The sequence below is a fragment of the Cygnus olor genome, chromosome 26 (assembly GCF_009769625.2).
Source record: "Cygnus olor isolate bCygOlo1 chromosome 26, bCygOlo1.pri.v2, whole genome shotgun sequence".
Classification (NCBI taxonomy): Eukaryota; Metazoa; Chordata; class Aves; order Anseriformes; family Anatidae; genus Cygnus; species Cygnus olor.
In genome coordinates this window covers 2,476,579-2,544,769 of record NC_049194.1, presented here as the reverse complement: position 1 = coordinate 2,544,769, position 68,191 = coordinate 2,476,579, and the positions used below count along the sequence as shown (strand labels likewise).

Genomic DNA, 68,191 nt, shown 5'->3' with positions numbered 1-68,191 from the left:
AGAAAGGACAGGGGAGTAACATGTTATGAGTAATGAAATCCGTGCTTTCACCTCTTTGCCTCCCAGCATACACACGCTACACAGTGAGGAATGCTCCTTTGCATTTGCACTCACATTTGCTTGTAGGACCATGTGCTTGTAGGGCCAGAACCACGATCTCCACGAGGCCATGGTGTGGGGTACAGGAGCATGTGCCATGGTGGCAGGTGGGAAGCAGCTTCTGACTCACTCTGCCCAACATTGGATTGTGTGCAAGCAAAGTCAAAAATACGTGTGTGTGCTTGTGTACAGGTATCTGCAGCGACCGATAAAATGTGTTCTCCCTGCTTGGTCCAGCCTGTTACATGACTGACTGTGCTTGGACATGGTGGAGATTGGTAGCGTTGAGATCGGACTCCTATCAAGGAATTTGAAATCAGATTTGAGGTGAGTCCTGCTCCAAGTATAGCTCAAAATCAAATTATTTTAGTTGTGGTAGGGAGGGGGAAGAGAAACAGAGTAGGTGAAATAATAGCTACTGTCTAACTAAGATAAGCCAGACAAGACAAAATATTAATTCTGATTATGTTAGCACACCAAACAGAGAACTGTAATTCCGTCTACCTGTCTAAATCAGGGAAAATTACTGTCACCAACGGTGCATAATTCAGGGATGATAAATCATTAAAAGTAGGTAGAAATGGTAACATCCCATTATTTGATGCTATTGATGATAAGCCTGCCTGAGAAAGGGAGATCCTCTGAGTGGCTCACGTTTCTTTGCAAATAGAGATGTAGTAAGCTCTCTGAAAGTTCACGAGTCTCGCTGATAACGGAGAATATTTCCAACACAAACAGCCTGCTGATGTGCCATATCCCCCGTTGCCCTCACACAGACCCAACACAAGACTGAATCAAGCTCGCAGCTGTCTCCGCTTGCACCAAAGGGTGGTTGGGATGGCTTAGACCTGGAGCAGAGCCCTGCCGTGCCGTGCCGTGCCGTGCTGTGCTCTGTCTTTCCCTAGCTCTACCAGGGATTTGCTGTGTCATCTTGAGCAATCACTAAGACTAGATGTGTCCCCTTTCATATCAGCTGGCTCATACACAGGTGCCTCATTAACCTTATTAACTAATGAGCCAAACTGATCACACAGGTCTGCTGATGAGACTCACTTTGCATCTTGGAGTGCAAGTATTTCTCCATTAGCCCGCAGTAGTCTGTCCAGCATGATCAAAGGTCTCTTTCTGATATTTGCTACCACAGCAGGGGTACAAGGATATTGAACTGAGCTCAGGGCTTGGAAAACAGAGGTGTTGCAGATGAAACACAGGTCAGATGAGGACTGGGAGGAAACTATTCCCTGCTCTTTGAAATTAGTGCATTTCTGAAGGAGGGCACTGACAGTTCATGGAGTATCTTTGGTTTGTCATTTCCCCCACTGCTCCAATCACTTTGGGCTGTTCTGGACGAGTGGGGCCTTAATCATCCAAAGACAGGAAAAATATGTCCTGGTTTAGGAAGTAGGGAAACCTGTGGCTCAAGCTGTGTCTCTGCAGGAACTGGGGAAAGCTACAGTTTTCTGCAGCTACCTGGAGCTTAATTGCCACTTAAAGGAATTATCTCCAGCCTTTATCCCTAAGAAAAACAAATATTAGTACAGAGCAGAGAGACGGATAGGAAAACAGGTTGGAAATTGCTTTGTAGACCTGCTTCCCCTCCTTTCCCCATGTTCAAACTGAAAAAGAGAAACAAAATGCTGTCAGCAGGGACTGGGAAGAGAAGAGGTGCTGGGTAGAGCATGAGCCTCCAGAAGGAACAGGAAAGAACAAGACCCATCCAAGCTTCCCCTGGTCATACATTCCTTCCCCAGACACCTGAAATTAGTCGCTAGCAAACATTTCTGATGGACTTGGTCCTACATCTCACCAGGGACACCCTTCTCATATCATCTCCCAGGGTAGTTTCTTACTTCTTTTGATGTTATCATAATCAGTGCTTTTAGGAATTTCTCCCAGAATTTTATAGACTTCACTCGGAATCTGTCAGGAAGGCTATTTCTTTTCTCCTTTAAAGAAAAAAGGAAGCTCTTTTCTCTTTCATGTACACCAGGAATAACTCCTGGCTGAAATGAACTACTTGCTGTGGGAGAAAGGCACTGTGCTGACAGGCTTGAAAACTGACAACTTACTATTAAACTACAAAAAAAGTCACTTCCCCAGTGATGGTGAAGGCTTAGCAGCAGGAGACTCTTCTCCTCCAGAATCCTTTTGCTGTAGTAAAAGCTTCAGAGGAAGTTCCAAGATACCAGAAATGGGCAGATCTAGCCTAATGTACCCAGGGCTTAAAGCAGCCTTAGTTTAAGCCCTGAGTTGTTTTTATATGGTCTTCATTGTCATACAGTCTTACCTCATAACATCATGTTCAGATTCCCTTCTGAACACCTCTCTGAGCACATGGTAGGCACTAGGGGATCCAAACCTCTTTCCAAGGTACCACACTGCAGCAATATGGAAGGATGCCCTGCAGTAAGAATGGATTTCAGTGCTTAGGGCTCTAAACCAAGGCTCCATTTACTCATTCTTCCTATTTTTCTCCATTTATTCTTAATGTTAGTGTCTCATTTGTCTGAGGGGCACTCCCTGCTCAGAGTTCTGTCGTGCATTATGTTCCTGTTTCTCCTTTCTGACACCCAACAATCTCTGTACAAGCTAATCCACATACTTTATCTGTTGGATTCTCAGCATATAGCTTTCAAACACTTGCTTTTAGAAGCATTAAAATCACGTAAAATAAAATAATCCAGACTGTCCCAATACAAGCACATTCTCAGATTCACAATCAGGAGCTGTTGCCAAAGGCTTTGTTTAAAAAACTTCCTGTGATTTTTTTCACAATTAAATACTTCAGTTCAAACCATCTGCCATTACCTGAAAATGACCTTGGGGGTAGAACAGACAGTGGAAAAAAAAAGTCCTCAAACTATCAGCATGAAAATGGATTGTTTCAAGGATGGCACTGGGTCACGGAGACATATGTTCTAGACGTTCATCTCCCAGATGAGTAAGATTGCCATTTTGGATGAATAATTTTTTTAGGAAATAACACATTGCCTGGAGTAACCACTCCAGGTCAGAAAGCTTCGTACCTACCAGTTTCTTGCTTTCATTTTCTTGGCCTTGATCCTCAGCTCATATATATCAGTATCTCTTTACAGAAGTCCATTGAAATACTTCCATATATGTGAACTTCTGTATAAGTGTGAGCTGAAGATCTGATCCAAGAGTCAGTCTATATTACATGCAAGTTTAAAAGAGATTCTTGGCAAATGAAGAAGGAAAATAGAAGTCTTTTTGTACTCTGAAATTTCCCAGGAATAAAACAAGTGTGCAGTCAAAACTATTCAAATGACGTTTCAGGAGATCAGTCATCTATTAATGCATTTCTTTTTGAACAGACAGAGTTTGCAAATTTACTTTGGGCTTATAGGCTAACCAGTTCTATTGCCATCATGGCCAAACCTGATTTCTGACATAAGATCCAGCTCTGCGTTCAAATGAGTCTCACATCCATGCTAAAATGGATATGATACTGCTTAACATAGATAGGGTTTAATTAGAAGAATAACTTAACAGAAATCTTACCAAGGTTGTAGTGGCTCTTGAGGCCAGGTCACATGCATATTCAAGTAAGTCAGGTATATGCCCACTGACAATCACTTGATTTCTCAGAATGCAAGATCAGATTCAAGCGTAGGGCCTCGAATCCATGCTCACACAAAGCAGTGCTGCACCCTGGGGAAAACTGTTTTGAAATCAATGTGGCTACCTAGTAAAACTGCACAGCACAGTCCAGTCCACAGTATGTAAAGCTAAAGGTTGTAACTACAGTCTTGGACATGATTCCCCACTGCACTGTGTGAACAGTAAGTCACAATTATCCCCACTTTTAAAATTCTTGCCTAAAGAGTTTTATTCCTATAAAATCAAATAATTTCCCCTCACCTCCGTCTTCTTGTATTGGTGGAGCAGCGAATGTCTGCAATTGGGATTCTCTCTTTACTCTGTTTTTGGTGGTCCTATTAAATCCACCTCTATATAGTTTTTATTATCATGTGCAATAAGACCATTTACAGTCAGCAAGTAAAACGCAGTGGTGCTGCTGAGACTCTCCAAGGAGCTTGGCAAATTGGCTTTAGCTGGTTCCTTAGGATTACATTACACTTTGCAGTCCAATGCTGTCCATGTCTGCATATGGTGCATTCTTGCAGAGAGCTGGGATTGGGCTGGGACCCAGTTACTTCTCATTTCTGCTTTCTCTCTGTTTCCAAGTCTCCTGTGTTAACTTCACTGACATGGATAAAATAAGCCTTTGGTACACGGTAAACAGAGTTATGGAGGCTGTGAGCAATAAGTAAACTGGAGCTTTCGTTTTTGTATCAACAACACAACCATCAGGTGCATCCTGGCTGCAGGCATTTATTCCAGGTGATGCTGTAAAGAACAGAAACCAGATAGGAAGACTTTGCATGCTACACAGAATCTGCAGTGCCAGCAATGAGAAAGCTCTCACAAATTAAGTATAGCTGACCTGCAGGAATAAGCCTAAGCAAGAGTAAGCCATAATAATCACAGCTACTTGAAAGCCTCTGTTTCATTTGAGAGTCCTGAATGGCTTTATAAAATCAGGCAAGTATTTATTATAACAACTTACAGATGGGAACATAAATGCCCTGAGAGGTAGTGGCTGGCACATTCAGATGCTGGTTGAGATCCATGTGTGCTTTGTTCCTAATGACCCAGAAAAGGGTGATTGCTCACGTCTCAGATTGAACACCTACGCATGCAAGCAGTCATAGAGAGGGGCCACTTGTGAAAATCTTGGCCAATTAACTTCCTAAAGATCCCACAGAAAAAACAGTGGAAGAGTGGGAACAAGTGTTGCAGACCAGAGTGCTCCCCTACCTCTTCTGCCCAGGAGACTACAGGTGAGTGGCAAGTCCCTTGAAAGAAGGGTGTCCAAGCAAACAGTTATCCAACTTTCAGAGAACTCTTTTGCCTTGAAACATTCTCTGTAACTGTAACTACTATTTTGGGTGGTTACCAACAGGATTTGTATTTGAATAATGTATTTGAATTTGAGTGCTTTGCCCTTCCCTGAGTCCCATCGACTTAGGGCTTTGTGCATCATCCTCTTCTCTTGTTTTAGTTCAGATACATTTTACTAATTATCCAAGAAAAAAAAAAAGAAAAAAAAAAAAAACAGATTAAAACCTGAATGATATAAGGAGCTAGGGTAACTGATGTTCAAGGGAAGGGGCTGACATGGCTGTGCTCTTCCTCAGACATTGTGCTTTTCCAGTAACTTTTATCCAGGAAGCCTAGTTTGCAGCTCAGACATTAATTAGCCCTCTCAGCTCCCCCATGAAGAGTGCCCCATCAGCAACAGGCTCCCATGGCCAGCTGCACAGAGGCACAGAGAGGAACGGTAACTTGCCCAGAGGAACAGAGTGTGACACAATTTCCTATTAGACACATTAGGGAGGGTTACAGCTCCTTTCTGACCATCCAAACACAGCAACAGCAGAAGTATGGTGATATTTTGCTTATCTACTGAAAGGTCTCCTGTGTATTCTAGTAAATAGCTGGCCCTGACCATTGCTGGTGGGAAGATGATTTGGTGTGCTTTGGGGAAAAGAGAATAGCAACAGTCTGTTTTCACGTGAGCTCGACCGTACTACTCCATATTGTGAACAAAGAGGGACGGGAGCAAGTTTAAGTGACTCCAAAACCAAGCTCAGTACTTTAGACTCATCATTTAGATTCTGAACGTGCTACTGAGACCAGGGGCTCATTTGTTGATGTTTGTTTGCAGGGGTTTATTTGTTTGAAAAGGCTAATCAGCTATCAGGATGCAGAGGCAATTGCTTAAATGTAAAGGGAAAGGAAGAAATTGTTCAAAGCTATTCAGATGAGGTAGCATGGTTTGTGTTTTGATGTCGGTGTGCAGCCAACTGACAAATGCTGAGCCACGGTCTGGTGTAAATCCAGATGAATTCCATTAGAATCGACAGACTTGCTTCCAATTTATTCTGATGTAACAGAGAGCATGATATTTCCATTTAGATTTACATTTGATTTGTTTCCTGTTTCCCATAATTCAGTCAGTTTCCATTGTGTACAAAAACAGCCTGCGCCAGATTTTGATCTCATTTGCATTGGATGAAAACAGTTGTTTCAAATGGAACCACACTGGATTTATAATTGCATAAGTGAGAGCAGAATCTGATCTATTCTGAGTGAGAATTTCCCAGGGCGTCGCCATGTGAGAACACCCCTGCCGTGGTGAAGCGATCAGGTGCTTTGTCATCAATTTCCGTGGAGAATTTTCATCTAAATCCTGGACCGGAGCCCTGAGCTTGACAGCTGCTGCATCGCAGACCTGAGGTACAGATGCCCCTCTTTCCTTCAGAAGATGAGCTAACAAGCCGACACTGCCACCATCCCATCAGCTAGGGATGAATACCACGCATTGGCTTAGAAGGTCAGAAGCAGAAAGAGCTCAGTCTTGCCTGGCACAACTCTTCTTCAGAAGATATGTTGGCCCTGATATATTTCACTTGTCACACACATCATTTATAAGCCAGGTTCTCCATGTTGCCTTTTGCTTTCTTCCTTGAGGCCTTTCTGACTCCTCTTGTTCAGTGGCAGTTCAAAATGTTAGGAGCAATGTAATGATTCTCTGGCAGATAAGGCTGTCTGATCTGGTGGCTACAGTGCTAGCAATAGGTTGGGTTATTACTAATAAGTAATAAGATGCTTATTCCCAGCAACGTGGGCAATCAAATGGATTTACTCCTCCCCATTGAAGCTGCTTATTTCCCTGCTAGCAGGAAAACAAGGCCATTTGGAGTCATTAATGGCAGTTGCAAAATCTGAGTAGATAGATGAGCTATGGTGCCATAGCTTCTCAGAGGACTTTGATCCCCACTCATCCGTCTGGCTTCACAAACTCTCATTCTTGTTCCTTGCTCTCTTCTAGAAGTCACTGTTTCAATGGGATGTGAACAATCATTACTCTCACTCCGAATCTTACAGGTACTTCACAAGCTTTGCTAAGCCTTAAAAAACTTGCCTCCTGACTACCAGCTATGACATATGAAACATGGATAGTCCACCTCAGTCCTCAAAAATGAGTTTTGCTATGAAAACATGCAGCTCAATTCTTCGTTGCCCAGGGCTTGGGGAAATGCAAAGCTGATGTGCAGTAAAAGCAGCTACACCAGCAGCGTCAATAAGGCTTGGCATTTTAAACGTGCACTCTTCCATGTGCATTTGCAGGACTCTTGTGTGTTTAATTCCACAGAAACTTTAGGTTCCTCTTAATTTACAAGGCTTAGTACCAGACTTGGGAAAGATAACAATGGCAAGAACTACAGCAACACCGCCGATGACAACACACTTATTAAGACCATCAGTATTAGGAGCACATTATGTGGCAGATTGAAATTTCAGCATCTCTACGCTTCTCTCACCACGTCAGCTCAGCCCTGTGCAGAGAGACTGAAAATTACCCCATGGGTTTGGCCTGCAGTATATAAAACAGAGCCTTGGAAAAAAACAAGGCAATCATCAAATTTCCAGTGTAGGCGGCAATCTGTCTGTTAGGTTTGCACACATACACATTATCGGGGCCTGCGAGTGCCTAAAGGCAGTCTTACCCAGAGCAGCTCGGCAGCTCGTGCCTATAAAACACAAAGGCACACCAGGTTCTCCTCTGTCTAATGCTTCACAGCGAGCAGTAACTGAGCGGGACCTATCACGCGGTAACAAAGGCTGACATAAATACTTATTTGTGATTTTGTTCCCCACAGTTTTTATTCCACCGTGCAATTTGCATTACAACTGGATCCTAATTGTCCATTTTAGCAAGCAAAGAGCAATCTGATACAGATTATAATACGCGAGGTAAAGCGGCAACGTCACAAAATAAGTGCTACCAGCCAAGGACAGCCTGCTTGTCTCCCAGGGTTTTGACACTGGCTGATTAAGCAACTGGGCAATACTGTGAGGGAATATGCTTAACCAAAGCAAAAATGCCCAAAATTGTTTCATCAGGGCTTCCTGATAGCCCTGAGTATGAGGCAACGAAGTCCTGAAAACATTTTTGAGGTGATTTGATGCAACTGTCCTTGGTGAAGGAACACCAGAGGCACCGTGGCACGACAGCCTGGCCTGAAGGCCCTGCAAAGCCTTGAGAACAGAGCCCATATGAAGCACCGCTGGTCCCATGGTGTTGCTGGAAGCCCCTGGGAGGTACTGAGGCACATCGGGCATCAGCAGCCTGTCTGAGGTAGGATGGCAGAGCGACTGCGGGGACAGAGCCCCAGAAAACAGCATGGCCCTGCAGAGAAAGCCACGTGGCTGAAAACCAGGAGCACCTGGAAGGAGAGGAGCAGTTTCCAGGAGGGGACACCACACAGCCAGCCTCTCTCGGCTAACGGGGCACAGCTGCCTGGTGCCAGTGGCCCCTTGAAGGAAATGCAATGCAGCTGCCATCTATGTGCAAGTGCCTCTGGGGCAAGGAACACCATTATGAAGCAGCCTCAAAGGAGACATGACACAGCCTGCTCGAGACCCTGAAAGCTCAGCTGGAACAGCCACCACATTGAATTCTCCTGTATATGAAAAAACTTCTGTATTCCCAGGGCCACCAGTGCAGACTCATTGATTAGAAGGCAGGGCAGGAAATTAAATGAGGCAGGTGAATTAAAGCCAGACTTCACAGACTGCATCTGTTCCTCCATTCCCTCTGGGTACAACACTGATGTAACTTTAAAAAGTAAATTTAGTGCTGAGGAAAGCTGCCAGACTGATGGCCCTGTAAGCTGAAGCACTTGGTGCATCCACAACTTGGGTAGAGGAGAGGCACGGAAGAGCCGCTGAGACATGCCTCAGCCTGACCTGCCTTGCTGAAATACAGCAGCTGGGGGAGACGGCCCTGCCTGGGCTTGTCTTCTGCTCATGAGGCTCAGGAAAAGGAGCTGGTTGGGAAGGCCTGGCTGCAGCTGCGAGGTGGAGGTGAGTGCAGCGGCAAACAACAGTACTCGTGGTAATCCTGGCTGTGATGCTTCAACAACAGGAGGATCCCAAAGATAAACACTCCTGGCAAGAAGAAAGCCCATCCGTGGTGCAGCAGGCGAAGTTGCAAATGTCTTCATCTTACAATACGCCCAGGCTGATGTGCAAACAGGAGCTTGCACACCTTTCAGCTTTGGTCATCGGTCTTGTCCACACCTGTGTTTGCAGAGAACAAGGAAAACATCTATTTCAGAGCAGTTCTTAGTATCTTTCCTGGTATTTGGACATACAGCAGCAGCCCTGTACTCTGCAGTCTGAAGAGACTGGCTGTTTCTTATGGACCTAGATGAGCAAGAAGAGACAGGACGTCTCAAATGAGACCTGTTTTTCCACCTAAGTGGTGTTCAGATGATTTGAAGCCAGCCTCTGCCTGTTTGGAGACCCGACCTTCTTCTTGACCAGACTCAGGTAAACTGTAAATTATATTGTAAAAAGAGCTCACCTCTTCTGTGAGCAGCTGAACGGTGTGATCACAGCATTTAGCAAGCACTGAGGATGCCTCAAACTATGGAGTAAGAGGCAATGTGGGGAGGATGGGCGCTAAAAGGGGACCAAAGGGGGACCAAATGAGTAAAAAAAAAAAAAAAAAAAGTTGTCCCACTGCCTTCTCAGCCCTCCCATCCCTGGAGGGTGGCACAGTGCTATCTGCAAAGCAGACAAAATCTCTTGAAGGGAAAGAACAACAGTCAGATAAAAAGAACAGTCAGCTCTTGTTCCTCAGAGTATAGTCTCTTTTCTTTTATATCTTTCACTGGATTATGCCATAGAGGGAAAAAAACAGAAATAACTCAAATAGCTCCAGTTAGTTTTACCTCTTTTTGTGCTATACCTGTGGCTGTTTGTAGGTGGTTTGCTTTTTTTTCTTCTTTTTCCCATGTGATAAGATCCATCATTTGAAGGACAGCAACCCAACCAGCTCTTCTTGCTCTAAAGAAAGGCAGCAACTTACACTTAGAATAAGAGATTGTCAGGCAGATCTGAAGTGTCAATCAAAGCCTATCTCTGAAAAAAACATTAGTCCAAGCAGTTCCCCACACTACCGCAGTTAATTTACTCTTTCCAGATATTCCCCTGAGCTGCAAAAAGGCTTCCGGAGCTGACCAGAGCTGCCAGCTACAGGCATGAGGTGTTAGAGCAGATACTGGACCTAATTCTACTCAGGTCAGTTTGCCTTCTACAGAGCATAAGACTGTGATTGTCAGGTCCAGAGAAGAAAATACTGGTCCCCCAGACTTTGAGAGACAAATTGTACATTTCACTGGAAGGGAGAGACTGATTTAGGACTCTGTTGCTGAGTGTGTCCCATCTTTAGTGGCACGCCTCCACTTTAATATTGTTATTAACATTTAAATTATTATTTATGACTGCACCTAGGCTGCACAAGGCACTTTCCAAGCTCTCAGGAAAGTACTGGCTCTGCTCCAAGAAGCTCATTATTTCAGGACAGACGGATGCACAGAGGTGCCGCATGGTCAAGTGGCAGAAACGCTGACCCAACAGCGCCAGCACACTTTCCAGCGTGCACCCAGCTTGGTGGCTGACCTTGGAAAAGTCACATTCCTTCTTCCTATGCTTAGTCCCATCCCAACCTTTGTCCGTTTCTGTTGCTTGGGCTGAAAGATCTTCAGGTGTGACTAAGTTCACAGCTTTGTCTGTCCTAGAATCTCTAGTCCAGGGAAGTACTTGGGGAAATACTCTTTGTTCCTAGGGGGGAAAAAAACAACTCCTCGAAAATGAGAAACTCCATTTTCTATGGCATTTCTTCAAATGTTTCTACTGGAAGAAAAGAATCAAACATTTTCTTGTTGCCAAAAAAAAATCCAGAAAGGCATGTTTTTCCGTTGAGCAACAGAGCATGCAGGTTTTATGGGGGTATTGGTAACACAGATAACAATCACTGAAATTTTCTAGGGGAACTACTGTAGTGGTTAAAGAAACATCTATTTCATCCTGAATATAAGTTTGAACCTAAAAAGTGAGTTGTTCCATGAACAGGGGAACTGGTGAAACCCGTTCTCCTGACTTATGTTTTACAACTGCTTTTTATTTCTTCCTTTCTTGATGCTCCCAATATCCCCAGGGCACCCTTATCCCCTTCAGACCTCCCCAGCAAAGCCCTTAGCTCTTCCGAGAGCTTCCTGCTTTGCCAGCGAGGAGCAGCAGGTGCAGTAGCTGGTTGGAAGTCAGGCAGATACTGATTGACCAGCCAGTATGTCTCTCTTATATCACGCTGCTGGTTTTTGTTTGTTTGTTTGTTTACAAAAATTGCAGGAATCTAGGGTCTGTGAGACCTCTTCCATCGAACTGGATTGAATCAGGTCAGCTAGTTCAGAAGTTATTGGAGTGGGGGAACTGGCACACAGAGGGATGAGCAGCACAAGGAGGCTCATTGCTCTCTAAACCCTGGCTCAAAAATATGGCAGTTTTGGTGTAACAGTGGGGCCCTAATGTCAGGTAAGGTGGTCACTGTAAGAGCAGCGAGCCAGTCTCTGTCCTTTGGATATATAAAGGCTCCAGGACTGTCTCTAGTGCACTTACCACTTCTTTGCTGTATAGAGCCTTCGACCTGGAAATCAGGGCCCCGCCTCATAGGAACTGTTCAGAAGCACAGTCAATCCCTAACCTGAGTCACTTAAAGCTGGATGGATAAAGAGTGGGAGAGAGGGAAGGAGAAATTATCTCGGAGTTGCACATAGGGGAAAAAAGAAAGGCCAAGACCAGCAACTTACTGAGGAATCCTGTGAGCAGGTTAGAGGGAGGATCAGATGTCCGGTGTCCCCATCTAGGGCCCTAAGCAAAGCCCACCTCAGCTTCTTCGTGCTTCATTGCCTAGGCAGAATTCACCCTTTCCTGGGCATTTCTCTCTGATTCACTGCCCCCAGGAGCTGAGTCAGTCTTACCCACGCTTCTCCTTTGGCAGCTCAGACCACATGGTGAGCTGGTGAGGAAATGTTATTTGTAGTTTGTTTGGGTTAATTATTCATGAGCACTGTGCTGAAAACACTTGGAGCTGCTTTCTGAACAGTCCTGGAGCTGGCGTGCAGGGAGGGACTTACCAAACGCCTGTGGCTGGGCTGCCTTTCCACGGCCAAGCTCTCTTCCATCTGCTTCCTTTCAGCCCTTGTCACGCTCCCCGTTTCTCATGGCTTTGGCTGTGCTCTTTGGCATTATCTGAATAAGAAAAAGGCAAGTACTTGGAGCATTGTAGACATGCAATCAAAAATGGCATTTGACTAAGGAAGCACTGACCCAGGCGTGGGGAGAATATAAACCTGATCCTCTGACTGTTTTGTTTTTCCAATCACGCTAAGCCACTTCCAGGTTTTCACACCTGCTTTTCCTTCTGCAGGAGATGCCTTCACCCTTGCTTCTGACGATCTGCAACTGCCTGGAAGTCTTTTTCCCATAAGCAAGGCTCTGCTTACTTAGTGCGCGATCCTGAAAATCCATTTTTCATCTCAGAACAGGGCAGCCTGTAGCTTTAGGAGCACTCTAAGGATGTTTACAGTGAGACAGCTTGAATTTCTCTAGGCATGCTCACCCCCATACATTAGCACTAAACAGTGGTTTTCAGCCTTTCTGGGGTTATGGTTCCATAAACATTTTCTGACAGGGGTACAGACCCTGCATAGAATAATTAAACTTAGCAAAATTAGGATTACTTTCTTAGTTACTCTTCTGAAGACCCTTAAAAATTATGCAGGACTACCTCCGGTGTCTTCAGAACAGAGGCTGAAGCTCTTGAAAGTTTCTAGGGGTACCTCTTCAGGGCCAGCATCTGCTTAGAGAGCTCATTATCGTGGCTTGGATGGCAACCAAGATGCTGCTCATGGCCCGTAGGCAGCAGCTCTACCAGGCAGCCACCCCACCCAGCCGATCCAGTAAGTGCAGGGCTGAGTCTCTTGACTCTTGTGAATTGCTCTTTCCAATTATGCAGACAAGAAACCGAGCTTGTGCTGCAAACGTTTAATCGGGAATTAGAGAAGTTCGAAGTTTATGTGGGGTGGGGTTTTTTCGTTGGGTCCTAGCAAAGGACACTATGATTCTGCTTTGGCTGACAAGAGCTGTTGGCTGGGTTTTCTGCAAATGCCAAAACAAGATTTGTATTCCAGCGCTCAGTTATTCACCTGAAATTTCAGGGAACTGTAATAGACTAGGATTTGCTGAGAGCCCACCCTGTAGCACATATGCCCCATAAAACACCAGGACACAGGAGAGAGGATTTATCCCAACTGGGTAAAATCCTCATCTGGTATAAATCAGCACAGCTACAGAGAAGTCCAGGAAGCTGTGCCATATCACACCAGAAAAGAGCCTGGTTTAGAATATACTTTCAATTCGTTAATTCTTTGCCTAGAGCCAAGATAGATGCCCCCTGCCACCATGGGATGCGTGTTAGTTCAGTTTCATCTACTGAAATCTCATGCAACTGCACAGGGAAAGAATTCTGACCCTATGGACTGTGTTCTCTGCTGATGCAACCCTCAGCTTTTGTTAAATGAGCTTCGTGGGCTGAACAATAGGTAACTGAGCTAAATAAAGGTGTTGTTTTCTGGCCTGCGCTATACTAGGGGTTACCAGAGGTGACTGCACTGATCCTTTCAGAATTTAAAAATTGATTTCAAGGAGTTTACACCAGCAGAGAGCTTGGCCCATGAGTAATACACATAAATATTACTTTTAGCCACAGAGATGGAGAAGTCAGTCCCCCACCTGGCTGTTGCCTAAGTAACGCATCTCCAGGAGGATATTTTTTAAGCCAGTGTTATTTATCTAGTAGATGGAAGCAGGCCTGTTAAGGCATACCGGGTCAACATATGTCTAAGCATGTGCTGAAGAACTTAATTGGTTCTCCCTGAGAAGAGAGACTCCCAGTGCTATTTAAAGGATCGTTATCCTACTGCGAGATGCCTTGGAGCCTGCTGCTAGGTCTAAGCGTAACAGGGCAAGTCCAGAGTAGCTGTAAGGGAGTGGAAAGTCTCCCCTCCATGCTGAGGAGCAATTGCTGAGCAACCCCAGGAGCTGGGAGGTCAGTGCAAGGAGCAGGCATCAAAAAATCACACTGAAGCTCAGCGTAAGGGGCTTAATTCATGCTTGGCTGTAATGTTGGCTTTCTGTACAGGCTCAAACTGTGTAGGCCCCATTATTTTTCTGATTTCTCTTTATAGAGATTTGGCAACATCTGTGGTTGCTGGTGACTGCTTCCCAGGCGATCCCAGTGAGAGTGAGCAGGGGTGACAGGATGGTGGAGTAATAGAAGCCTGGAGGGAGCCACCGGTGAGTATCTATGTAAAACATCGATCCTTATGTCATCATCGGAGTCAAACATGGAAGCGGTTTCTTAGCATCAGCTAAACTGGACCTTATGGAAGTGGCTCAGTCATGGTTTTCATGCCAAGCTATAATTTACGAGTCCAAAAATCAGAGATCATAAACTGGACGGCAACAAGGGAATTAGCCAGATTCCCCAAAGATGGATGGTTTTGCTATTCTGCCAGGAGGTAGCTCCTTTAGTGGATGGACCTTTGGAAAATTAGACTGAGCAGTCTCTGAGTGATAAAGCAGGGTCCCAAGCATATTAAACCTTGTGTAAGCACTGACACTAGGGACACTGAGGCTGCATTGCAGAAGAGGGGGAATCCTGGATATGCTTATCTTGACCTAAGAGTGGCTTATATACCACCTAGCACCTCAGTCTGCTCTTTGAGCAGTCAGAAGTTATTCCTAGATGAGTTGTTATGGTAACTGAGCTAATGCCCCGAGATAGATGTTTTCAGGTGGCTCCAGGCCAAAAAATCAACACCAAGAGATTCCAGATAATAGACTTCTACTAAATTCAGTGCTGGCATCTCCTTTATTTAACCTATTCACCAATGACTTACTGAACTCCATTCTCCACGCAAGCCATATGTGATGACAATAGCTGCTTGACCTCAATGAACCTTGTCTTTCAAAAGACTGAGGGGATCCTGTGTGCTCTGGCTGGGTCTATGCCAGTAAAATAAATGTGCCTGGGACTTTCCTCTGCACTGAGAAGACAGCTGGCACAGAATGGCCATTGTTTTCGTAACAAATTCTTACCCTCCAAACCGGTGTGGTCACATCCAGACAGACCATAAAGAAGAGTCTTTGACCCATGCTAGCGCCCGAAATGCATCTGTACTGGACCAAGCTGCAGAGCAATACTCCAGCAGTGTAACAGAGAGCAGTCTTGGCACTGGTTAATTTATTAGTACAGACCTTGTCTGACTGACTGCAGTCACATGTAAGAAAGGAGCCTGAAACCAGGTGTGAAGGCCCTGTCAATGTGCTTGTGCTCGTACCATGTCCAGAGCCAGCTGGAGCTGTGCGTCCTTAGGAACAGTTGGTGACAGGCACACGGCACATCAAGGAATCGCTCTGGATCACCCATTTCTATCCTCCATTTGAAATAGCTCATGAGGTCACAGAGAGAAAAGCTCCCATGGGTTAAGCGGTGGATTTGCCCCTCCAGGATACCTCACATCTAACATGGAAATTAGCAGCAGGGGGCAGCTGATGCCCTGTGGCCGCCATCCAGCCCTGCTGCTGACTGCACCACGGAAGGCCTCTTCGGGCAGCGCTCCACAGCCTGCAGCTGGCGGAGAGCACTCAGGCAGCTCCGACAAACTTCAGGAAGAGCCGTGCCACTTTCAGAAACTCCCACATCACCACCAGACCAGCTGAGCAGCTACCTGGCTCTGGGGCCCTGCGCCTACCGCCTCTGGAGCGAGCCAAACAGGTTCTGCCATGGCGTGGTCCACAGTGCCAGCACTGATCACGCCTCGGGCATTTGGGACAGCCTGCTGCATGCCCTCGTGGATGCTGTTGCATCTCTGCTGGGTGGCTACTTTTTTTCATGCCGAGTCTCCCTGGTGGTCTCCTTGCTTTGGACACGAGTAGCTCAAACACCACGCGGCCCGAGGCCTCTGAGCTGGGGGGATTCTACCTCGGCTTTCTCTTTGGCATTTCAAGTCTTGTTTTGCCCGCTTGCGAGCTGTGTTATTGTAATATGCAGCTCTCTAGGGCAGAAACTGTTTTTCCGCATGTTCTTTGCGAGGCTTCCACTGCAACAGGATTGCAATCTTAATCAGTGCAGTAGTAATGTGATTAACAAGCTTCTGCACAAGTGGGAATTGCAGCCGCGGTGGATGTGATTTTCCCAGTTCTGACCTGCCTGGGTGTTTTCCCAGGATGAGAGGTCATGTTGACTGAACTCCAAAATGGCTTGCCCGAACTTTTGAACACTGAGGTCCAAATAAATTTTCAGCATTAGCTGGTATGCTGATCCCTTTCCTGCCAAGCTGCAGCCTTAAGTGATTTTTTATGGCTAAGATATAAACCCCAGAAAACACGAGCAAGAAGGGGAAATGCTGACTTGGCCGTTGCTAAATGCCAATTATCTACAAAGGCATTAAGGGTGGGGGGTTGAAAAATAGGGTCATTTTCATGTTTTCTCTGGTTCAAAGTAAACTGTACCGTGAGCCCCTTATAGGAACATGTAGCATACAGAGTGACCATTAATATTTATAGGCACGACACTGAGATGCAGACCTTGGCAATCGGAGCAACTCCACTTTTGGAATTAATATAGCTCTGCTTGGCTGGCCTCTCAGTGCAAAATACTAAGTAGGGACACCAAGTTTTTCAGGGAGAAGTTAAGAAGCAGATGATGACCTTCGATGGCGAGGGTCCATACTTCACTGAGTCTGTGAAATAATAAAGCCAGCTCTTAAAACCTTGGGGCTGCTGGCCAAACCCAACACCAGGTTCTTTGTTCCTCTCTGCTCTTGTGGCTCTTAGTCCCAATGCTGCATAGACGACTCTTGTCTTATTCCCTAAGGTTTCCCACCATTGACCAGCTGATAAAGACCAGCATATCTCCACAGATGCTACTGGAGCAACGTAGAATAGATCATTGAATGGTTTGTGTTGGCAGGAACCTTTAAAGATCTAGTTCCAGCTCCCCTGCCATAGACCGGGACACCTCCCACTAGACCAGGTTGTCCAAAGCCCCATCCAGCCTGACCTTTTAACGCTTCCAGGAATGGGGCATCCACAACTTCTCTGGCCAACCTGTTCCATCGCCTCAGCACTCTCGTGGTAAAGAATTTCTTTCTTTTCTCTAATCCAAATCTACCCTGTTTTAGTTTGAAACCATTACCCCTTGTCCCATTGCTACAGGCTCTAGTAAAAAGTTTCTCCCCACCTTTCTTAATAAGCCCCCTTTTTGTATAGAAAGATTGAAATGTGATCTCCCTGGAGCCTTCTCTTTTCTAGGCTAGGTTAGCCAGCGTGGTTTTATAATACCTAAAGGTCTGGCCCAGTAATCTTAAGCCTCAAAATGGTGCTGTAATCTCAGTTGTGATGCAGCACCTGCCTTCTCCCACCCTGTATTTCCAAGCTCCGACCTCAACTGATAGAGAGAGCCCTCTAAACCTGTCCTCTGTATGCTGAGGATCTGGCAAGGTGCTGAGTCACGGAGGCTGCGCTGAGCCCAGGACTACGTACTGAGCAGGTGGTGACTGCTGCCAAGGCACACACACGAGCACGTCTCAGAAATACCGAATGGGGGGTCATGCTGCAATAACAGCCCCATCACCTCCGTGAGCCTTTAGAGAAATGTATCCCCCAGTACCTGGGCATTTACCACTCGTGCCACACAAAATAGTTTGGAATTGGCTGAGGTTGTCATAGCCCACTAACCCTCCATGTCCAATAAATCAAGGAGAGATGTGACTTCAGGGAGAGACCGTCTACCCACCACAGTGCTCCCAGCCCTGGGAAAAGGGATCAGAGAATACACAAAGGTGCTTGTTTGGGAGCTGGGAAGGTTTTGATTAAATTCAAGACAAAAACATTATAAATCCTGCTCCCTTTTTCATATACTCACAGAAATTGAGCCTGTACATTAAACAAGAGGCTTTAAATTCTCAGAAATGGCTAGCAGATTCAAGCATGTACCCAGAACTCAGCACACTGGGGTCAGGATCTCCTGGTGATTCTTGCATTGCTGCAGTTACAGCCCTGCTTTTGCAGCACATGGGAAGGTCCACAGCACATTTTTGAGCACCAATATGTGCACTCCATCAACCGAGTCCCTCTGAATCCTTTTCTACAACAACAAATATGAATGCTCCTGCTGTTAAAAACAAGGTGAAAAGGAGGAGCTGTGTGAAGTTAATCAGAGAGTTGAAATGAGATGCTGGAGAAAGGGGCCATGGGTGACTTGAGGTTTGCAGTTAGCTGAGCGATGTGAAATCTCTTGTGTCTGGCTGAGCTCTGAAAGGAAATGCTTTGTTAAATCTTCTTTGTGTGAGATTTCAAGCTGCCTCTGGACTGGAAAATAGGACCATTCCAGTATATGGCATCTAATCAGAACTGAAGTCTTTAGTGCAGGTTTTTCTGCAGAGCAAACTCTGATCAGCACAGATGCATAACTCAGATGGCTCAGGATTCAGAAAGCTGAATTAGACACCGTACACCTGTGCTCTGCCATGCCTCTCTTCTACCCAGTACACCCAAAATGCTTCACAGAATGAATTGCGCTGACAGCAACAAGCCAGGTATTAGGAAAGATGGTGCAACTGGGCATAAGATCACCCCACTGAGCCCAGACTGGCCAGAGGGGCTGAGGTCCATTATGTCGAATTGCATTCCCACTGGAACGTAGGAGTTGCCCTTATTGAAAAGATTCACTGAATCTCCTTTATGCTGCCTGTCTTGGAAACCTCTCCCATCACTGCTTTGTGCCAAGATCTGGCCACATTTGGGGAAGTTGCCACCTCTCACCATCTCTGTCCAGCACTCACCGAGCTTTGCTGCTAGCAGGCGGCTCACTTCTCTTCCCTGTCAAAACAGGGCTGCGCCACCCCTAAACACTTGCCGAAAGTAACTACTAAAAAGAAATGGCGAGAGCCATGCATGACAGTAAAAGATGAAGAGAAGGGATAGGCTTCCACAGCACTCCCCTGGGTTGCACAAGCTCCCATTGGCACGTCTTCTCTCTCCCTCTGTTTGGCCATGTTGTCAGGAAAGTGAGACCTGATCAGAGACAGGTGTGGCAACGTCAACCAGATTTCCTCCCCCTCCTCTTTCTACCTTATTTCACAGTGCTGCATGTCTGGGATTGAAGAGACTTAAATCTCAATCTGCCTGCTGGAAATTGCAGGGTTTCAGCTCCCGATCTGCTTTCTGCAAACCCCAGCAGGAAAGTGTCCCAAAGGGCTGAGATACACAGAGCATTCCCCTTCCCTTGCACCACCCCCGCTGCAGATGAGCTCTTTGCCTACCTTTTATTGCTGACGAGAAGCAGGACAGAACCATTCTGGATATTGGCTTCTTTGAGAGTCTCGTGTTCTTCGAGCTGCCTGGAGTTGTAATAAAATGTCTTCTTCCAGGAGGTGACGCCCTCCCGCACCAAGTGAGCCCGCAGGTCCATCACCGTGTCTCTGGGTTTGACGGTCAGTGGCATCATCAGGTCCTCATCGGCCAGGTGCACCTTGATGTGGTACCTCTTCCAGCGAGAAAGACTCCTTCGCAGCGTGTCCATCCTCTCCAGCTCTCCGGGGACAGTGTGGCAGAGAGGAGCATCCAGCTGGGAGGTAGGTAAGGCAGGGATGTGGCTCTGAAGAGGCTGTCTGCCGTGAACAACTTAAAATGTCCTGCCAAACCTGTTCCTCACAGTTGCTAAGCTGCATGCTTCACATTCCAGGGAAGAGCTCACCTGGCTCCAAGAGCCTGCTGGCTGGGAAATGTCTCCATGAATCATTTCCACACACCCCTAAATCCCTTAATAATTACTGCGTCCTCACAAAGTGCTCTTCATTCCAATGGCTTTCACAGGACTTTAAAGATGGATCTCCACAGCCATTTGAAATGTGGGTGCCTTTGAAAAATGAATGGGTTTAGCAACCTCATGTCTCCTGCTCTAAAAAGCTGCCAGCTGTGGGATAGCTCAGTTCAAAAAGTAGACGTTGAGAAACCTCACAGCTATTTAACATGGCCATTTTAATGAAGAACAGAAAAATATTCTGCATAGAGAAAACTTCCTCATGGGGGAGAGCCAGAACATCCTGAAGGAGACTCAGAGCCGGTGTGAACACCCCTCGTTAGTGCACTGCAGTTTCATGTTAGGAGATCTGTACAGTTATTGTAGGAGAACAGGCTGGGACCCTCCAAAAGGGCATTCATTCATTGCTCCTCATACCATCACGTATCTAATACTGACTCACACACTCCTTGGCGGTTCATCATCTTGATTTCCTCCTCCTTGAAGATCCGTGCCTAATTGAAGTATTGGTCGTATCCTGCTCTAACACGTGAGCAGAGATAGCATCACAGGGCTGCAGGCACATGCGAAAAGGTGACAAGAGAGGCCTCAGAATACCAAGAGGAGCAAGTGATGCTCTGGTAAATACAGTGACACCTTCAAAAGGAAGGAAGCAATGCCGGCTGCAGGAGCTGGCTGTAATTGAACGATCCTGCAAGGCAGAATCTGACAGTCACAAGATGGTACTTCAGAGCAAACATCATCAAGATAAGGAAGTCATTTTTTTTTTCTCAAAAAGATCAAGTCACCCTCTTATCTTGCAGGTAGTTTCCTGCAGCCCATATTACCGGAATTAATTCCCTTGTCCATTCTTCTCAACACACACCAGTATTTCTAGACCAAAGTACTGCAATATAGTTGCCCTCAGAGTGTGCTCTTCACTAAAAAGGGGCTGCTCTTGCCTATTAGATAATGAAACAAATTGACAGATTTTCAGATATGGCAGCAGTCAGCTCCCATTGAGAACAAGAGATGTGTCCCCTCTCCCACTGAGAAACAATGAGGTTTCTACCCTGTCTTCTCACGTCTCTTCTTTTTTCCCTCCCCAATACGTTAGGTCTCTGTCAAGAACAACAGCTACACTACAGGCCATGGAGATTTCCCTGTGCACTTGATAGGAACTGAAACTTCTGCTAGCAAGTTTTTCTTTCTGGATTTGTTCACCGTAGAGGTATGATTGTTTTGGTGGTGACTGGGATTCCTGGGTCCTCACTCTGCCACTGAGTTACTGCAGAGGTTTGAGATGAGTCACGTCACGCCTTCATGTTTGTGTTTGCTCATCTTATGATTGCTGCGTGGTGTAACACGTGTCCTTTAGGCACCTCATGTGAAATAGGAACAGCTTTTAGCACAGCCGTGGCCCCTTTCATGGAAGCATTTATAAATAGAATAGATCTGCAGATATGTCAATATTTTTCTCAAACACATGACGCCACCACCATCATTAGTGAAGGAGAAACGGAGGCACAGAGCAGTGCAAAGCTGATTAAAAAAAAAAAAAGTAAAAGGCTCTTGTCCCCATGTCTAAGAATCTCATAGGTTGCATTTTCAGAGACCTACAGAATCTTACAAGTCTGGGTCATGGTGCATCCTTCTCCTTTGGGGTGTCATTCACTTGGGGAGCCAAAATTCATCTCTGGTGTAAATCCAGAGTCTCAGGGGTAAATCCGGGGTCTGATCCAATTCCCACTGCCATCCAAGAGCAGACTCTCATTGACGGCAGTCAGAACTGGATCGTGCTCCAGACACACTGAGGTCTGATGGCTCCGGCCAACAGAATTTGCCCGGTGAGTGCCAAGGGAAGCATAAGGCATTCTCATTTCAGCAGAGCCCGTCTGGTGTCAGTGAGTCCATCAGCTCCATCCTTCTAGCATACGTGACAGCCTGACAGCTGCCAAATACCTCCCTCAGACACCTTTCAGACAGCTCCTGTTTATTTTTAGGACAGCTCTTTCCAGTCAGGGCTCAGATGTGTGTATCATTACATAGAAAAGGGGGATGGTGGCAGAAAGAAAACACACAGCTATTATTTCTATTATTTTTCTTTCTTTACCAATTATATGGCTGGAGATTTTCTCATGTACCCCTATCCCCCATCTGCCCATGTTGGGACCATTCATTTTAAGAAAAGGGGTGATATTTTAGCCGATGAAAGCCAGCAGAAGGAGAAGCATAGCAGTGAAGTCAGCTTATGAAATATTGAAGCAGTGAAACCCTCACTGGAACACGTGAATGGCTAATGCCAGTTCCAATTAATTTTGAATTTTTCATTAAACCATTATTAAAAGCAAGAGGACAGCAGAAATAAGGGAAATTGACTTGGGCAGTATATTAAGTACCTTAGTTTTGCTGGAGGATGTTTTATTATCTGTCCAAAGCAATTATTTCACAAGCTCCTGATAGTTTGTGGGCTAAACAGAGGTATAGGTTGAAGTTCTAGATCGTCTTTTCTTAAAGTTATTTTAATCCTCATCCTCTACCCTGTGCCTCACAGCCTAATTGGGTGATGTCTCTGGTATGTCATATCTGGAGGACAAGACATGGAGTCAGAGTTCTGAGAATCTGTGATAATGTGTCACTCTGGCATTATTTACAAATCAAATAAAAACTTATTGACTTAAGCTTTTCCCCATATTGAGGGCAAACAGAGAATGTGCAAACATTCAGAGAAACACTCATTAGGAAAGCCTGAAAAGCAATTTAAAACCTAGGTGGGCTATGATTTTTTTAAGAACTAAAGCAACAACATTTAATAAAACACAGTCTTCTCCTCCCCTGCTCTCAAAGTTTCCCTACTCCATTGACTAGAGCAAAAGAGAAACACCTGCTTAAATTAGGTGCTTCATTAAGATGTCTCTTGTTGGTTAAGATAATCCTAGGCCTTATAATGTCTTCTTATAATACCAGAATAGAGACACATATTTCTTAGCCTTTTTTTGGCAATGGCTGTGTTTTCCTGCCTGCTGTGCTGCTGTCCTTGCAGAGGAGGACAGAAAAGTGGGATGTTGCTCTATCAGGAAATAAAGGTTTCTTCATTTCCTGGTAGCAATCATATGGAAAGTGCGACATCTGGAGAAAATAAGACCTCAGTTCCCCTGGAAGACTCTTTGGGGAAACCCCTCTGTCAATGCTGGCCTTTCAGGCAAGTAAGATACTGTGCTGGTTCCTGAAGCTGTCTGATCCCAGGACTCACAGTCACTAAAGCTTAAAACTAAGCATTAGCTAGCAGGCTCATTCTCTACCCCATGGTCATTCTCCTGCTCCATTACTCGATGGCGCAGAAGGAGGCTGCAGTGTTGTGACCTCTGAGACCCACACTGGCTGCTGGGGAGCATGGGGCTCAGAAAGGTTCACTCACTGTGAATGAATGGCTGTGCAGAACAAATCAAAAGGTTCAACAGTGATAGCTTATGGTTAGAAATCTCCAGTCCAAAATGCAGCCTGCCACCTAATCCACTCAGTGCCCCAGATATCTTAGGTAATGGGGCAGCTTAAGGTGCTAATATTTATATTTCTGAAAGCCCAGAGGTCCCAACTAGAGCTGTTCCACCATATGCCAAGTGCTTTACAGATAAGAAAGATGAGTAAGGCCTTTTCTATCACCCAGTGCTTCCCTCCTCCTGAGATGTGCTTGATTATAAAATGACTGGGCTCACTTTAGATGTCAAGTTACATCTACAGGAAATGAACAAAGAGCTAATAAATGATTAATAAATGCTTTGAAAAATGGGTAATTAAATGAAACAGCTTTTTAGAGTTCAACAGAAAAGCACAAAACATGTAAGCCCAAGCGATAACACTTCTCCTGATATAACTTATCTACAGCATACTGCTCACATCTGGAAGAGTGCTTAGAAATACTATTAACTTCTCGTGCACCACGAATAAAGAGAGCCTTTGTGAAGGAGGAGCAATTCTTCTCCTGGGGATAAGGGCAAATTCCTCATTGTTTAGGCCATTTAAAAACCGTAAAAGCTGGAAGGTACTTACGGTAACGTATATTGGGAGGTGTGCGTGATGATGGAAAGTGGCAATCTTTGCACTGACCCTATCCTGTCATCTGCCTGTCAAGCTATAGGGTCCTATTCTCCCAGGCCAGATGTCCTTTCTGTTATGCTGTATTCCTATCCTACATCTCCTTGCCTGGCACAGGGGAAAATGTCTTGTCATCCTGTCCTGCTCCATACAACAGTCAGGAGTTCTGATCCCATGTTTGGCATGGGATTGAACTTAAAACAGGCTTCAGAAAAAGCTGTGTATTTTCAGCTTTGAAGGAGCAAACTTGTCTGGTTTTGGAACTGCAAGTTTCTAAGTAAAAGCTAGTTGTGAGATGGTGACATTTTCTGGTGGAAAAGGAAATGTGAAGGAACAAAAAAACACTTAACGCACATGTTAAATGAACCAGTCAAGTGCAGACAATGGAAAAGATGAAAAATGGATATAGGAGAAAGCATTCTGCAGTGGTAGTTATTTCTTGCTGCAATTCTTTATAACTTCCCAGATAGGAGATTCATGACCCTAGGAAGCAGTCTGTATCCTCCAGGGTTTGGCCTGCAGCAGCCCATGACTCACTCACCTGCCAGGTTTGGCAGTAAGCTGAGAAACAAGCAAGATAGCAAAACATCTTGTGGAAACAGCAAAACTAGAGACGAACGAATTAACTGCTGGATGAGTGAAAAAAAAAATAAACCTGTGTGCACAAAGCGGGGGGGGGGGGGGGGGAGGGGGCTAGATAGAGCGAGCGAGTGCTCATGTCACTGGAAACTCCAGAGGAGCCTGCCTCCAAGGCAGCCAGCTCCATTTATTTGCAGGCAAAACAAATTCAGGATGCCTCAGCCTTGAAAGGTGAGGTAGGCGGAAATAAAAAGATTTGAGGCTCTACCAGCCATTCCACCAGCAGCAAGATGGTTTTCCAGGAGCTCAAGGAAGGAAGAGGATTTGTGAATCTACATTGCCATCTAATGGTCAGGAGGAGCTTAAAGCTTTCGGTACAGCCCAGAAATGGGCTACACTAGCAAAGTAACCGAGGAAGGAATGGTCCATAGCGATGACTGTCCTTTGGTCTAAAAGGAAATCCTTCCCTGTTACAGAATGGCAGTCCCCGGTGAAGGCAATACCGCTAACCCAGATAAAGGAAGGGTAGCCAAAGTCTTGGGATAGAGGCTGCTGATTTCTCCTCTTCTGGCATCCTCTCCACTCCATTCTGGATTAGCCAGGAACATGCACATAGGATGGGATTTGCTTTCCCCTTTGTTTGTACCAGATACTGGCATAGATATAGGCTTCCCAAGCAGGTGCACATTTCAGGTGCTGAGTGAATCCTGACATCGCATTCAAAACAGTTAACTCAGCATCTCAGGTGTTGAAGACCCTGTTGAAAAATACAGATAACCAGGATTAGATATGAAAAGAGGTCAATTCCCTTTGGATCTAGGCACAGGAAGAGTAGATCTGTCCTTTTGCTCACACCTGGCCCAGCACATTGTCTGCATCAGTGGTGAGTCATGGATACGTAACGAGACAGTAGCTGAAAGGGGATATTACTACCCTGCCATACCCTTTACACTGGGTGTTAGCCCTGCAGGGAAGACATACAAATAAAATTCAGTGAGATGTGAGGTTTTATGGATTTTGTCATTTCTAACCAAACATTTAAAAGGAAATGCCAGGAAGAGATGAATTTGGTGTTCATTCTGGTGCCACCTTTGTTACAGCATGCTGCTAAGGATGCACTGTATTACATAGTTTCTAGAACAGAAACTTTACAAGGGAGAGTTGAGTGTTAGGAGATACCTACATTAAGAAACCAAAGGAAACTTGGTAAAGGATTGTCAGAAGATTCTTCTACTTTGACACGTTTGTAGCCTTGACACATGCAACTTTGCATATAAGGAGGGGTTGGAGCTCATTCAATGTAAAAGAGTGGAAGGTGATATTTTATGACCATGAGTTTCAAATGAGCAGAAGCCAGAGAATAGATTAGGGATGTAAAATATCAGCTCTTTCCGGATAGTGAAATGGGCCATGGTGTCAGTACCAATTAATTTCTAAGAAAAAAAAAAGAAGAAGAAGAAGAAAGAAAGAAAGAAAGAAAGAAAGAAAGAAAGAAAGAAAGAAAGAAAGAAAGAAAGAAAAAATAAAAATAAGAAGAAGAAGAAGAAAAGAAAAAGAAAAATGGAGTAGGTATTGAGAATATGGAAAAAAATGGAGAACTGCCAGACCTCAGTCCACAGGACCAAAAGGACCCCCCCAGTCTGTTAAAACGCCTGCTGTGACATGCTTCCCATGCAGTGTGCTGCCAAAGAAATGAGCACACTCCCAAACAATCCAACTTCATTTCCTTCTGATATCGTCTCATATTTACACACAATCTTGCCAAGCCTTGCTAGGCCCAAACAATCATACTGAAAGAAGAGGAATAAACAAAGGAATTCCTACAACCTATAAAACGCTCTCCTGCCTGCCCAAGAAAAAGGAAATGGTTTGGAGGGAGGTCTTTTTTTTCTTTCTTGGTTGCTCACTGTTTCCCAAGCTAATGAAAGCCAGAGGCTGTGGGAGGGACAGGATTAACATTGCTGAGGGACCAGAGTGGATTTTTCAGGTATTTCTCTCCAGTTTGTGAAGCAGGGAGGGGAAGAAGGGAATGTACCTGGTTGAAGGGCTACACAAGATGACATGTTCCTTGACGTTCCTTTCTAAAAGTGGCTCTGAGTCATGCTACAGAGTTGATATGAAAAATGTCTCTCCTGCAGTAGAAATACAATAGTGAAAGAGCCTTTTGAGCATTCAGTTCTCCAGCCCCAATTCTGAGACTGCCCAAGCCTGCAGCAGGAGAGGGGCTGGTGAGCTGTCTGGAAAGCCTCCTCTGCCCCCCTCAGTAATCAGAAATTATGGAGAGGCTGTGAGAGCTGTCATAGAAACAGCTCAAAGCATGCCGAGGGCTACATGCAGCTGTAGTCCCAGGGAAAGGCATGCATGGTCTTGCAGCTACCTCCATTGTATGGGTTCCCGTAAGCGCTGGGTCAGACGGGGTGAACACCATACTTCCCCCACACACACCCCCACTCCCCATTTTCTCCCACATTTAATGTGTTTCCAAAGCTGTACCCCAAAACCTGCTTCTTTTATTAGTTTTTAACATCATTCATGAAGGTTTAACAGCACTGCTACTTCAGAGCCCCACCCTGTCTCCTTAAATCGGTTCCATGCTCAGAACTAGCAGCTCTTTGTTTTGGCTGCTTTGTCTTTCACTGTTCAAATCATGGAAATCAAAGTACACCCATGGGGTCACCTTGCCACAATGGTACCTGTGGGACAGAGGAGGGGAACAAGTATTCTAGTTTCTGTGAGGAAAAAATACATTTAATTATGTCAGGTGTACTGAGGAGTCATCCGCAGTGTGGGCTGGCAGCGGACACCACACTGGGGAGACGCAGGGCTGGTGCCCAAGCATGCTGCTTTGTGCTTCCAAGCATACACTACACTTATATCTGTTACAAATTCAGATAACATTTTCGTAAAGGTTAAAACCCTGTAGTCAGGGTTATTTAATTGCCCCTGATGAGGGATAGAGGCACGGGGGGCGTGGAACGCGCGGGCAGGAAGGGGGCGCATAGCCCTCTGGGAGCTGTAGTCCTCGGGCGCTCCGCCATCTTGGCGCCGCCAGAGCACCGACCCTGGGGCGCTCCCTGGCCGCCATCTTGGGCAGGGGGCGAAGCCTCCTTATGGGGAAGCGGCAGGGGCCACCGGGGTGGGGTTTTGGTCTGGTAGCAGTGTGAGGAGTGCTTGTATTTTGAATTGGGAGAGCTGTAAGTCCTTCACAAAAGGCAAACTGAGCAGCCTTGTGAGTGCTCTGACTGGCCTTGTGGTGCCAAAGTATGGTTTGTGAGATTCTGATCTTACTTGTGGGTGTTGTGGTAGCTTCATGTCCATTCTACCACCAGAGCAAGCTTAGATTAATAAAGGTGGCTTGTTTTTGTCCTTTTTTTTTCTTTCTTCCTTCACTGAGGTCTCTTCTGAAGGTCTGAATAGCGCTGAAGTGCTGTTCGAGCTCACCTCAGATGGCAGGGGGGCTGCCAGGCTCGTGGGCTGGAACTTGTGGCGCCCCCATGTCTGGGGATGCGAGCGCTTCTGAGGGAAGGTCTGTGAGGGTTTGTGTAGGAGTAGGGAGCTTGGGCTCTGTGTGGCCTGGGAGGGTGAAGGCTGGGGAGAGCAGGCAAGGGGGCAGAATCAGGGAGGGGGAAAGGCTAAATTGGGTGGGGAACAGGGCCTGAATTTGGTGAAGTAGGGGCAGATGAGGGTGTGGAGGTTTCTGCACAGCAAAGTCAACAAGTGTTTCTGGTCTTCCCTGGAGGGTGGGGTAAGCCCTTACTGTGGTCAGGGCAAAGCTGATCATGAAGTTAAGTTAGAGCATATGAAAGGATGTGAAAGGGTAGCTGGGCTTTGGGGATTTATGGGTTTAATAGGATTGGAGTAGGAAATAGGGCTCATCCCGGGGCCATTGGATGCTCTTCTTGGGTTGCCTGAGGAGCTGTTCCTGATGCTCTTCCCAGGGCCTGCTATTGCCTTGCTTGACAAGACAGGAGGTGGCTGCTGCATATAGGAGAAGATACTTACAGTGCTTATCAGGCTGCAGTGTCAGATGTATTGTTCAGTCCTGAAGTATTTAGCAAGAGAAAGTTCAAAGTCAGGTGCTCAAGCTCAATGAATTCCTTTGAGCCTGAACTTGGAATCCAAATCTGAACTCTGTTATGTATACCATTATAGATTACAGTTGGTTCCTTAAAATAAGTGGATATTTTCACAGCACAAAATAAATAAAAAAAATCGCTCTCAGCACATATTCTACATCTTTTTATAGTGTAAGTCTAGCTATCTGTTTTTTTGTTGTTGTTGTTTTTAATTTTTAGTGTGGTTTTATTTTGCAGGAATTAAAAAAGACACTTCTTTGTACTTCTTATAATAATGGCATAATAGTAATGAAGTCAGGCCATTCCCATTAGATCTATGGGGCTGTTTAATTGCTCTGCAAACACTAAGGGGTGCTAATAAGCTTTCTTTCAAGCATGTGTTCATATGTCAACACTTCTGCTTTGTCAGAAGCTTAAAAATGGAAACAGTTTTCTCTTTAAGAAAACAGGACCCAAATAAGGATATGATGGAGTGGTGAAGATTCCTCTAGTGAGTCTGTTCCAGCTCATTCCTTAGAAAGGCTGCATATGAAAGATCAGAGAAGAGGCCAGTAGATCTGGTTTTTGTCCAGGGGTCTCCAGGTTTAAAGCTCTCTACAGCTACTTGAGCTCAGTTTCCCTCTGACTTGGCTGGGCACAACTCCTTTCTCTGCCCAACTCATAAAAAAAAAATTAAAAGTTTAGTCTTCAGGATTTTTTCAGTTGCGTGACAAACACAACCTATCCTTTAGCAAAAATGGAAGCTATCAAGAAAAAAATGCAGATGTTGAAGTTAGACAAGGAGAATGCAATAGATAGAGCAGAGCAGGCTGAAACGGATAAAAAGGCAGCTGAGGACAAATGCAAACAGGCAAGTAGAAATAAAATCACAGATTATGCATGTGCTGTGGAAATAAGTGTAATTAAATATCATGTTGCAACTCTGATTCGGAGAAAAATATAAGTTGAACTTGGGTTTTTTGTTAATCTTTTGCCTTTTTAAGATGTTACGCTCGTACAGCCGGTGCTAGGTATTAACTTTTCAGCTATATTTGCAATTTTTTAAAGACTATCTTGTTTAAGTTTTTTAAATCATACATAATTGCTTTAATTTTCTTGTGCTTATGATTTCATGGAAAAGACTGCACAGACTTAAAATCAAAACTGTATAGCTTGAACACCTGTAGGACGAGTGTTAATACCTCCTGCAGTCAGCTGTGTCTAAAACTTAATTGAGCCTCTCCTTGAAGTGAATTAAGAAAGTTCACTTGACTAGTCTTTGGTCTATAGATGCCACTTAGAGGTGCTGGCTGTAACTTGACGGTAGGTATGCTGTGTTATTGTTTTGTTAGGAATGGTCAGCAATATCTTAATTTGAAAGCCCTAATTTTATCTGAATTACACAGATAACATTTGTATATTCTGTTGCTTTTCAGTGTGCTGTATTCTGGGTGTCTACCTCATGTACTTTCAGAATGGTCTTGAAATGGATGTTGACTACATTCCAGTTTGTTATAGAACTTCTTATAAAATTCTCATGTCTTTTCCTTTTATATGCTTTAAATATGTTTGCTTCTGCTACATCTTCCAGATTGCTCTTACGCATTGTTACTGTTTGGCCAAATGTTGCTTCTGTTCAAGTTGAGTTTGAGAACTTTGGGTGATAATCTTTCATTCATGTAGCTAAAACAACAGGAGAGATGTTTCCAAAAGGGTCGGCTGCTACTGTCTTTTCTCCCACTCCCAGCTTATGGAAAACTACTCTTCACTTCTGTTCTCTCACAGTAAGCTTCTGCAAGCTTCGTACACCACCATGTCAATGTAGTCACTGTTTCTTTCATAGCCTCTGAGGTGCTGATCAGATGCAGCTCTGCTGGGCCACACTTTTTCCCTAACAAATGTTTCTGCACTCAGTGGCAGAGGAGCCACAGCAGATTGTTACTCAGAATAGTTAATGGTGATTGAAATGCTCAGCCTTCCTTTGCATTTAGTTAGCAAAAGTTTCCTACTAAGTGACACACTTGTGGGAATGTTTTAAGTACATGAGGATAATTCACAACAAAAAGCTAAAAAGAGAAAATAAGTCTTTGATCTTATTCCTTTTCTCTGAATTGTACCCAATTTTTTATCTTTTCTTTTTTAATATAGGCACAGTACTCAAGTAGTGATTTTAATGTCATACACAAAAGAAGCATCACTTCCTTCATCCTGCTAGTTGTACCCCTGTTAGAGCATCGAAGTGAGCACATTCAGTTCTCTCACACTATCTGGTTACTCTAAAAGTATAGCAACATAAACAGTGTTCAAGAATAGCTCACTACCAAAAATGCTGTTAAAGCTATCTTTGAAGCTAGAATGAAGAAAATACGTGCCCTAAAACATACACTATTTTGAGTGAACTATTTTGATAGCCTAAACTTCTGTGGGGGCGGAGTTAAATTGTTAAATCTGTTTCTGTGCAGACTGAACTGTTTTGTATCGCAAATGGAGCAGATGGGCTTGCAGGCGCACCCTTATCAGCAGCAAGCCTCCTGATAATGCAAATTCTAAAGGGAGCATGAGACAGTTTGTCATTAAACAGTCTCCCAGCAGGTTATAAATAGTACCATTGTAGTGCACGATATGGATTTATATGGTATGGAGGAGAGAGCCTGAACCTCGTGGTGGGATGGGGTGTACCTTGTTGGCCCACAATTAGTCACAGAACGATTCAGGTCGGAAGGGACCTCCAGAGGTCATCTGGTCCCACCTCCCGCTTACGGCAGGGTCTGACCAGACCAATTCCCTCCTGCTTCCAGAGGACCACTTTTGAAGTGTCTCGAATGACGTGCAAAAAAGATGATGAAGGAATGACAACTGCATTTTTCTAGCTACAAAGAAATTGAACAGTTTCCTAATAGATCACCAGGTAATGGTGTTAAAACAAATAAAAAGATCTAACTTTAAAACATTTTTAATTATGCTGTAGAATTAACTGCTGCAGGATGTTGTGGAGTCCAAAATAGAAATGTGGTGTAAAAGGGACTATACCAGGCGTTAAACCAGATCCTGTGTGTGCAGCGATGAGGAGCGTTGTAATAAAGACAGTACGTTTTTAATGATCTTTCCCTGGAACCTGCTACCAGTCAGACTACTTGCAGTAAGAGGATCTGGTCTTCTTGTGACTCTGTTATATGTTAAAACTGATAGTAAAGAGGGGTTTTAGCCATGTTAAACTGTAGCCGATAATGTGCCACAATGTTTTCATTTTTGTTTGTTTTTTTTTTTTCCTCTTGAAAGGTAGAGGATGAGCTGGTAGCTCTGCAGAAGAAGTTGAAAGGAACCGAAGATGAGCTGGATAAGTACTCCGAGGCTCTCAAAGATGCCCAGGAAAAACTGGAGCAGGCTGAGAAGAAGGCCACTGATGTACGTACCTCCAGCTAACGTCCGTCTGTAACTACGCTCTGTTTTGCAGTATGCATGTAGTAGGTTGGTGGTACGAATCCCTGAGACTTGTTGTATTGCAGGACTTCAGTCAGGGGATGGGAAAAGCAGTGTTCGGTTTCAGGTATGTAAGTCTCCTGCCTGCTCCAGCAGCACGAACGCAGGCTGGCTGCTCAGCACCCAGCGCATGGCGCACAGCTGCCCTAGGGAGCTTGGGCTGGGGCTTTATGGGCCACACGGTGACCTCGCGGCACCGCACCAGTCGGGGGGTGCTGAGAGGGGGATTTCCAGGCCCCGGCGTGCGGAGGGAGCTCCTTGGCGGAGGTGAGACGGTCCCGAAGCAGCACAGAAGCGGCTGGGGGAGCAGCACGGAGCTGCTGCAGCTTGGCTTTGGCTGGGGGCTCCCGGTGAACCGGGGAGGGGGGGGGGGGGGGGGGTAGGTCGGGCCCCGAGCCGCGCCCGGCCCGGTTCCTCCGCGCTGACGTCACCAGCCCACCTCCAGCCGCGTGACGTCATCGGCCCATTGAAAGGCGCGGGGCCGCGCGCCGCCACGTGCAGCACCTCCGCGCCCTGCCCGCCGCCCGCACCGCGCCCATGGCCGCGCCGAGCTCCCTGGAAGCGGTGAAGAGGAAGATCCAGTGCCTGCAGCAGCAGGCCGATGAGGCGGAGGATCGCGCCCAGGTCCTCCAGCGGGAGCTGGACCTGGAACGGGACCTGCGGGAGAAAGTGAGACCTCCCGGGCTGCCTGCTCGCCTCTCTCGGTCGCTCTCTCCCGGGCTGCCTGCTCCTTCCTTCCTGTCTCTGGCTCTCTCTCCGCTGGGGGGTCCTGGCTCTCCCCGCGCCCCCCCCCCCCGTTCCTCGGCTGTCCCCTCGCTGCTCCGCTCCGCAGCTCCCCGCGGAAAGCCGCGGTGCTGCCGCAGCGCCTCGCCCGCGCCGTCCTCCGGGGGCACCGGGCTCGGCCGGGGCGCCGGCTGCTTGCCGCTCTCGGGGCCCTGCCCTGCGGAAAAGGCAGCGATCGGCAGCGCGGAGCGGTTGGGAGTTGAGTAGGAAATCGGGGCTTAATTAGGGGAAAAGCGCCGCATCACAACGAGCCGAGAGTTCCCGCCTCGGCGCCGCACCGCTGGCTCCAGCACAGCTGGGAAAAGTCCGAACTGCTGGAAAATAACTTCTCCCTCCTGGTTTTCACAGAGACATGAGCGCTATCCGCTAGCGTGCCGCTCTCCCGGGGCTGGACAGCTGGTTTCACTTAGATTTGTGTGTGATCAGCCTTCCCGGCATCTTCCTGCTATTTTATCACATGTCAGCGAGTTAGTTTTACCGTATAAGGACTGCGGGCTGCTTCTGGGAGAGGTGGAGCCAGGCTAACTCCAGCTTCCCAGTGGCCCCATCTCCATAGCTTTGGAATCTTGTTTAATTAAAATGGGACTTAAAAATGTCCTGTCTAGTGGAAGAAGTTGCAGACTGCCACGTAACAGACGCCAGTTTTCTCCATGATCGATGCCTTGTGTGCAAATCTAGTAAGTTAAGTATATAGCACTGGATAGAAAACAAATGAAATGCTGGGTAATTGTGACTAGAGGAATCCTGTGTCAGCTTCCATTTGGATCAGAGTCGCAGAAATCCTTTCCAAGATGGTACAGCTGTGAGCGGAAACCACATCCTCCAACTTAGGAGGAGCAGTCAGTAACCAAGTTTCAGAAGCTGCTGCAAAATGAGTATTTTGCAGAGTGTTTAACATAATGCGAAAAACGAGTGCTCTTGCAGAACCTATGGCCCATAAAAGTGCATTTTAAAAAAAGCTGTTAATCTGGTATATGGCAATCATGCTCAGATTTGGGGAGACCTATATGCTAAGTCGTTGAGCAGACTTAGCAACTGTTAAAGTGAGTCTTTTTTTCTACAAATAATGAGCGATTAAAGGACACGTATCTTAATAAACATGATGAATTTATGGACACTAGTTTGTTCATATTGTGTGTATGCAAGCATTTCTCCCAACAACCTCTTCATTTGTTACATAGTCTGTCCTGAAACAAAAGGTAACTACTGCTCAGTTTATTCAATAATACATAAACAGACCTTATTATTAAGAAATGTTTATTGCCTAATTCCTTAAGTACTACAGGAAGCAATGAAAAAGGAAAGTGAGCTTATTTTAAGAACATATTTAATTTTGCCCTATTTATGTTACAAAGAAGACTGACTCTCATGCTGTGGCCGACTGTATCCCCTGCCACTTAAAGATTATATACCATTGGCAGGCTTAGGAGGCCAAAGTAGCTTTAATTTTGGCAATGTGCTATGATAGGATATTACTGTAATTTGTGATGGAAAATAGAAATCAAATGTGAAGTTTTTGGAACAAGCCATTATGCAAACCAGTTGGTTTTTAACTTTGGATTCTACTGATCTAGGCATGTGAAGTGATCTGAGAACACTTCTCCATTTGCAATCAATGTCTAATCCTTTGTTGTGTGGCAGGAATGACAAGTACCACTGAAAAAAAAAAAGAAAGGAGAAGCACATACTCCATACCTTGACATTCCTGAGATGCCATAGTTTAAACAAACAAAAAGCAGAGAGAGAGGGAAAGGTTTTCAGAGCTTCCCTGCTGTAGCAAGGAGAAGCCTTTGCAATTAAAAGGAAACTGATTAGATGTGAACATTTGTCAGATGGCAACTGGCACGCACAGAACCTCAATTCTAGGTGGTTATTTCACATAGGCTGAAGGTGAGGTGGCAGCTCTGAACAGACGTATCCAACTAGTGGAAGAGGAGTTGGATCGTGCCCAAGAACGGCTGGCCACAGCCTTGCAGAAACTGGAGGAGGCTGAGAAAGCAGCGGATGAGAGTGAGAGGTGTGTTTCCTTTTCTTCTTCTTTCTTTTTTTTTTTTTTGGTAGCAAACAAAAATGAATATACACAACTAAAATATTCCAGCATCTACGTGTGCTAATGTGTATTGGAGGTCAGAGACTCAGAACTAGAGGCACGGGGGTTTTTTTCTTAATGGAGTCATTCTGTTAGCCTAGAAGAACATGATAGTATGGTTATAATGGGATCCTTTCTAGTTATAAATATTGAATTCCACTTCAGGACTTTCGAGATAAAAGTGCTAAAATGCTTCTACATTAAACACGCACTTTGATTTCTGCAGAGGAATGAAGGTTATTGAGAACAGAGCAATGAAAGATGAAGAAAAAATGGAAATCCAGGAAATGCAACTGAAGGAGGCCAAGCATATTGCTGAAGAAGCTGACCGCAAATACGAAGAGGTAAAAGGGATGCCTAAATAAGGAAGTGATAAACCATATGGGAGAAGTGGGAACAACTGTGTTATTCTTCAGTTTAGTCATTCTTTGTATGCTTTTCACTGTGTGATAGCAACCTTTGAAGGTTCCCAAAAAGGAATAACGTTAATGGTGACTTTAGCAGCATTTAAGATACTTAATTCTAAGAACACTGAAAAGTAACTTATTTGGGGAAAAAGACTTTGATGTTTGCATGTTTGTTTTACTCTAGTTTCATTCAGAAGGGAAGCACAAGCACAGCCCTTTGAGAGAAACATGCAAGAAATGATAGCAGCTTGATACAATTGTTTTCTCTTTCCAGGTTGCTCGTAAATTGGTTATTTTGGAGGGTGAGCTAGAAAGAGCTGAAGAGCGTGCAGAGGTGTCCGAAGTGTGAGTAGCTTTACAAACACAGAACTAGTTTAGAATACAGTAAAGGTTAAAGCTACATTTCATTAGAAAAATCTAATGCTAGCAGACAAGCACATAGTATATTCGGAAAAGCTTTTTGCACCTTATACACCCAACTTTCTGCTTTCAGACTTAATAAATATTTTGTATCTTATATTTTTAAGACTTCTTGAAAGTAAAATTAAACCATAACAGGAAGAGTAGTAATTTCTCCTTTTTTTCCCCCGTAGTAAATGTAGTGACCTTGAAGAGGAGTTAAAGAATGTCACTAACAATCTGAAGTCTTTGGAAGCTCAATCTGAAAAGGTTGGTTCTTTAAGTAACATAAGGGATGGGGGCAAAGTCAAAACCTGTAATTAAAATTCATAGAAATAATCCAGAGATACAAAGAAATTAAAAGGGGTTAGCTGACTGCCTGTTTAAAGAGACTATGGATAATACTGAATAGGTTCTCTTACACTTTCAGCCTTTTTTGTGCTGCAAATGAAAGTAAGGCAATTACCAGTCTTAAAATGACGGTATATGAACTAGACTTTGAGATGTCTTGACAAAGATGAAAAAAGTATGGGTGTATGCAAAGGGTGTATGCAACTGTTGTAAAAGGAAAAGTGGTTATAAACAGTGGTCATGTTTCCACAAACATTTGTTGTTGCTGCCACAACTTCCCTTAAAGAGTGTTTGTTTTCACAGTACTCAGAAAAAGAAGATAAATATGAAGAAGAAATCAAGATTCTCTCTGACAAGCTGAAAGAAGTAAGTTTATCCATCCCCAAACTGTATTTTGGCAGCTTTTTTTTTTTTTTAACAGCACTCAATTATTCTATTTGTTTTTTTTAGGCTGAAACTCGTGCTGAATTTGCTGAGAGAACAGTTGCCAAACTGGAAAAGTCTATCGATGATCTGGAAGGTATGAAATCACTCCGGTTCTTGTTTTTAAAATCTTCAGTTTCAAGTCAGAAAACAAAATTCTAGGAGTGAGTAATGTATTTTGTTAGGAAATGACAGAAGTATTCATCAGGTATATAGGTGAGCCAGCATGATACAGCTGGTAATCCACTGGACATACCTGTCCAGCCCAGTTGGTACCTATGGACCAGAGGGAATTTTCCTGAAAGAGGTTCTCTTCCAAAAACTTGGTAACAATAACCTCATTTTGGCTACCTCACAAACGTATATGCTCAAACACCCTTTCTATTAATAAAATCATAATCCTATTTAGCCTGATTACTGAAAAATAAGTTTGAGAGATTAATAAAAAAAAAAAAAAAAAAGGACATGTAGAGACCTGGCAGGTGGGTGTATTTTTGCTTTCATACTGGTACTCAATTACAGATCTGTTTTCTTCTTTTGTTTTCCTCCACAATTGCTTCGGTCGCTGCCTTCTGCCTGTCTTCGTTTCTTCTGCTATACGCCTTTTCCTCTGGACTGTTTCTCTGCATTTCTTGCTGAAACATGCCTTCTGCCTTCGTGACTGATAGATGAGCTGTACGCTCAGAAGCTGAAGTACAAAGCTATCAGTGAGGAGCTTGACCATGCTCTCAATGACATGACCTCTCTGTAATTTGCACTTGTTTGGGGGGGGCGCTTTGACTTGCTGCATTTCTTAAGCTTTTCTTGCCTTTAATACCTGTCACTTCTGTGCAATTCAATCCTCTCTGTAAGAACCGAGCTCAATAAAAACAAGATACCTCTGCCTTTCAGCTCTTGGGTTTCTTTCCTTACAATTCACCTAAAACAGACCAGTAATGACACTAAGTTCAGCTCCTCACACCGGGGTGCAGTAGATGCAGTCAGCACAGGTGGGACAGGGAGGGTGGTGTGGCCCAGGATACTGGGGCAACAGGGCCATGCTTGTCCCTGACAAGTGCCGTAGACCTCGGTCTGTCTCAGCACCCCTGGCAGCCAGGACAGAACCCAGGGGACTGCCAAAGGCCTGGATTTTGGTATTCCCAAAGACAGGCCCAGCGGTGAAAAGCTTTGAGCTCACTTCTGTGCAAGTGTGGAGCTCTGCCTGGTTTAAAATTGACGGGACAATGAAAACTGTAGGTTGGGTCCTACAAGTCAGATGTTAAATCAAAACGCGAGTCTGGCACATAACGCGAGAAATGCCCAAAACCTCACGAAATAATGATTGAAAAAAAAAAAAAAGTAAAAATGGGGGAATGTGATTGTTTTTCTTGAATGTCGAGGTGAGGTTTTTTTAAAGAGTTTTTTTAATATATTTAAAGTTTTATATTTAATGAGAAAAGATTTAAAGAGAAATTTATTTATTTTTTATTTTATTTATTTAAAGAGGAAAGGCAGTAATGTGATGTGCGTTTTAAGTCCTGTTTTTTCTCCTTTCTCCCTAGAAAAACTTGCTCAAGCGAAAGAAGAGAACTTGGGCTTGCACCAGACACTGGACCAGACACTAAACGAACTGAACTGTATATGAAGCAGGGAAGAGGAGCTCAGCAGCCCCCTGAGGCTTAAACCCTCACCTCCTGTACCGCGCCACTCCTCTCCCTTTCCCTCTCTGTACCCTGGAAGACAAAAAAAAAACACCAACAAACTTTAAGTTATGACCAGTACCGAAACACGAAGGGCTCCGGGGGTGACGGGGAGGGAGCCTCGTGCGTTCGGTGCTGCCCCCGGCCCGAGCCGCCCGCTCTGGGGGTGGCTGTGGGGCCGGAGTCGGCGCCACCCCCCACCCCTCCCCCGCTGGCGGTGCCCGGCGGCCATTAAACGGTTCTGTCAGCCCCGCGTCGCCTCGGCTCCTTACTCCGCGCGTCACGTGACGCCCCGCCCCAATCGCGTCGCTCCTCGCCGCGCCGAGCCGAAGCCAATGAGGCGCCGGCTCCCTTCCCTTCCTGCCGGGCCCTGCGGGAGCCGCGCCGCTCGGCTCAGCCAATGGGAAGGCGGCGGGCGGTGATGGGCGGCGGGCGCGGCCTATGAGGCGGCGCGGAGGGCGGGGCGGCGGTCGGGCAAGATGGCGAAGACGTACGACTATCTCTTCAAGCTGCTGCTCATCGGCGACTCGGGCGTGGGGAAGACGTGCGCGCTCTTCCGCTTCTCCGAGGACGCCTTCAACGCCACCTTCATCTCCACCATCGGTACGGGCCGCCCGCCGCGCCTCACGGCCTCTCCCCCGGCCCCCTCACGTCCTCGGGCCGCTCCGGGGCCGCCTCAGCCCCGGGTCGCTGCAGGGCTGACGGGGCCGTGTCGCCGTGTGCCCGGCGTTGGGCAGCCGCGGGCCTGGGCTGTGGGTGAGGGAGGCTCCGCGTGTGGTGCTCCGAGAAAGTCCCGGCCCCAGCCGGGAGGTGAGAGGGAAACGCGTGAGGCCGGTCTGTAAGGAGGCGGGAAGTAACTCGGCTGTTTCTCGTTTCAGGTATCGATTTTAAAATTAGGACCATAGAGCTAGATGGGAAGAGAATTAAGCTGCAAATCTGGTAAGGCTTTTCTTCTGCGCTTCCGTGAATTAAGGTCTGGTAGCGCAGTGTCAGTGTGGTGAGACCGTGTCTGGGATATTGCCTCCAGCTCTGGGCCCCCAGTTCCAGGACAGGGAACTGATCGAGAGAGCCCAGCGCGGAGCCACGAGGATGAGGAAGGGAGTGGAGCATCTCCCTTGTGGGGCGAGGCTGAAGGAGCTGGGTCTCTTTAGCTTGGAAGAGACTGAGGGGTGACCTTATTGATGTTTGTAAATATGTAAGGGGTGAGCGTCAGGAGGACGGAGCCAGGCTCTTCTCAGTGACACCCAGTGATAGGACAAGGGACAGTGGGTGCAAGTTGGAATATAAGAGGTTCTGCTTAAATACGAGAAGAAACTTTTTCCCAGTGAGGGTGGCAGAGCACTGGAACAGGCTGCCCAGGAGGGTTGTGGGGTCTCCTTCTCTGGAGACTTTCAAAACCTCCCTGGACGTATTCCTGCGTGACCCGATCCAGGTGTTCTTGCTCCAGCAGGGGGATTGGACCAGATGATCTTTCAAGGTTCCTTCCAATCCTTAACATTCTGTGGGTTGCAGTAGTGATGTTATCACCTTTTTTTTCTCCCATTATGCTTCTCAGCAGTTTATGTTATCGGAGAAATCAAAAATCTAGTTTTAGCATATTTAAAGACTGGCTCAACAATGTTTAATTAAAATTCCTGGTGGCTTTAATTTGGGCATGGGAGCTTGGGTGGTTTGTGTGAGCCCCGCTGTGTTCTGTGTGTTGCAGGGATACGGCTGGGCAGGAGCGATTTCGAACCATCACAACAGCGTACTACAGGGGAGCAATGGTAGGAGCGACACAGCTTGCACTAACGTAAACCAAAGCGTGCGGCTCTCACAATCAAACCAGCTGGGTTGTAATGTGGGACGTGTGTAACCATCTCTCTTCCAAAATGTAAACTCTAACCTGGGTAAACACTTACAGTCATGCTCCTGTTTCTTAGTGTGGTGCTGGAGCTGTACTGGGACAATGTGGGAGGTCCCAGAGTTGGATTTCCACAGTGACTCACTATAAATACACGTCCGGTACGCCTTATCTAGCAAGATACAAACTGCAATTAAACGTTATGTACAGCTCTGAACCACCTTTTGTTTTAATAGGGCTTGTTAAGTTGTTCTTTTCTGTTATGGACAAGTCTTTAACTCTTGCTTAAACTGATGCTGAAACAAGGTGTTTATCTCCTTAATCTTTAGGGCATTATGTTAGTCTATGACATCACCAATGAAAAATCTTTTGAAAATATTCGGAACTGGGTCAGGAACATTGAAGAGGTAATTCCTGTATTTACTTACTCGATATTGAAGATGCTGTTTCCCCTCCAAAAATACTTAGAAGTTAAATGCTTCAGAAATGTTATGTATCTTTAAAATAAATATGCTGAAGGCTATGTGGAAAATAAATTGAATGAAAATCAGTAACATCTTGTAGAATTTCTTGGTTAACAGTAATTCATTATGCTTACACAGGAGCAAGCTTTTGTCCTTGTAGTGAGTAGGGTTCCTATAAGGTAATGTTTTCTTGCCATGACAAGCAGACTAAGAGCTGTCATTATGAAGGACACACGCTGAGCTATCAGCGTCTGCAGTAAGCCGCTGGGATCAGGTGTTTTGGGGGAGCTCATAAATCTACAGAAAATGCTTAGCACCACCATCTCTATTTTAAGTACTTGATGACCTGAATCATCATCTCGTCAATATTTGTCTACAAAAAAATAAGAAGTCCTTTCTTTGGTCTGTTTCTGCCTCAGCACGCCTCTCCAGATGTTGAAAAAATGATCCTTGGGAACAAATGTGATGCAAATGACAAAAGACAAGTTTCTAGAGAGCAGGGGGAGAAGGTAAGTGCTACAGCCTGGTCTCCACCCTGGTTGGTTGTATTTATAGCTGTTCCTGCTGATCCAACTAACATGAAACTTGCTTTTGTTCAGCTTGCAGCAAGTTTTGGAATTAAATTTATGGAGACCAGTGCAAAAGCAAATATAAACATAGAGAATGTAAGTACTGCAAACTTTCTTTTATTTATGTTATAATAAGTGCAAACAAGCAACAAGAAAGCTTGCTCATCCTGATTGTATGCAAAACTCAATTGTTAGATGCATCAGATGTGTTATTAAATACATGTCCTTACATCCTGTGAAGGCATTGTGTTACCAACATTATGCTAAATGATTTAACTTGAACTTGGTACTTAGACTGTAACACAAGGGCACTACAGTAACTAATGTTAGAGCAACATCCTAAAAAATCTGGGCTTATGTCTCTGCATGCAATAGTGCCATTTACAAAGGACATCATTTTGCCACAATATAAAACCTGGGCATGATAAGGCAACTTATTATTAAACAGAACTGTTAGAGCACAAGCTGTTAACCATGTAACTTGTAACTGTTTTGTTACAGGCGTTTTTCACTCTTGCCAGAGATATCAAAGCAAAAATGGACAAGAAGTTGGTGAGTAACTTTTACTTAGTCCAATCCCTATTTAAAGAGGGGAAGAAAAAAGCCAAATACCAACTACTTTGTCACAGTGAGTCAAAAAACATTTTGTGGCATCTTTCATGGGGGATGCACTGAAGGTTATAGAAATATATTTTTAGTTTTCACAGGCTGTGCTCTTGCCTGGGCTTATAAACAATTGTCTCTGCATTTCAGAAATTAGTTGCAGCAGTTGAGGTTTGCTATTTGCTAAATAAAATTCTTTTGTTTGTTTTATTGGAAGCCAAGTGAGAGGTAGAGCAGAGCAGTTTAATGATACTTCTTGCTCTTTCTGTTTGGAGAACTGAATTGTATGAATTAGAAGTACAGGAGGCCCACTTCATAACACTGTTCCTTATGAAATGAAGCTAAAGAAGATTTCATCTACTTTTACTGAACATTCTACCTTTATGTGACCAGACGTGCTGGTAGAGCTGTAATATTTTGAGTCTTGCTGACAGTTCTGAGATATTTTAACAAGAACCGAATGTCCTATATTTTTTCTAATCTCGTTTGCCTGTGATTTTATGGAAAGAAGAATAGGCACAGTGCGTGTTAGTCAAAGGCAAAAGTAGCAGATGCAGTTCTCTGACTTCTCAGAGTGAAGGAGTGGAGGCTCCTTTTGATTTCTAGTAACCTTTTTTGTGTAATGAAAGGCTTGATTCAACAAAACATATAGATGAAGTATGGATGCTAGATCTTAACAACAGTACTAGAAGCTGTTAAGTATAAAAAAGTAACTGAAATTCTTTACATCTTCAGGAAGGCAATAGCCCACAAGGCAGCAACCAGGGAGTCAAAATCACACCAGACCAGCAAAAGAAAAGCAGCTTTTTCCGATGTGTTCTTCTGTGAGGGACACGGCCTTAATCTGAGCGTCTGCTCAACTGAACTGGACTGTGCCTGTTCTGAGTGAGACTTCCTCTGTCTGTGGACTTAGCATTTTCAACACACATTGTCACTTTGTGACCATCTGAATAAGAAATCGTTTATTTTAGTAATTGTCTGACTCTTCAATTTTGGAGATGAAACAAGTTTATTTTTGTCAGATTGCCACTGGGCATATATATTGTCTAGCAGAGGGAATACAGATCAAATGTGACCTGTAATAGCACCTTTGCTGACAGGCTTCAATCTTATTGTTCATATCTGTAATGTATCCAAATTAGAAAGATTAAGTTATGATCAAAATAAGAAACTGAAATACCAATATTAATAAAGTACAGGTATGTGTACATGATACATGTGCATATCCATATCTAGATGCATATAAAACATTTGCATCAAAACATCAAATAAATGCACTTAAGCAAGCAGTACAGGTATATACCTTTTCAGAAGGTAGAAGGAAGCTTTCTACATCTCCACCTTTTTGCTACTACAGAGTAAATCCTTAATCTGCCTAATTACTCAATTGTGTTTTTCTAGACAATCCACAAGTACAATTAGAGTAAAAAAAAAAAAACATTCAAATGAATCTATTAAAAAAAAAAAAAGTACTGTAAATGTAATGGTTCCTTACCATCAGGAATTTCTTTATCCATGTTAAAGATGACCATGTTTAAATAATCCATGCATTTAACAGGAGATGATAGCTACAGTGTGTCCCATGCAAACGATCTGTGGTCTGTTTTTGGAGAAACAGACCGTAGGGACATGTATTTCAGCATATAATATCACAGTGGACAGCTTTTCCTTCTCCAGCTGAGAATGACTCCAGATCTGTCATGATGTAGTAGCTAGTTATAAATTGTGACAAGAAAATGTATTGCACTGCTTCCAGTTGTGTGTTCCCATGCACACTTGCTCACATATGCAAATAAATGTTGCACATATGAACACTTTCTGAAAACAGACTTTTTAAACTGAGATTTGCCTTGCTGCTGTGTATTGATCATTTCAGATTCCAAGCAGCAACAAACCTGTTAATAGCATGCATCAATGCAAATGATATTTAGTTCTCAGTGGAAATATTTATTCTTATAAACACAGTCTCGTACATTCCGATGTATAAAATGTAACAGCCTAGTAAAGCACCTAGGTAGCCAGTTGCTCTGAGTTCTGAGCTGTAAGCCTGACTCTAGTTAGATTGATAAAAGGAGCCAGTAAGAGCAATCGACTTAGAAGTCTGCTGTCAAGTAATTATGGTATATTTGACCCAAGTGAACATATCACCTGTGTCCTGCAACTCACTGGATTTGTTAACGTGCTGCTTTGTTTACATTGACAACTGCACTTAAGGGTAAAATTAAAGCTCATTTTAATGTATTTACTTACCAGCTTTGCTTTCTTCAAGGTTGTGGTATTACATTCAGGCCTCAAAGTAGCACTTGTAAGCGTTACTGTAGTTAATTATGAATCTGATAGATATTTAAACTTTATAAATCTGCAGCATGCAATTGGGCTCAACAGGAATATTGCCCCTTTTTCTAAAATAAAAAGAAATTTTTTATTGCATAAGTTACTGGATTATAAAAACGCATTTTATATGCCACCAACTTTCTTCTTTTAATAGCTAGCAAATTAAAATGAGCTCTGTTCATTATTAAAATCATATGTAAAACTTTCCTCTAACCAGTACCTTATGATGTTTTGTTCTTGTTTGTTTGTGTGTTTGCTTGTGGCTTTTTAGTGTGAGGACGTGGTGAATACGCACCATGCTGAATTACATGCAGATGTATTTGTAGGGTAAAATCATGTTAAGGTACTGAAGAGCCTTCTAGTCAGTATGTGCTTCAAAGGGTAGGTAATACACAGCTGTAGATTGGGCAAGCAATGCTACTATCTTCATATAAGGACGCTTTAAAAAAAAAAAAAAAGACTATGCTTCAAGAAATTACTGGGGCAAAATTGGGGAGGTGATTCAGGCATGGTCTGAATGCTGTTCTACACAAAGCAGATCTGTTTAATGTGTTGTTTCTGGCTTAGCAGTAAATGTGGTTTGTATCACATCTATCCTCTTTCTTTAATATAGCCAGATGTTGCAGCCAGACTTATTTTTGGAAATGACTGGAAAAATCAGTGGTTAATCTAAGTTGATATCGTGGGGCTCTGCACCACGACAGTGGGTCTTGCCTGTTGACAGCATCTAAATAGATAACTTGTCCTGAGATGAGAAAGAAATACCATATTAACTTAAAAGTGGATAAAACTTGAAGGATTGAATTGTTTTTCATTCCCCATTTTCTAAATCTTATGTTACTCTTTTGCATTAAAAACTAACTCTGTCTGTGAACAACTTCATTTAAACTTATGCTGGTTGTTGCACGTGTTTATATACCTAATTTATAGCATGATTTCCAAACTGATTGGTTTTGTTCAAGGAACATGTTACTGCCCGATCTCAGGAAGTTTCACGCAGTTACTGTGACCTACAGTCATCACTGTACTTCTAGGGTATACAGGCTCGCAGAAATTATATCAGTGTAAGCAATATGAAACCTCAAAATATGAATGCAAATGTAAGACAGGGAAAGGTTAAAGACACTGTAGTTGCATGTATGCTTGGCTATGTGTTGCTAAGTACTGACATCAAATGTTGGATAAGTACAATATGCAGTTGATGTTTCCATCGCATAATTAAATTGTGTTTTTTAAGCATGAATGTTATGAAAACACAATGATCAAAAGAGGTACTGTGTAAATGAATACAGGAATGTATTTATATGTAAGCTTTCTTTAACCAAGATGGAAAAAATCTGAAATTGGGTACAGAATTTGTAAAACAGGAATTTAAGTAGATCCGTAAAGCTAACGATGCGCTTGCTACGCATTCTCAGTGTCTAAATACCACTAAAATGTCAGGTAACCAGTTAACACTTGGTTTGTAGAGAAACAAACCCATTTTTGAGCACGTTCTCAAACTCCCTTACTTTAATGAGTATCATAGAATTCTGTGGTTGACCTTATTTTTGAGGCTGATTGCAATTATTCAGATAGTCTTCACCCTTTCAGGTGTAGAGCTGTCAGTAGCTTATCTGTCAATAAACAGTGGAACTGCTGTTTTAATGCTCACGTCGTCTAGTTCCTGTGCAGATAGGCACATCTAATGTTCTTTGACATCAGAGCCTTATGCCACGTCAGACTTTCAGCCTCAGATTTATAAATCCTATGGATTATATTAAGTCTCTTTATTGCTGCTGAAAATTATTCGGTCTCTACTTTCATGTGGGATGCTAATCATCTTACTGACAATTGTTAAGGGTTTTATTGTGGTGGCGATGTGTTTGGCTGATGCTCATACTCAAAAGCTACCGTGATTTCTTGCTCTCTTGGACTTGAAATGGATGGGGGTTTAAGCTGGAGAGGAAATGGACAAATGGCTGCTTAATGGTCTCCATTTCTGCTAGAAGTTCATAGGGGTTGGGAAAGAGTGATGACTAACTTGTGTCCTCATTTACAGATGAAATAAAGATCTGTTCAACTGAACGTTAATGGTAATGTCCAGTCTGATTATTTCAGGCTGCCTTATTCTTTGACCCATTTCTTTCACTGATTGTTGGAGTTCTTGTTTCTGTAGTTAATACATGTTTAACAGGCTGGTCTCTCTAGCCTTTCAGCAGGAATCATGCTCTAAATTGAGCATGAGTTGGGACTTAAGACTTTGTTTTTGAAGGGAACTTAAGGGAACCAGCATTTTAAAAAGCAACTGTAAACTGTGTGTTTAGAATGACCACTTTTGATTGCCACCCTTCCCACAACTGCTTTCTTAAACACTTCTCATTGATTTTCATGTTTGTATTAAAAACAAAACTTTTTATTACAGTATGTATGTTTTTACTCTGTTGTACAGGACCCTGAGCACTGCATAAATAAACTTCTTATGAAAAGAGAATTTTAAAAAATTAGTTTGTCAGTTCCGTTCATCATTAATACATATAGACTCTCGTGTGGAAAACAGGACGCTTTTAAAAACAGAAAAGCGTGACAGGAATCTGGGATAGGATCTTTTGTTGTTTAAAGTATGGTGACTTTTCATTACAATCTCTGAAATAGAGAGCACTTCCTGATACCCTTCTCAGAACCGTAATGGACTTCTGATACACACTAGGAGAATACTTTAGCAAATTGCTTCGCTGAACCATTTGTTAAAACTGGTAAAGCTGATCAGAGGTGTTGTTTACACAATTTTGAATTAACTGTGATTTTTCTAAAAGTATTTTCAAAGTAGGTGGCATTCTCAGGACTTCAAAACCTGAGCTGAGTGAGAACTTCTTGCACTCTTTTTAAGGAAAACCAAGTTCTGTAGGCAGCAATATGTTTTCCTAAACTAAAGCTAGATTTGTCTCTCAGGGGAAAAGGAGTAGGTCAGTAGGAAATGGTATGGGGATTTGTGAATGTAGAGTGAGTCTATAATGGTTTTGTTTTTAGTGGATAGTAGGGTATTTTCTTAGGATTTTTTTTAGAAGTTTTTTTTTAGAATTTGATACAAGTTCCTATCTGCTGGTATCTGAAATTAAAAATGAGATTTTTTTTTTCTATGTCACTGTCTAGACCAGACTTGCTCTAGTGGGGGAAGGGGATAGGAATAGACAATTTTAGAAAAACACACACCTTCTGTGAAATTACAGGGAAATTTCAGTGAAGATGGATTGTTCCTTTTAAAGAGGTAAACAAGAGAGAGGTTTCTACGACTGGTTCTGTTTCCAGAAATCATCATCTGTGGTCCTCACATTTATCACTCTCAGGATGGTAGTCTCAAGAGAAACAATAGTTGTTGCAGGTTCAAGAAACACTTCTATCATGAAGTTTTTCTAGGTTCAGATTCGAATGTGAAATGTGCTATTAAAAAAAAAAAACAACAGGAAGCAACGTTAACTTATGTACCAGTGTACTCCATTCAAAGGGATTCACTACAGTTAACGCTAGGATTGTGGTTTAAGTTGGAAACTATTTTGAACACTTGCAAGGAATAGTTACATTAAATAAATGGAAGATTTAGAATGCTGCTTTATATAAGTAATGCATCAGAAACCATGCTTGGACCATGTTACACATCAGCTGAACTAATGTCGTATACTTATCAATGGAGCCTAAGTGCTAATATCAACTTCTACAGTTACTAGGACTTTTAATCGTGTAAAAATACATAGGTTCAAAAAACAATAGTCATATACAAGCCTCTGTGCTTTCTCATGCATCTGGCAGCTCTACTAGAAACTGTTGGGGAAGACCAGTGGTCTGTAATGGCTGAGGAGACAGGAAATGCACATTTTGGAGACTTCTGATAAAAAAAAACAGTAATTTCGTGTTATAAATTAAAAGCAAATATTACCTGAGGAAATCTGGAGCTCGTATTATCATATGCTGAAAGTCTTCCAAAGAAAGCTTGCCATCGTTGTCCAGGTCAGCTTCATAAATCACCTTTTCACATACAAGGCGAACTTCTTCTGGGGTAAGCTCGTTGCGGGTCAGTTTGTTAACAGTTTTCTCTAGATCTGATTTGCATATGTAGTCATCATTGTTAAAATCTGTCAAAGGAAACAAAATGAATTCAATGCAGGAAAGGTCAGTATTTCACATGGCTGACTGCCAAGACTTAATAGGAAGGGTTTAGTTTCCAGGCTGTAATGTATTGATGTAAGCAGAACTTTCAAATGAGATAGGAAGTTACATGTATTTGTATAAAAATTCAAGAAGAACAAAATAAAAATCTCGGTCTCATGTCTTTTTATCATACCTAAGGTAACAATCGTGAATAGTTTAATGGCTAAACGTAGTCTAGCCATAATTAAATCACCCTAGTAAATCAGTACTACTGAATTAAATGGCAGCAACGGGAAGTTAGAGAAGGGGCTGTTCGGTTTTGGTGGGGGTTCACTTTAAGATTTTGCTGAATCACAATATTTTATCTATTTATGTATATAAATTTGCTCTTGGAGAAAACTGCTAGAAGTGTGATCCCCACCTAACCCCAGTCAAAACCACGCTGCAGCTTTATGGGCAACCAAATCCTTTGTGGTGCACTTTTCAAGGCAGTTTCTCAGACAGAAGTATTTATTAAATGTTTATCAGTTCTTGAAAACTGCAGATAAATTCAAGTTGTAAATTTTACAGTAAATCCTAATTCCAGTTAAATAAGAACAGAGACAAGAGGGTATAAAGGATGAGAAGTTTTTGGAGAGAGAATGGGCATACAAATGCAATGCAGAGAAAGGCTGTATTAAAAAAACATCTAATTAGAAAACATTCTGGTGGCAAAATTGATTATTTTACATTCCCATGTGCAGCTACAGGCTTTTCCCAAAGTTTTTTTCTATTGTTATTGTTTTTTGCCTTTGTCACTCACCATAAATTTTAAAAGCATAGTAAGCTTTTAAGTCTCTGGGAGCCATTTCACTCAGCACAGAAAACATGTCCAAAAAATCATCTAAAGTCATATTGCCGTCTCCATCCTCTGAGAAAACCTCAGCTATCCGCTGGCGGAATGGATTGTCCTGGGAAACGGAACAGAGGAGCGAGGGAAGGTCATTTTTACTAGCATTTATTTCAGTGCAGATAAGATACAACTCGAGCAAGATTGTTTTTGTTGTAACCCCTTTTTGGCAGTCAAATACTCCTTTTTCGGCTCTTATGTTCTTGTCTAATTTATCAGGGTTAGACACAGTAGCAGCTGCCTTCAACCTCTGTTCAATTTCAGGGTATTTTCAAGGAATCACTAGAAGCTTCCAGAAGGACTTGACTTCAGTAGCCAAAATTTATTTGTATTTCATCCTCCCAGCAATTAGTACTGAATGAATTATTAAAAAAGGGTAGATTAAACTGAAATGTGTCACTTGATTCTTGTTGTGCTCTTCGGTCTGTACCTTCAGCTCTGGCATGCTGCCAATGAGTTCATAGGGAAGTGTCACGTCTGGTTTATCGGTGTAGTCGAGTGGAACTAGCTGTGGGGCTAGATCTCGGTATCTGTAAAAGAGTCTGAAATAGAAAGAAAGGCTTGTTTAGGGAACAAGTTATTTAGACCTCTGAGATTAATGTGTTTGCCTTTTCCATCTCATTCTTCACACTTTACACACTTTCACATTCTTTACCGGAGGGATGATACCATTCTCTAAATAACATTTATTATGCCCTGTAGTTATTGGTGGAAGAGACAAAATTAAAAAGAACAACATAGTATAACTGGTGAAAAATACAAAGCCTTCATGCTTACAGAAGAAGTACAAAAAAATGCTTACGCAGGTTGGGCAGCCAAGCCACTACATAAGGTGTATCTAAAAAAAGATTTTTCACATACTTTCAGATTCACTTCTACGTTGCCAGCAATGGTATTCAGACACACAGTGTATTTAGAATTTATGTATTTATGTCAACAAGGCACACGACCTTCAACCTGAAGGTCCACTTAATCAGTTTTCAAACACACACAAAAAAATGTTTCAAGGCAAAAGGGATCTGTTTTTCAAGTCCACAATGAATATGACCAAAAATAATGGATTTAAATTGGAGCATGAAAGAATCAGTTTAAATGTCAGAATAAAATCCCAGATGACTAAAGACATAGCCAGGGAAAGACATATCTGGGACCAACTCTAGCAGGTTTTTATTCGCTTCTTTTTATCTCTATTTTTCCATAGAACTGAGGTTTGGAAGACAGAAAACATGCATAGTCATTTGAATGCATTTACTACTTCTTCAGCATGCTATTTGCTTCAGTTCTTTATGCTAAAGGATCCCGTTCATAGCTGTTATCAACAAAACAATAGGGTAGAATTTTAAAAGGGATCCTTATCAATAATAAATGTCTTATTCATGACACAGAGGTTCTGGCATCTATTTACTACATGGAAAGGCAGATAGATTTAGATTTCAGTTATTACGGATTCATTCATATTTTATTTGATATTGAATTCATACATGGATATCAAGGTTCTAAAGAGGGACGTTTGCACAAAATTGTTATTCATGCTCTGTGCTTCAGAGAGATTAGCAAATAATGTCTGATTACCTGTTGAGAGATGCAGGAACTGAATGAACAGTTATTTTTTCTGTTAATACGCCCAATGGTTAGTAAAGACAATGAAACTTCAATGTTATGTATGTTACCATCTGTGTAAATATATATATATTTATGATAGGAGAACAAGTTCAAGTTTTCAGTGAAGACTCTCAGTCTCATATGAACACAATACCAAACCTGTAGATCTTGTGGCCAGAAATGAATGGAGTATTTGATGAGGCCCATGAAGGCTCCGGGAAAAATGCACCTTAGAGTACCACTGCTAATTATTTACATGAAGACATGAAGAAAATGTGAATAAAATTTGACAAAATCATTTATGATTTCATAAAACAGGCTACATGTCCCAGTGAATAACAGTACACTTTGAAGCACTTGACTATAAATGAGGTGAGGGAATGTGGAAGCCAATAGCAAAGTACGCACTAAGGTATACTCTGTTACACTTATTTCTGGCATAGAGACTGGTACCTTAACATAAAATTTAGAATTCTGTCTCAGTTTATGACAGATTACATTGTTTTTGTAAACTAAAAAAAAAAAAAAAAGGTGCATTGTCCAAATGTATCACTTTAATTTTTAACTTTGTATAAATACATTTTTAATTTTTTTTTTTAATATCCTATAAGTAATCTGTTTTGTAGCAATCTTCATATTTTATACATAAAACACACACACAAGACTCACCTCAGAATTTCTTTCCTGGTAAAGAACGTGCAGTCCTATGAAATAAGAAATGACATAATATGTAATGACAGTTTTTAGCATGCATTGGCCCTAACTTTTCCACTACAGTGACTCAAATGGAATTATATTGTAATGTATGTGGCCAAGCACTAATACTCTTTCCTTTTGGCATATAATTTATACTTTATAACCCTTCCTGATGTAAGAATCCAAGCATGTTCCTAAAAACCTTTGCTGTAATTTAATACTCTTTAATACCAAAAAGTAATTTTTAGAGAGACTGCTTTAAAAAAAAAAAAAAAAAACAACACATACTTGCCATTATTCAATATTCTGTCTTAATACCCATTTAGTTTGTTTTGTACCTGATATGCATCCAGTTGCTCTTGAGTGAAAATGGTTTGCTTGTTGCCCATTTCTGGCTCTGACTGCTGAGTCTTGTCCCATCATTCTTTCCTCAAAGTCACCTTTATAGCTGGTCTGGATATTCAGATATTAAAAGCTACAACAATGAGGTTCAGGTAAAGCAGAGGATCAAGTAACCAGCTTCCCTATTCCACAGGCTGCAGAGAGTCATAATAGGAGCATTTCATCGAATCTCTAGTCTGACTACTCAAGGCTCTTATCCAGCATTACTCACCTGTCTCCTGTGTGCATAATAAAGACTCACGTTACAGTATTTAGCCAAACAACTAATAGCTTCTTGTTTGTGTCTTTGGAGCAGCAAGCAGACTTCATGGACTGTACATTTTCATTCCTTCATATGGTAAATTAACTGAAAAGTGTTAGCAATGTCCTTCTTTAAGAATGAACACCAAATGCTAAAAACTAGTGATAGTAACCTCTTGTCCTTTTTGTCTCACTTTTCTCTATAATATGCATTGTGCACTGTCCACTAATGTTAATGGTAGTTTGCTCTTGAGGTAGTATCTATGAAGCCCTCTCAGTCTCTTTATTCCCCCATTATCTATTAATACACATTATCACTGGTTAGTGGCTATTAATGTAACATAAATGCATGTAAGTACATATATGTTTTTTACACTGAAAATACATGTGAATATGCTGGTTATACATAAAAACAGAAATGTGCTGGTAAAGGCTATATGAAACATGAAACACAAGGGCAGAGTGAGGACCTGACAGCACTACTACGGCCTGTGGTGGGCTGCCTGATTTATTGCCCTCAGGCAGGCTGTAACATCTTCATTTCTTGGTCCTTCATACTGTCTGTCCAGGAGGTATGTCTGGTGTCTGAAATTTTGGTGGCCAAATCTACTCCCTGCTGTGAAGATATGACAGCCTTGCTTAAAATAAGCGTAGATCTGAGAATCATTAACGTTGGAAAAGACTTCCACGATCATCTGGTCCAACCGTCCCCCTACCACCAATGTCACCCACTAAACCATGTCCCTAAGCACCAGGTCCAACCCTTCCTTGAACACCCCCAGGGACAGTGACTGCACCACCTCCCTGGGCAACCCGTTCCAATACCCAACTGCTCTTTCTGAGAAGAAATTTCTCCTAATTTCCAACCTAAACCTCCCCTGGCGCAACTTGAGGCCATTCCCTCTAGTCCTATCACTAGTTATCTGTGAGAAGAGGCCGACCCCCAGCTCCTCACACCTTCCTTCCAGGTAGTTGCAGAGAGCAATGAGGTCTCCCCTGAGCTTCCTCTTCTCCAGACCAAACACCCCCAGCTCCCTCAGCCGCTCCTCACAGGACTTGCGTCCCAGACCCTTCACCAGCTTCGTAGCCCTGCTCTGACTTCAAACTCTTCAAAAGACGCCTCATACTGGGACTGTTCGGTGCGGAGCGGGGTGTGTGGGGAGGGGACAGCGCTTTGGGTCGGGCACTTGGCCCTGCCGGGCTCCCGGGGCCGTCCTCTCAGGGCCCGCCCGGTGCTGCCGGTTTCTTCCCTCACAGGGAAAAAAGGAAAGCAAAAAAACCAGGACCGTTCTCGCCGCCAGGGGGCGGGTGGAGCGGCCATGGCGGACTACGAGGCGGTGCAGCGCGGACCGCTGCGGCTCAAGGGCAGCGGAGCCGGGCTGGGGGCCGGCAAACGGTGAGGGGACGGCGGCGGGGGGGAACCGGCGAGGGGCTGGGGACCCGGGGCCGGGCGCTGGGGACCCGGGGCCGGGCGCTGGGGACCGGGGCCGGGCGCTGGGGACCCGGAGCCGGGCGCTGGGGACCCGGGGCCGGGCGCTGGGGACCGGGGCTGGGCGCTGGGGAACCGGCGAGGGGCTGGGGACCCGGGGCCGGGCGCTGGGGACCCGGGGCCGGGCGCTGACTGCCCGCTATCTTCAGGAAGAAGAAGAAGGCAAAGGACAAGGCCCAGATCCTGGAGCAGATCGTGAGCAGCAAGAAGCAGGAGGAGGAGAAGAAGCGCGGCCTGGACAAGCGGACCCCGGCCCAGGTGGCCTATGAGAAGATGCAGGAGAAGCGGGTAGGGACAGACCCTTCCTCTGGGCTCGGGGAGCGTTAAAAGCCCCAAAGGCTCCCTCAGATGCAGCCTCTGAGGGGCTACTGCGAGTAACCAGCCTTTCTTGTGTCTTCTTCCAGCAAATGGAGAGGATCCTGAAGAAAGCGTCTAAAACCCACAAGCAGAGAGTTGAGGTGAGCAGAATTATCCTGATTTATTCATACTCGCGTGTATTTACCAGCACACAGGCTTGCTGGCTGGAGGAGCTCTTTTTCTGTGAAACACAAAAGCTGTGGGAAGGCCATCTTGTAGTTCAACAGCGGTGATGTCTGCGTCATGTGTTGAATGTTTTGTTTTCTCATCCCCTAGGACTTCAACAGGCACCTGGATACTCTGACTGAGCATTACGACATTCCGAAAGTCAGCTGGACCAAGTGAATGGACTGCTTTTCGAGGCTTTGCATCAGGAGTTCTGTTTGTATTGAACGGGGTTGCCATGTAAATCGGTGTATTCTTGATATTGAGTATTTAATATATCTTCTGAACATTTATGACCTTGTGCTGTCTTATTTAATTGTTTTTTAAAATCAAATATTCAACAAAATCTCTTGGCTAGTGAACACTGGTTTATAGAGTTGCAGAGAGCTGTTTTTTTTAGTGCTCAAAGTCAGATTAAGGCCAAAGTCAATTGCTTTGCGCTAACTGGGAAATGTTTTTTTATTTGTTCAATACTAACAGTTCACCTTTTTAGAAGTGAAGAGTCAGCTTTTCATGTAAGGTATAGGACTTGGATAATTTCTATCTATGCATACCGGGGAGGAGGGGTGTGTGCTGTGTTCTAAGATTTTCTTGTAACTTTACCTTTGATGTAACTTCTTATTAAAATACTGCTTTCATCCTTCATTTTGGTGCTGACTTCCCAATGAAATGAGGGGCAGTGCACTGTTGAGGAGGCAGTGCACATGGAGGAGATCATTTTATGTGGATTAAACATAACAACCTAAATCATATCCTTTGTATTTGTATTTACTGCTATGCTAAGTGCTCCTGTGGAGTTCTTTGTGCTGTTTTTGAAGTGCTTGCCTGCGTTTACAGTTGTTACTCTGAGGGGTGATGTGACTGATGTGTATTTACACACTCCAAACCCTCCCGTTCTTCATCCCGAGTGTTTTTCCTCTTCTATCGCTGATCCAACCCCGGGCTCCCCCCTCAGCCTGCCCGAGCGCCCCCTCTGCGGGCTGCGGCTCCGTTTCACGGTGGGGTGGAAACCCAGGGCCCGCCGGACTATGTAACAGCCCCGTCGCGGTGTTCTTCCGCTGTTCCGACGGAGCCGCGCGCGGATCCCTCCGCGCCGCCGGGCCTCGTTTCGCCGCTCCCCGCCGGAAGTGCCGACGCCGGAAGCGGAAGTGGCTGTGGCCGTGGCCGGGGGCACGGCGGCCCGGGCTGCGGCGCGATGTCGGCCAGCGCCGTCTACGTGCTGGACCTGAAGGGGAAGGTGAGGCCGGGCTGCGGCCGCCCCCCGCCCCGGGGGCTCCCCTCGGCCCCGGAATGCCGCTGAGGGGCCGCGTAAGCTCTGGGCCCGGTGCGGTGGGGCTGCCCCGGCCTCTCCGGGGCGTGCGGCAGCCGCTTGCCCCTTCCCGGGGCCTCTCTGCTGGCACCCCCGGTTTGATCCGGCGCTGGGGGGTCGCGCTGTGACAGGGGAGCCGTGGCCTGTGTCTGCCCTTCGCAGTTACAGCTGCTGGGAGCAGCAGGGCTCTTGGGCATCCCGCCTCGGGTAATTAATCTCCGCTGTAATTGACGGCGGTTTGTCCCAGAAGAGTTGGTGTTTTCCCGTCTTAAAAGTTGTTGTTAGCGTGTGTGCAGCCATAGGTGAGGAGTAACTCCAGAAAATAGCACTGCGCAACTTCGGGATGAAAGATTAGGATTTGCATTCTAGCCAGCAAACTGTTTTGCTGTTGCGGTTTGCATTTGTAGTGTGCAGAGAGTGTGCTAATGCTTGGTGGGTTTTTTTGTTTGTTTTGGTTTGGTTTTTATGTTACTTAGAAGCATTTTAAATATCTCATGTGTTGGTCTTGCATGGTAACATTGAGTCTTGAAAGACAAAGTGTAAGGAGTTTGATATCATTTTGTAGGTTCTCATCTGTCGAAATTACCGTGGGGATGTGGACATGTCAGAGGTGGAGCATTTTATGCCAATCCTTATGGAAAAGGAAGAAGAGGGGACGCTTTCTCCTATCCTAGCCCACGGAGGAGTTCGTTTTATGTGGATTAAACATAACAACCTATATCGTATCCTTTCTATTGTGAATAGCTTGCATTTACTGATATGCCAAGTGCTGCTGTTTTACTTTCATTGTTTGTGTCCAAATGCAAAGCTGGAGAATGGGTGGAGGGGCATAAGGAGGCTGATACTAAATTAAGTGGTCTTATGCATGACGTACTGTAACGTGCACCAGCGGCATAGTGCACAGAGAAGTGTTTATGTTAATTTTACTTTAACAAATTATTTTCTGAAGGTTTATCTTTACCTCTCATTAGGCCAGATGCACTGCTGATTAACTCTTAGTGTTTTGGCCAACTGCAATTGTCTAGAGGCTTTTAAAAACGCACTCATTAAACTTTTTTAAATAGTAACTTTGAATGTACGTTCCTGAACGTCCTTTATCAGTTGTTGCGACTTCTAAGAAGAATGCTTGTGTATCACTGGTGTTTTCATTTTTATATAAAGTAGTTCAGGTGAGTAGAAAATCTCAAAAGTAACCTCCATCTTTTTTTTTCAGTGTAGCCTAAAGCTGATCTAAACAAAGCATATAGGGATTTCCCTTTTTTTTTTTGTTTAAAGAATTCTTTGGGTATTTTGATTTTATATTTGGTTATTTTGTAGAAATGTCTTCCCAACGCTAGTAGTGGAATTGATATTCCCTAGCTGAGTAGGCGAAGGATGTGACACGTTGCTGTAAGTAGTTGCACAAGACCTGCGAACACAGAATAAAACTGAACTTGATGCAGGAGTGGTGACATGTCATGTATAGAATCTGTTTGGTTCGTCCGTGCCTGGCATGAAGCATATCTTCCCCAGAATAAATTTTTTTTATAAGAGTTAAGTTGCTTCTAGGATTCTGTAGCTCTCATTTAATTGAGGTGGGTTTTCCTGAGGCTAATCTTCTAAACAGAACGGTGTTTGTGAATTCCGGGCTTTGATTTGGGGCTATTTTGAAAACTATTTTAGTTGTAAGAATACATTCATGTGCTGTAGCTCCTCGGCTAATGTTCTCCATTTTCCCCTCCCTCTTTTTGTCGTTGTTCTCTCAGGTTTTTTCTGAATATTTCAAGGAGTTGGAAGAAGAGAGCATTAGGGATAATTTTGTTATTATTTATGAGTTGTTAGATGAGCTTATGGATTTTGGTTACCCGCAAACCACTGATAGTAAAATTTTACAAGAGTAAGTATATGTTTGCGTTGCTTACAGTAGCAAAGTCCTCGGGAAAGTTTTAAGTATTCTTCTGTATGCAAACAAATGTTCCGGCTTACTCCAGTTATCAGAATATTTAATACTTGGTAAAATGTAACCGTGTAGTATCCAAGGGGTAGGGCTTAAAGGGTTATGGTAAATGGGGCTACATCAGGCTGGTGACCGTCACCAGTGGGGTCCCCCAGGGCTCCGTTTTAGGGCCGTTTCTCTTCAACGTTTTCATAAAGAATTTGGATGTAGGACTGGAAGGTGTTTAGAGTAAATTTGCTGATGATACTAAACCGAGAGGAGCTGTTGACTGTTGAGGGTGGAAAGGCCTTGCAGAGAGGTGTGGACGGATTGGAGGCTGAATATGAGCCAGCAGTGTGCCCTGGCAGCCAGGAGGGGCAACCCTATGCTGGGGTGCATCGAGCACGGCATTGCTAGTTGGTCACGGGAAGTGATTGTCCCGCTCTGCTCTGCGCTGGTGCGGCCTCACCTCGAGCACTGGGTGCAGTTCTGGGCACCATGGCACAAAAAGGACGTGAACCTGTTGGAGAGTGTCCAGAGAAGGGCAACGAGATGGTGAAGGGCCTAGAGGGGAAGATTTACAAGGAGTGGATGAGGTCACTTGGCCCGTTCAGCCTGGAAAAAAGGAGGCTGAGGGGAGACCTCATCACGGCCTGCAGCCCCCTCACGAAGGGGGAGTGGAGGGGCAGGCACCGATCTATTCTCTGTCGTGACCAGTGATAAGACCCGAGGGAATGGGGTCAAGCTGTGACAGGGGAGGTTCAGGCTGGGTATCAGGAAGAGGTTCTTCACTGAGAGGGTTGTCGCGCACTGGAACAGGCTCCCCAGGGACGTAGTCACGGCACCAAGTCTGTCAGTTTAAGAAGCATTTGGGCTATGTTCTCAGTCATAGGTCTGAATTTTTGGGTAGACCTGTGTGGAGCCAGGAGTTGGACTCGATGATCCTTGTGGGTCCCTTCCAGCTCGGGATATTCTATGAACTTCTGTTTATTGCTGATGTGAGTCTGACAGTGAAGGTGCTTCAAACATCGCAAAATATAATTTGTTTTCCCCCCCATTATGTGGTTGTAAAGGTACATCACTCAGGAAGGTCACAAACTTGAAACTGGAGCTCCACGTCCACCCGCCACTGTTACAAATGCTGTTTCGTGGAGGTCAGAAGGGATAAAATATAGGAAGAATGAAGTGTTCCTAGATGTTATAGAGTCTGTTAACCTTTTGGTGAGTACCTTCTACTTGAACTTTTAATGAAAACTTAATAGGAAGTCTTGAAAAGAGCTTATTGTCTGAAAAACCTACAAGGCTATGATAAAAAAAAAAAAATCAGCCTAACTGTGGTTGGTGCACTGTGATGCTCAAAACAATTTGTCTGTCATGAAGACTGAGTATATCTAAGGACATTGAATAGACCAATAATGCTTTACTTGGATACGTGCTCTATGCCCGACAATTCCAAAGTTAATTTCTGCCATGTCCTTTCCTCCTCCTTCAGTCTTTCCCCATCTTGTCCCTCATGAATTATACTCAACTGGATTGATTTCTCAGGAGAAAGACGTAAAAGAAAATGTGGGGCGTGAGGATGGGGTGGGAGTATTGGTCAATGTAATGTCAGGGCAATCTTACGTTTTTTTTTCTTTGCTGTTCAGGTCAGTGCCAATGGAAATGTGTTGCGGAGTGAGATAGTTGGATCCATCAAAATGCGAGTCTTTCTTTCAGGAATGCCAGAGCTCCGCCTTGGTTTAAATGACAAAGTTCTCTTTGATAATACAGGCCGTGAGTATTTCAGTGATGGCTTGGTAATCACTAAGGCTGTTCTCTGAAACCTTAGGTTTTGGGATGCTTGAAGTTGAGGTGAAAGGATTTGTTCTAAGGTGATGGAAATATTTTTTTTATCAGAAAACCACATTAGGTTTTGCATGCTAGTACCAGGAAAAGATGGAATACCACTGAAGATGGTAACCATCTGGGCTTCCTTTTCTCTTTTCATTGGGAGTTCCATAGTCCTAAAAAACTACAGCAGGCTAAACCAAGGTGGGGGAGACAGCAGCAGGCAACTGCTTTGCTGTGTAACTGGCTGTGATGAGGCTTCAGATATAACATGAGCAGCAACTTGAAATTTTGGGGTGTGTTTTCTGATAGGTGGCAAAAGTAAATCCGTAGAACTGGAAGATGTGAAGTTTCACCAGTGTGTTCGTCTCTCGCGCTTTGAAAACGACAGGACGATTTCTTTCATTCCGCCTGATGGAGAGTTTGAACTCATGTCTTATCGTCTTAATACCCACGTAAGCCTGGATGTTTGGGTCTGGACTAGAGCAATTTTTTAGATGAGAATAATTTAGACTGTAGGTGAAGTTGCTAATGGCTTTCCCTTAATTTTTTTTCTTTTAAGTATGGGCAGCATTGTGAAGTCAAACATTAATAGCAAAACTTCGTGCTTGCTCTTTTTGGAGGAAGTAAGAATGAGTTTAGAAATAACTTGGCAGCAAGTCTCTATCTTTTCAACTACTGTTGAAACTGCTCCCAAAACACCGTTTGGGTGATTCTTTTTTTTTTTAGGCTAACCATATGATGAAATGATAGTGTGGCAATTCTTTGTGCTTGACAACATCAGTATAGAGTATGTTAGCCACAATGATAAAGATAGCTTTCCTTTGGGAAAAGGAAAAGCTCAGTATAGAGGAGGTCTATAATTTGCAACGATGACGGGAGACAATAAATTAAAAGTCCTTAAGTTTTCACATGAATTTAGTTGGCTTTTTTCCTTCCTTTTAAGGGATGATAGTTCTGAATTAGAGTTGTTTTTAGGGATTGTCATTGTTTAATGTCTTAAAAAAAAAAAAAGCTACAGGAAAAAACACCCACATACATTCCAAAATATTTGATAACTGAAGATGTTCGGAACTAATCAGAGAATGCCTTTTTTTTTTTTCCTTAAGCCTGTCATTTTTGCAAGTTTGGTTTTATGTCAATTCTTGCTTATTTGTATAATTACTTCCCAAAAAACACCTGTTGCTTCAAACCCCCACAATCTTCGTTTTTCTGTGGGATTCAGGTGTTGAGTGTAATTTTATGTGGAAATGATATTTTTGTGACCATGTCGAAGTAAAACCTACAGCTGTTGAATGTTTTTCTGATCAGGTAAAACCACTTATCTGGATTGAGTCCGTGATTGAAAAACATTCCCACAGCCGCATCGAGTACATGATCAAGGTCAGAAGTTCTAAAATAATTATGGCTACTTTTAGTCTTGTCTCTCATTTGTTTTCAGTGCTTGGCCAGCAGTGCATGTATTTTTGTACAAACATCTAACATTTCTGTGGGACTTGCATCTTTTCTGAGAAGTTCATTTGTTCTCTGTTGCAGTGCTTTCTCAGTAGATTGGGGTGGAGGGGAATTGTGTGTCTCAAAGCTCTCTGAACTTGCTCACACAATGGAAATATTTAGAGACTGGCTTTTCTACCTTTCCTTCTTTAGGCGAAAAGTCAATTTAAGCGTAGATCAACTGCCAACAATGTAGAAATTCACATTCCAGTACCAAATGATGCAGACTCGCCAAAGTTTAAAACCACTGTTGGAAGTGTCAAATGGGTTCCAGAGAATAGTGAAATTGTCTGGTCCATTAAATCTTTTCCAGTAAGTATTATTTTTAGTCTTATCACCCAATAGTACAATAATTCCTTAAAGGTAACATTTTACGAGTGTTCAGACTCAGCCTAAAGCAAATTTTAGCAGTATTGGACAAGTAGTACTGGCCTCTTCTTCCTCATGTGAAAGATTGGAGCTTGCGAAAACACAGAATAAAATAGAATAAAATAGAATAGTTCAGTTGGAAGGGACCTTTGAAGATATCTAGTCCAAATTCCTGGTCTGTTCAGGGCTAAGCAAAAGTTGAAGTGTGTTAATGAGAGCATTATCCAAATGCCTCAAACATTGACAGGTGTTGAGCATCAACCACCTCTGCAGGAAGCCTGTTCTAGTGTTCGACCACCTTCACTGTAAAGAAATTTTTCTTTTATGAGATTAAACAAATCTTTTTAGCTGGGATAAATTTTCAGAACTATTTAGAGAGTAGGTTTCTGGGCAATACCTGCGGATGGTGTAATCCCTTGGCCTAGATGTAGCAGCAGCTGTTTTAGTTTGTCAGACTGTGCTTCTTGGGTGGTGCCATGAGCATTACAGCTATCTCACCATTTAATCAGAATAGTCAGAAAGAAAACTTACGTTTTCTTTGAGAGTGAAACTGGAAGAAAATGAATTGTGCCTCAGGCTGGTGTTAAATTGATCTGCATTTAAAAACAAGTGCTTACTTCTAAGCTCTAGAGAGGATCCGAAATGGTTAGTGGAATTCAACAATTTGATAACTGCGTACAGAAAACAACTTGTACTCTTGGAAGCTCTTCTGTTTGTTTCAAGAAAAAAAAACACGTCTTCTTTTTTGGTAAGGGTGGAAAAGAATATCTGATGAGAGCTCACTTTGGACTTCCAAGTGTTGAAGCTGAAGATAAGGAAGGAAAACCTCCCATTAGTGTCAAATTTGAGATTCCATATTTCACCACTTCGGGAATCCAGGTTAGTAGATGAAAATAGAAATACTGGTAAAGCTTGTGCTGGGCTTTTAACACAAAAATTGTTGTTCAGCCTTGTAGCGTTGTCTGCCTTGTCCTTAGGGCTCCTGACTTACCTCCTTTGTTCTGTGTTTCGTTTGCTGTGCATACAGCTCCTTGCACCTCACATTAAAGTACCACGACTCCTTGTTTATTAGTATGACAAGTCTGGATTTCCCCTACTTTAGGGGAACCTCTTAATGAGAATAATCAGAGAACCGGCTGCATTATTTCAAATGGAAAGCATGCTGTTAACGCAAGTGTCAGGAGTTTATATTTACATCTGAAAGTTTTGCTTTTCTAGACGGTTTCTGTCATCCATAAAACACACCTTTGGGGTAGTAGTGATGGTCAATTTATTTTTTTTCTAAACACTGCTTGGCCGACATGGAAGACTAACGTAGCACATCCTTCTTTCCAGGTTCGCTACTTAAAGATAATTGAGAAGAGCGGCTATCAGGCTCTCCCGTGGGTTCGTTACATTACCCAGAATGGAGGTAAATTGGAAAGCAATGGACTGTAGACATCTCCGTCCTGCATATTTTGTTTCTCCAGGATATACCTACAAATTGAAATACAAAAACAGTTTGCTCATATTCTTTGATGTTAAACTGTACAGTATAATGCATTACGTTCATGTTTGCTGCTTTTTCTAGTCACTTTTTTATTGCTGCCTAAATGAAAAACTCAATAGGATAGCGCAGTAGTGCTGTTCACTGAATCCGAGCTTAATTACCAAATACTTGAATTTTGGGGGAATGTAAGTTAGGAAATGTCTCATACATATCATTTTGCCAGCTTTGGGATGAATAAATACTGTATACTAAAAGCTACTAGATCTGTTAAACAAAAAAACCACTTCCACTTCTTTTTTTTTTTGTTGACTTTTTCTGGCTTGGAAGCTTGTAATCACCTTAATTGTTTTAAAGTCCATTTTTGTGCTTACTTTACACGAAGATCTGTCTTTTTCTGATTTTCTGTATCTCTTCATCCCAATTTACTGATCTGCTGTACTGCCTTTAGTGAAAGACAATGTACTAAATCTGACTTTGTTTTTTCTTCCCTTTACAGACTACCAGCTTCGAACACAGTAAAACACCTTCCAAGCACCACAGATGACAAAACTTCAGGCCTAGAATTTGTTCGCAGAAGCTTCTGTGGTACTGAGCGCTGTGAATGTTCTTGCCAAGGGTCTTGTTTCTGCAAACTTGGATTGGGCAGGATTGAAAATTTACTGTTTTCAGTAATGTGTTTGAGCATTTGAACCATTAGTATTGATTGTGTGAATATTTATTTCATTCTTAGAACATGCTGATCTTGCTGCTAAATGCTAATTACATTAGGAGTAGCCGTTACCGTGAAGAGCCAGGAATACAGAATGAACCTTGAGAATGTCTTGTCAATGCCTTGTCCATTATATTCACAGAGTTTCTAGTATTCATATTTTAGGATCTTTAAAGTCATTGGTAGTGTTATCCTGCAGATTAGGTAGACAATTGTGCAATTACATGACTGCTGAACAGTTAGTTGTATTTAGCCCGAGGTATTTATTCTTTTTTCTGGGCATATGGGTGCCTTAACTCATTCAGAGCTCTGTTAACTTATAAAATTTTACGAAATACGAGTTAAAACTATCAGGAGTCCAAAAATACTATTTGCTCGTTTTGCATGGTTTCAAATCAATTCGTCTGACAGAACAACTTCAAGTTGTGGGTTTGTATACAAATAAGTAGGTGTGTTAACTGAGAACAAGAGATTGTGGAAAATGTCTATGGGAACATCTCTGTGGAAGCATGATTACTATTTGATGTTAGTTGGGACGCACACTGGAGAGTTTCAACCCTGTGATACTCCTTGGGTATGAAAACCCTATGCCAATTAACTAGTATTTGCTTTTTCTTTATTCATAAATCAAATTCAAAACTGTAAAGTGTGAGACCTTTTTTTTAAAAAAAAAAAAAGGGAAAAGAAGATTAAAGCAATTTTGCAGGTGATGAAATCTTGTAGGAAGATTTTTTTTTTTAATAATTTTGTAGCTAGTATTCACTTTCACCTCCCCCAGACAATGATATACTCCAGCCTATTCCTGATGATTGTTTACAGAGAGGCTGATGAAAATACTGCTACCATTCTTCAGGCTTGCCTTTTTGTTTATTTAGGGCAAATACTTCCCTTTTTGCTAGAGCTTGCTAGAATTGCTTAACTTTATTTGCTCTAAAGGGGATGCTTTCTTTCTCAGTCTCCATTTGTAAGTAACTTATAACTTCCTGGCAGAATGGACAACAGATGAGAATGTTATACTTAAAGGTATTATTTTTTTTACATGCTGTTTCATTTTTCTGAGAAGCTAAGGTTGGCATGGGTGTACATAGTTATTTTGATTTCAGAAAAAAATTGACAGCTATCAGTATTTTCTTTAAACAATTTTTATAATGGTTTGGTTAGAATTTAGTACTCCAGACAGATGCTAAATTTAAACCATCAAAAGTTAAACATGTGTGCACGAATGTGATGTATACACTGTGTGCAAGGTTCTCCACACTACTTTCTTGACAGTTCATGACTCTCCCACAAGATTGAAAAGTATTTCAGTCATAGTCCCCGCTAAATCCTTGTAGGTTATATATCTCTGTATACAGTTTATATTATTAGTTTAAGAAAAACAACTAAATTCCCCTGAGATGCAGCTGCTGTAATCTTATAGAAAGAGCAGTCTCAGAAGAGCCTGACATCTGAAGGTATCTAGGCAGTAACAAGACAGGTAGCCGGTTAGGCAAAGATAGGTGCGGACGTGTATTTTCTGGAGTAAGATTACTGTATTTGTCACCCATCAAACTTGACATCAAAACAAATTAAATGATCTTGTTCAAGATACTGGTTCCACTACTCACTTTTGTTTGAACAACTGAGCTTATGACTGGACTAAACATTTTATATTAAAACCATAACTGGTTGACCAATCACTTTACCTGGTGACTATTCTTCAAATTGTTAATTATTTGCCTGTGAAATGTGACTCTTAAAAGCTTCATTTGTTTTCATGTTGAAGGTTATGTCTTACAGACCAGAACCATGTTTTTCTTGTATTTTGTAGCAACTTGAGTCTGCTTTGATGATGGGGCATCAGTCCTACTTGTCCACAAGTAATAAAGAGCAAAAATTCCTCTTTGAATCAATTGCATCGCAGTCTTTTTTTACCTTTGATCTACAGCAGGATGTAGCTTCTAATCCTAGTGTACCTTCAATTATTCTAATATGAGACCAGAGTAAGTGGAACTGAGCTTCACAAAAGCTGAAAGTATTTTTGTTCCTGATTTGTTTACTAAAAAGTGGAAAAAATCTTTGTGGTGGTGTTCTGTGCAAAATTTGTACACCATTAAAAAAAAAAAAAGCTCTTAATTCACTCATTGAGATGTAGGGTCCCAGCATACTTACGCAGGCATAAAGACAGAAATAGAGATGTGGTATTATTCTAGCACTAGGTTTTGTTCAAGGAGTATCTTTAGTTTGTAAGTTTTGTTCTTAGAGCAACTGCTAATTTTTTTTTTAATCTTGGTGGCTTCTGCACTCTGCCTAATGTGGGGAAAATGTAAATTTAATGGTCTGCCAGTGTTACACATAACTGCCCGATATAAAATACTTTGTGAAGAAAATTTGCATAATTCAAATAAGCAGTAAGGTATCTGGTCTGTATTTTCAGCTCAGTGTGGTTTCATAGCTGTCTCTGTTACATGGAATTTGAAACATCGAAAGGCTCAATTTCTTAAGTGGCTCTGAAAACACGCCTGTTCCTAATACCAAGCCAGCAATGTTCAAATATTCTCCACAGTCTTGGTTTTCTAATACACAGTGAAGCAGGGTATTTTTTTCCCCTCAGTGAGCTTAATTGTTTTCCCTGCTCTATGCTTAACACAGGCTTGCTCAGAATATTTCAAGAGCAGAAAACGTTGCCCTCCATCCCTAAGGTATGCAAAACTGCAATCTCATCTAACCATTAGTTAATAAATATTTAGCTGTGCATCAAGGTGTGTCAGCGACACTGCTCCACTGGATTAAATAGGTAGTTTACTTCCTGTAGTGGCACGTGTGTGTATCTGATGTCTTGGCTTTCTCAGAATGGAAGATTGCAACAACCAGCTATGGTTTGGTGGTTTTTTTCTTTTCCCCCTACCCCTCCATGGCCAGTTCTGCCAGTAGATGGCGTTCTGAGCACGATTCATGTTCTTAGGACATAATTTCCCATTAACTGTCAAAAATAGACACATACTGAACAGTATGTACTCATGTATGTTTTGGTTTGGAAGGTACAGCTATTTTATTGCCTCTTGGTTCGCTATAAAAAAAAAATACTAAAATTTCTTAGGCCTATTCAGTATGGTGGTTCTCTTTTTTTCTTTTTGGAAGTTCAGTAACTTCAATTGCATTTGACGGTTTTCTCTTAACATTCTTATTTCTTTCTGTTGTTCTCATGTGCCTGACAATAGTAATTCTGCTACACCTAGTAGAGGGCATCAGCACAAAGGGAAGGGATGAGCCACTGCAGTGCTACGGAAGTAACTACTTGGAGTTGTATGGCAGTGTTATGGGACTTCAAGACGTTGCTGCTGCACAACCCCAGCTAGTTGAGCAGGACAGTACGGTGGTGTGAGGCTGTGCCTCCAGACTGCTCACAGAACCCAGACTCAGCAGGTGCTCTGAAAGCTCCTCAACGTAAGAGGAGTACCTTTTTTCACTTGATTACCCCAGTTTTTTGTCATAATGAGAGAAACTGAACCTATGTCCCAAACAAATAATACAGATGCATTGGAAAAGCTTCATTCCCCATCAGTATTCCAGGTCGGGTGGGTCTTTCGCTGTTTTTCTCTTGTGTGTTGATACTCTTCCTTCCTTATTGCCATCCCTTAATGACTGTGTACTGTTGGACTGCTTATATGTGCTTCCTGACTGCACATATCTGAGCTGGCTCTGTCAATAAAACATTCTTACGCATAAAGAGAGACAATGAGGCTTTATCCATAGTGGATTTGTCTTTGGCTAAGAGATTGCACCTGTTTATTTCTGACTTCATATTCTTTGACAAGAAATGGGCTAAACCTTGGCACCTCTGTCTTTATTGTGTGCCAAATGCAGCATGTTGCAATTCTTTCAGTGTTTTTTTTTTCCCCTTTGTGGTTGACACCCACTGCTGTTTGTAATTGCAGCAGCCCTGGCACTGCGAGGGTTGACGACCTTGCAGAAGCTAGCATGAGAGCGCAACATTAAGGGACAACATGAATTACCATAATTGTTATGGTAATTAATTACACGGCAATGTTGTTTATGTTACTGGAGGAGTTGTACTGAAATCATAAATGATTGTAAACCTTTTCCAACGAATTTTGTGTAATCCAGACTGTTACGCGAGTGATGCTCTCACTGCACACAGATAAAACTTGTTTCTCCTGTAGCTGGGGCATGTTGTCGACTCAGCGTTTGTGATAGCACAGGGTCTACATTAGTCACGTCTCTTGTAGTCAGATCCAGGAGGTTCCCTTCTGTAGTTACTTCGCTATGTTAGTGCATTAGTTAAAGACTTTGGGTACTGATGTATTTCCTGCCTTCCTGGGGCTGGCGAGCTGGGCTGTAACTCTTTGATCTCTTTGGCTTTGGCTGCACAGGGTCTGTGCACGGCTCGTGGCCAGCTCTGGGTGTGGGCTCTTCCCCTCGTAAAGCTTTGCAACACAACCGTTCCTCTGGGCAGCAGCGCGTTCTCCTGTGTTCCTTGCACACCAGTTCCTAAACAGAACAACATCATGTGTTTTTAAAGATAGGACTTGTAGCTAAACTCGGTTTTGTATTTGTTCTCCTAAAAATGAAGGATTCTTGTTTTTTATTAGGACATGTTCTGGGCTATGTTCCCAGGAGCTTGGTGCAAAAAGTTATCTGAAATTGAAATCTTCAAAAGCATTGCAAAGGCGATGGTGTTGCACAGGAAGATTATAGCCACTTTTCCCACTTCACCTCTTCTACCACCCTGGGGTTGTTGGCGGACTGGTTGAACTAGAAGACGTGGATAATTTAGTGCTTAATATCAGAAATGATGCCTGGCTTAGCCTTACGACCTTCCTCTCCTTCCTCTTCTGTCACACACTCTTCCCCCTTCAAGCTGCCAGCATTTCTTTACGCTTGTTCTGGTCTCGTTGACTTCCTTGGCAGTTGGCAGCGTTGCACTGATGCAACTGCATTGTCCTGTCAGTGGAATTACTGGCTTATTGTTCTCAAAATACTACAGATGAGAACGTGGATGGCGGGAGCCTCCAAGTTCGTTTGCAGGCTGATGGGCAAATAAGCAGAACCAGG

The 68,191-nt window shown here is 43.3% G+C and overlaps 6 protein-coding genes across 11 annotated transcripts; 4 read left to right on the top strand and 2 right to left on the bottom strand.

Moving 5' to 3' along the window:
- Nucleotides 1–19,423: 19,423 nt before the first annotated feature.
- LOC121060053 (putative ubiquitin domain-containing protein TINCR) lies at nt 19,424–19,687 on the bottom strand. Its single transcript, XM_040537456.1, has one exon. The coding sequence runs from the start codon at nt 19,685–19,687 to the stop codon at nt 19,424–19,426; it is 264 nt and encodes an 87-aa protein (XP_040393390.1).
- TPM4 (tropomyosin 4) lies at nt 19,626–38,495 on the top strand. 3 transcript variants are annotated; one of them, XM_040537450.1, is made up of 10 exons: nt 19,626–19,739; nt 21,024–21,137; nt 31,915–32,040; nt 34,782–34,915; nt 35,214–35,331; nt 35,669–35,739; nt 35,988–36,063; nt 36,448–36,510; nt 36,595–36,664; nt 38,109–38,495. In XM_040537450.1, exons 1-10 carry the CDS (start codon nt 19,641–19,643, stop codon nt 38,189–38,191), a joined length of 954 nt encoding a protein of 317 aa, XP_040393384.1. In that variant the 5' UTR covers nt 19,626–19,640; the 3' UTR covers nt 38,192–38,495. The 3 variants fall into 3 exon arrangements, with proteins under 3 accessions (XP_040393384.1, XP_040393385.1, XP_040393386.1); XM_040537451.1 differs by lacking the exons at nt 19,626–19,739; nt 21,024–21,137 and adding an exon at nt 29,370–29,506; XM_040537452.1 differs by lacking the exons at nt 19,626–19,739; nt 21,024–21,137; nt 31,915–32,040 and adding an exon at nt 32,570–32,784.
- A 170-nt stretch (nt 38,496–38,665) lies between these two features.
- Nucleotides 38,666–46,542, top strand: RAB8A (RAB8A, member RAS oncogene family). 2 transcript variants are annotated; one of them, XM_040537454.1, is made up of 8 exons: nt 38,673–38,849; nt 39,125–39,185; nt 39,952–40,012; nt 40,419–40,496; nt 40,973–41,062; nt 41,153–41,218; nt 41,624–41,674; nt 42,461–46,542. In XM_040537454.1, the coding sequence occupies exons 1-8, from the start codon at nt 38,726–38,728 to the stop codon at nt 42,551–42,553; spliced, it is 624 nt and encodes a 207-aa protein (XP_040393388.1). In that variant the 5' UTR covers nt 38,673–38,725; the 3' UTR covers nt 42,554–46,542. The 2 variants fall into 2 exon arrangements, with proteins under 2 accessions (XP_040393387.1, XP_040393388.1); XM_040537453.1 differs by having other exon boundaries at nt 38,666–38,849; nt 40,973–41,218.
- Nucleotides 46,543–46,707: 165 nt separating this feature from the next.
- CIB3 (calcium and integrin binding family member 3) lies at nt 46,708–52,780 on the bottom strand. The gene is made up of 6 exons (XM_040537455.1): nt 51,710–52,780; nt 51,345–51,379; nt 49,504–49,615; nt 48,987–49,134; nt 47,973–48,168; nt 46,708–47,479 (listed from the first exon to the last, which is right to left on the bottom strand). Exons 1-6 carry the CDS (start codon nt 51,758–51,760, stop codon nt 47,458–47,460), a joined length of 564 nt encoding a protein of 187 aa, XP_040393389.1. The 5' UTR covers nt 51,761–52,780; the 3' UTR covers nt 46,708–47,457.
- A 470-nt stretch (nt 52,781–53,250) lies between these two features.
- On the top strand, nt 53,251–54,774 carry FAM32A (family with sequence similarity 32 member A). Its single transcript, XM_040537449.1, has 4 exons — nt 53,251–53,409; nt 53,652–53,790; nt 53,907–53,960; nt 54,136–54,774. The coding sequence occupies exons 1-4, from the start codon at nt 53,333–53,335 to the stop codon at nt 54,202–54,204; spliced, it is 339 nt and encodes a 112-aa protein (XP_040393383.1). The 5' UTR covers nt 53,251–53,332; the 3' UTR covers nt 54,205–54,774.
- Nucleotides 54,775–55,107: 333 nt separating this feature from the next.
- Nucleotides 55,108–65,024, top strand: AP1M1 (adaptor related protein complex 1 subunit mu 1). Of its 3 annotated transcripts, none has more exons than XM_040537447.1 (12): nt 55,108–55,261; nt 55,899–56,055; nt 56,435–56,502; nt 57,079–57,209; nt 58,322–58,469; nt 58,895–59,021; nt 59,388–59,530; nt 60,387–60,458; nt 60,723–60,881; nt 61,692–61,817; nt 62,274–62,349; nt 62,924–65,024. In XM_040537447.1, exons 1-12 carry the CDS (start codon nt 55,220–55,222, stop codon nt 62,944–62,946), a joined length of 1,272 nt encoding a protein of 423 aa, XP_040393381.1. In that variant the 5' UTR covers nt 55,108–55,219; the 3' UTR covers nt 62,947–65,024. The 3 variants fall into 3 exon arrangements, with proteins under 3 accessions (XP_040393381.1, XP_040393379.1, XP_040393382.1); XM_040537445.1 differs by having other exon boundaries at nt 55,187–55,332; XM_040537448.1 differs by lacking the exon at nt 55,108–55,261 and adding an exon at nt 55,616–55,635.
- The last annotated feature ends 3,167 nt before the right edge of the window (nt 65,025–68,191 follow it).

What these genes read in the sequence shown, in the direction of transcription:
- FAM32A (XM_040537449.1), top strand. Translation starts at nt 53,333, where the DNA reads ATGGCGGACTACGAGGCGGTGCAGCGCGGACCGCTGCGGCTCAAGGGC. An exon ending in GGGCTGGGGGCCGGCAAACG is followed by an intron (nt 53,410 to 53,651) that starts GTGAGGGGACGG and finishes CGCTATCTTCAG; the next exon opens with GAAGAAGAAGAAGGCAAAGG. An exon ending in AGAAGATGCAGGAGAAGCGG is followed by an intron (nt 53,791 to 53,906) that starts GTAGGGACAGAC and finishes GTCTTCTTCCAG; the next exon opens with CAAATGGAGAGGATCCTGAA.
- AP1M1 (XM_040537447.1), top strand. Translation starts at nt 55,220, where the DNA reads ATGTCGGCCAGCGCCGTCTACGTGCTGGACCTGAAGGGGAAG. An exon ending in GATAGTAAAATTTTACAAGA is followed by an intron (nt 57,210 to 58,321) that starts GTAAGTATATGT and finishes GTGGTTGTAAAG; the next exon opens with GTACATCACTCAGGAAGGTC. An exon ending in GGTCCATTAAATCTTTTCCA is followed by an intron (nt 60,882 to 61,691) that starts GTAAGTATTATT and finishes TTTTTTGGTAAG; the next exon opens with GGTGGAAAAGAATATCTGAT.
- LOC121060053 (XM_040537456.1), bottom strand. Translation starts at nt 19,687, where the DNA reads ATGGACACGCTGCGAAGGAGTCTTTCTCGCTGGAAGAGGTACCACATC.
- TPM4 (XM_040537450.1), top strand. Translation starts at nt 19,641, where the DNA reads ATGTGGTACCTCTTCCAGCGAGAAAGACTCCTTCGCAGCGTGTCCATC. An exon ending in GAGGAGCATCCAGCTGGGAG is followed by an intron (nt 19,740 to 21,023) that starts GTAGGTAAGGCA and finishes CCAATACGTTAG; the next exon opens with GTCTCTGTCAAGAACAACAG. An exon ending in CTGAGAAGAAGGCCACTGAT is followed by an intron (nt 32,041 to 34,781) that starts GTACGTACCTCC and finishes TATTTCACATAG; the next exon opens with GCTGAAGGTGAGGTGGCAGC.
- RAB8A (XM_040537453.1), top strand. Translation starts at nt 38,726, where the DNA reads ATGGCGAAGACGTACGACTATCTCTTCAAGCTGCTGCTCATCGGCGAC. An exon ending in AGAATTAAGCTGCAAATCTG is followed by an intron (nt 39,186 to 39,951) that starts GTAAGGCTTTTC and finishes TGTGTGTTGCAG; the next exon opens with GGATACGGCTGGGCAGGAGC. An exon ending in CAAAAATGGACAAGAAGTTG is followed by an intron (nt 41,675 to 42,460) that starts GTGAGTAACTTT and finishes TTACATCTTCAG; the next exon opens with GAAGGCAATAGCCCACAAGG.
- CIB3 (XM_040537455.1), bottom strand. Translation starts at nt 51,760, where the DNA reads ATGGGCAACAAGCAAACCATTTTCACTCAAGAGCAACTGGATGCATAT. An exon ending in AGCAACTGGATGCATATCAG is followed by an intron (nt 51,380 to 51,709) that starts GTACAAAACAAA and finishes CTTATTTCATAG; the next exon opens with GACTGCACGTTCTTTACCAG. An exon ending in CTATGCTTTTAAAATTTATG is followed by an intron (nt 48,169 to 48,986) that starts GTGAGTGACAAA and finishes TTCCTTTGACAG; the next exon opens with ATTTTAACAATGATGACTAC.